Below are 54,062 nucleotides of genomic sequence, written 5' to 3' on the forward strand. Positions count from 1 at the left end.
GAAAGCAAATATTTCGACACTTCTCGGTGCGTGGGTTATCTTCATTGGTTTGTGGCCTGAGTTTTCCTTTAGATTCTACATGTATTGATATTTCACCTGGGACAATGCGTATGAGGTGTTATTAGAAGGGGGTTGTGATTATCCAATGATCAAATAGTTTTTCGTTGATATGATAAATACACTGGAAATTTAGGAATAAGCATTTCTGTTGTATCTGAGAATGAACCTCAAAGCCAAAAACAAGGAATACAATTAGTTAAGATGTGAGTAGTTAAAGTAATAGGAGGCTAGGAGTTGCAGATATGTTGCCACTACAAATTGAATCGTGTCCGGTGAAAAATTTCTAAATAGCATAATTTGCTCAGGTGTGTTTGCTAGAAATAGTGATACGGCCGAGTTGTTGCCTTTGTTGCCCTAATAGTGCATTTATTAGAAATAGTGATACGAATGAGTTGTTTTCGGAGAGATGCAGAGAATTCTCCGCATTGTTCAGTAGGCTAAATGACAAGTTTTGAATAGTAAGCTGCAACTAGGTAGCCAGCTTTTATTTGCAGGTTTATCTCGGTTCCAAAGCGTGTCTAGATGGATGAAGTAAAACTCAAATTTTGGTTTAATTCTAACGGTAATATAAAAGTAGAAATATTTATTAATTTTTCAATTCTTAAATACCATGACCCAAAAAATCTTATAATAGCCCAAAATTTCTCCACCCAAAGGTGCCTCCCCTCCTCCCCTACTGCGGCGGCGACTAATAATACCTTACTGGTTCCACAATTGTCTTCTAGACATAATAGCCAATTTTTAAAAAATTAGCATATAATTATTTTCAAACCTTTTTAAAATTTAGAATTTAATTGAGCTGTGTTATATGAAAAATCTTTAGCAGCCACATATATTTGAATTTGTATTATAACTAGCAAAGGAAAGGTTTACGTGCAGAGACATATATGAGGGAAAATATAATAAAAAAGCATAATTGATTATAATTCAGCTATTAAATTCATCAAAATTGTACTAAATTATTTCTTGACATGTTCGTACAAGAGTTATAATGAAAATAGAATGTATTTAAAATAATTACTGTGGCATAAGGCCACTAAACACTTGCTTGGTTGATATTAACTCTTTCCACTTGAGAAATAGAGCAGGGGTTCCATTTTAGTTGAAGTCAATCACCAAGAGATGGATGGATATAGGGTAGATGAGGATTAGCCCTTTCTGAGATCAAAAAAATAAATAAATAAAATAAAATACAGAAGATCAACCATTCAATTAAATTATCATACAATTATTGTATAATTACCCAGTCCAGTTGGAACAGAAGTCACCAACATTCATTGGTGGGGAGCGTCGACTGAGCTAAATTAGCCACTTTTCGATCTTGTACTAGTCAACCTCTGTCAGATCTTCGGCCCAGTTTATTAACGAAACTGACTCCACTTCCTCATTCAGGCTGATTAATTTGGATATAGTTCGAACACTCTAATTAACTGACAAAGCCTCTGTTCACATAATATGATAGAATTATATAAGTATATTGCAATTCATATTAGAATTATAGTTTAGAGATCTGTTAAATCAATTAGTAGAGGTCTATCAGATCTAAGTAGAGCCAACAATTTTTAAAAAAGAAAAAAATAGATAGGACTTACTTGAAAAATCTTTTCAAGATATATTATATGGATACTTTGTGACTCACAATGAAATTCAAATAATTTATTTATCAAAAAGATCAAAAATTATAAAGATTATGCTATGATTTTTTTTTATCAATCAAACGAACTTTCAAAGTCCATGATTCAAAGGCATTTTAAGATACAAAAAAGCAGCCCAAACTATTGCACGCACGCATGCGGTAAAAAAAAACCCTTTTTTTCTGTGAGAGTTATCCGTGCATCCACATCCCCTCGAAAGCTCGTCTGACCTATTAAACCACACCATCAACACTGTTTTAAGCGTTTATGCACCGGACGATTACTTGCGAAACAGTGCAGCATCCTCTATAAATATCCCCTCATCTCCAACGAGAACACTCGTGATTCAACTAACAGTAAAACAGGAGGCAAAAACCAAAAAAGGGGACTCTGAAGGTCTTATGGTAAAATTATGTTGGTGGAATCATAAAATTCTTCCCCAAAAATGGTTACAAACTTCGAGTATGCCAATTTCAAGACAAGCTAATGTATCAGCCAGGATGGAACACCTGCTAATGCTCTATGCAAAAAATAAAAATTCATGCACGTAATTCACATGGATCAACAAAGAGAACAAGCTTCTAAGATGGAATGATAAACAGCAGCGGGTAACGCTGTATGAGTAGCATTTGCAATTGTAATTTATACAGAAATAGAGCATATCGAAATCTTGATTTCAGCTTCATCTTTGGGGCATAAGATATTTCACTTTACTCCAAGCCAAAGACACGGATTCGGGAACAATGAAAACAGATCCCGGGATACAAGAATCAAAAGCGTGGAACAAGTGGTAGAATCCTATGTTGCCTTCCCATAATAACAGGGCTACTTAAAAGAGGAATTTTTCCATGTAATGAATAATTTTCAACCATTAAACTTGGTCAGAGTGGAGAACAACCATCTATGTGACGCTAGTTTGGGGTCGAGCAACAACCTTCTACGTAATTCTTTCAGATCGAGGACTGTGGTAGACCATACATTTCAAAGAAAGGAAATTGTCATAAGCATACCACTCATGAGATATGCCTCTTGGAAAAAAGTAGATTGGCCTCTAAATGTAAAACAAAATCATACAGGTGTTCCCATAGATCGGTATATTATGATTATCCATTGGAAACTAGCAAAAAAAATCTTACAAAGGGAATGAAATGAATAGCACAAGAAAAGAACAAAATGGGAAAAATTACATTATCTCAACAACAGGATATATTACAACATTGATATGTACATGTATACCTACAGTGAAGCAAGAATCTGTCTCATTTCTGTGACTGATGGGATGCTCTCATTTGGGTAAACTTTGGCAACCAGTTGAACGAAGCTTTCATACTTTTCCAAGAACTCTTTCTGCAATATTAAATGGCCAATGTCAGATGATTACCACTATTTTCTCGAGCATCTTTCCTTGGAAACATTTGAAGCAATATAGATCCTTTATATTTGCCTTGGATGTGACTAGGGAACAAGTAATGAAGTAAATACAGTTTCAATCCTACCACAGTTAAGTTCATTGCAAGATCATTTAAAGCAGAAAATACCATAATTTGTAGCATTTAGAATATGATAACAAGAAAAATATTCATAAAGAAATAACCAATTGGTGTCGCAATATGGCACACTGTCAATCTCATAGCTATGCCGGCATTCTAAAGGGTCCAATGATAAATGTGATGTGTACCAAGAGCCAACATTAGAGGGCCTTGTTTGGACACCAGATCATGTTATCCAGAAATACATCCCCAACTCCGAGTTCTGGACAGAAGTGGTCCAACCACAGAGCGGGACTGTGGCTTGCTGAAGATTCTTCTGGTCCAGATAAATCTCAAAAAATACATTCGCCCCCTTCCATCCCTTAAACATCTCTATTTACCAGCTTCCTTTCTCAGATTTCTCTCATTGCAGCATATATTATCAACAAATATTATGATCTAACATCCAAAACAGGACCTAGAATCTTACTAGTGATCCCATAACAATTACAACCTAAGCCAATCTAGAGATGTTGAATAAACCATAACCACAACCATGCAGCATGTTCACAACTTTGGGATCTAGAGATGCTGAATGGTGATCACAATTTTCTCAATATGCTCATTCACCAATAAGTCAAGTTGCCTGTGAAAGAAATTTAGATTACTATTTTTTTACCTTTCTCCCCTAAAAATTGTGCCATCAATTTAGAACTATGCAAAAGGTTTAGTATACAAGAGACAACATATATGTATGGACTAACAGTCTGCTTCAAGTTGTGCTAACATAGAATCAGGAGCCCTATTTGGTCAAACAGTTGCACTGCCAACTCCACAATCCAAAGTTCATACTTGTTAAATATACAAACATCATGCATTTCCATGTTAATCACTGAAAGATTAACCAACAATACTGTTAGCAGTGAATTGGCAAATGTTAGTGTAGCTTTATTGACCTTTATTTAACTCCATCTCACCCCATCAAGGGCAAAGCTTCCCGACACCTGACCAACTTTTCGGTTTCTAATGGGATATTACCAGTCATCCTTCCATGCCACACACTAGCGATTGGACAAGGCAACCTCAGAAAATATCCACTTATCGCCCAGTTTACAAAACAATGTATCCCATTTCTTTCCATGGTCATGGCGCATTAAGCTTACTATAGTGTAAATCTGTTCCATAAAATAGAGTACTCAAACTTTATCAGCAGTACACAAGCTCCAGCATTGTGATTGTCCATTTTAATTCAAATATACAACCATAAACTCTAAATCATGTCTCAACAATGTGGATTTGATTTTACATTATGTTGGACTCATTCTAAAAAGGATCAAAATGCCAAAAAGGCATTTAAGTCGCATCAACAATGCAAATAACAAGTTTCTCGTAACACTGAATGAATATATCAGTCACCATAAACAAGTACAACTGGAAAGAGGGGAAAGAAATAACAAAAAGAGAACCGGCACCGGTCACTGCCTAGTTCACCCAGGACATGGCAGTCAGACTGGGGTCAAATATGATGGGGTCAGTGGTGTTAGTCAGGCCACATCGAGAATCAGCCAATCACCAGCCCCACATCCCCCAGCGAACTGAGCAGTGATCAGCAGTGGGTAATCTGTATATTTTTCCCAAGAAAAAAGATGGTCACCAACTCACCATCTTAAATAACATGGTACCTCTTGTCTTCAATAAGAGGCTTTATTTTTCAAGCATAGGGTCTTCTGCACATTTTTAAAATGACACAGAATGACTGCAGCCTTAATTGCTTTTGTAGCAAAATGACCAAAAACTAAAGGATTTCTGGAGACTTCTAGATAAGCAAGTCACTAATTCATTTATGTTAGGATTTTTTTTTATAGCATCTCAGAGTTACAGATAGTCAACAAATAAGAGAAGGTGATAAAGCATACCTTGCATTTATCCCACAGAGAAGGCAACAACTCATCAGAGGTCAAATTCTTCTGTAGCTTCCTATACATTGCATTGATTGATTTGTCAATCTGCAATCAGAGAAATTGACTTCAGACTGGTTTCTGGAATTACAGTTGCCAAAACAGGATTTGTATTGTGGAATACATCAACCAGAAAGTGTGAAATGGCGGTTTGAAAATTTTTTTTTTAGAAGGAAACAGGAAACTATCCATCAAACAAGCAGGAAACACATCAAACACCACAGAAAACAAGAGAATAAATTATTTTCCCCTAGTTTCTCTTTCACTTCAATTATAAGCTAAGAACTATGAAGGATCCATGCACTTTAGCCACCTTTATTCTTTTGTGGAAATGAAATCAAATTCATTTTTTGAAACATTTTCTCTCATGAAACTCTTAACATGAGAGGGAGAGATGGTCCCTAGAAACTAGACAGAGATTAAGGAGTATGAATAATGTGCTCAGACGTACTCCAGATAAGCTGGATTTCAACACCTTCCTCAGATCCATTTTTGAAAGTCCAAGCTGGAAAGGGATCTGTGAATTTAAAAGCAACTGTCAGTCACAAAAATCAGAAGTGTTAATTACATGGCTTGTAAAAGCTATTTGTATTATCATGAAGGTGCCAGCACAAAAAATGGTACAGTGAGAACTACAACAGCATGGGCCTGTGAAAATAGAGGTCCTCAATGTTCATCATCACAAGCACACTAGTAAAAGAATCGTTTCAACCTGGACTTAAAAAATTGGATTCAACATGAAGAATGCCATAAGAAGATACCATCTGAATAGAAATTTTCAAGCTGAAGTAAAAGTTGATTATGTCATACTGAATCGTTTGAAATGGACACCACAAGGTTTACAACTAAATGAGTGTAACAATTAAGATTAGTTCTAGATCTACAATAGTACTGAACAAAATTGTATATCAAGAGATGGAAGAGTGTGAAAGAGAACATAAAAGAGACTTAGAAGGCAGGTAGCATTTTAAAGACATTGGTACTATTTTAAAGAGATCATAAAAGAGGCTTGGAATGTCAAACATACAGTCCAGCATCCAACATAAACATGGCCGAAAAAATGTTAACAAAGCAGATTTTTATATAGTAAAATTATTACTAAGAAACTAACTTGCTTCATCGAAAAGAAAGCTCTATCCATCAAATTATTAAAAATTCATCATCTCAGGTCCTACTAATTTACTCCTCAAGATGAACAAGATTAGGAAGCTAAAGGTTTAGGAACCATAGCATCCTTATCTTTCTTATCATTCTATGCATCATCTTCTTGCCATGGAGGGGATTAAAGCCTACTAGATGTGGGTAGTTATGGTTGCAAATAATAGTATCTTTGATTCGAGAACTTCTTCAAACCCTCCTCAGATGCCCAACTTTAATCCCTTCTTTGATGATGTGAGTAATGGATTCCGCATGAGATAGGGTGTGGAAAGAAATAGATACATGCACCAGCTGTTGCACATCTTTTGTTGCCATAACGATGACCTCTGTTTACAGAAACCCTAAATACCCTATTGACATATGCTCCTTGACATCAAACAGTAACATTTTAAATCTAAAAATGAAATTCCCTGCCATTGAGCTGGTTAATGAGTCCAGAAATCTTATTCCATTTGAGAAGCTTAGTAAACAACAAGGCCTTCGCCTCAACCTTTGGCATATTACGAAGTTTATGTACTTAGCTTTAGTCTTGTAATCCATTCTAATTATCCATAAAAAGGTCATACGCAGAGCTGCATGTTCAAGAGACTCTCCTTTGTTTATTTTGAAATAGCTTTTGCTATTTTCGACCAGATTTAAGGACAAAGAAGTCTTCCAACAATGGAAACCTAAACAATTGAATTTATTCCTGCAACTCTGAAACCAAAATGTTAAATTTCAATCAGACACCAGTATCAATTTCATTTTCAGCCTCTATATTATAGAAGATCCATGTGAACTTAGAGGAAGTGCTCATAAACAAAAGAACTTTAAAACTGATTAACATGCAAAGTAGAGAAGAAAAGCCCCAGTGGTAAATTCAATGCCAAAATACAAAGAATGCAAATTAATCAGACATTCAGAGATCTCAGCCTCTACATTACTGAACGTCCTTGTGAAGGTAGATGAAACTTTTATGAACAAAAGACCTTAGCAATGATTTAACATACAAACTAGAGAGTTAGACATAGTGATACATTCAAGGGTGAAATTTAAGGAAGCAAAATAAATTAGACACAAGTCAATTGCAGTAGTTGCTAAAGTCACCTAATGATTGAATAAGTTTTGGCTTCTCCTATAAATGGCCTTTTACTGACTTGCTACTCTATCATAACCAAGGTATACCATCTCAGTACCAGGCCAGTACCGGAGCCATCCTGTCATTATGACAATACACCCGATATAAGAGCTGCTTTCAGCATATCGAGTGTCGGTACACTCTCTGTACCTTGTACCAATACCGAAATGGTACGGTATGGTACACCCTGAATTGCTTGGTTCAGTACGGTATGATGTGCCTTGACCATAACCATAACAATAGTGATCCAGCTTTATCCCAATTATTTGGGAACGATTTTACAAATCCACATTCACTGAAAGTTTATACTTTATAGTGATAGCTCTCTCTCTCTCAACACTACAAGCTTTTCAAAATCTCACGACTTCCATCCACGCTACCTTAGGTCTTCCTCTCCTATTTGCTAAATCCATTCACAGAAAGTTTGGCAACTCTACTGTGTTTGCATCATGATTTTGGATGTTAAGAAAGAAATATAATCTTTTCAACCAAAAGTTCTATCCACCAGGAACCGTTTGAAGTTTGTGCAATTATAGACTAAAATTGCCTTTTGATAGAAACTCAGAAGTATACCAACATAAAGATAATGCAGGATTTCATAATTCCCTCACCTCTTCAGGAGTAATTGTGTACATCAAATCCTCAATTTTTCGGGCAAACTGAAATAATCTTTCAAATTGCTGCGAAACAAAACAAATTTTTATACATTTTTTAGATTAATATCTATCAAGTATATATTCCCATCTGGACTTCCATGAAAGAAGTTCATTGCTGTAAAAACCAAAAAAAAATCTACAGAATTTGCTATTGCAAAGAAGCAATTGAATTACCAAATCAAAAATAAGGCACTAACCATGTAAATGATTATATTTATATGGCGTGTGCAAGCCTGTTCATAAGCTTCACTAGCTTGATGATAGAACTTCACAAGCATGGGCACGACATTTGCTAAATCATAAAGACTGCATCCAAATATATGCTATTACAAGCTCATACCATATCTGATCTAAATGTTTGGCAGATTACACCAACTGAAATTAAGATCACAAACCATTAAGTGGCATACCATTGATTTGGAGGACAAGAAAGGACATGACAGACTGGTTTTGCAATTACCTGTTCTGGAATGCAGCATAGTTCTCCAGCAGTACAATATCAGCATACTTTGGATCACTTTGTGCAATTTTCTCCAAAGTCGCAAACATTGTGCTAACCTGTTCCAAACTTTCAAATTATTTTTCCTCAAGGTACAAACATTTTAGACATTTTTTTTGTGAGAGAGGGAAAGACAGAAAAATTTAGCCACTGCATGTTATCAAACACCTTCCGATAATACATAGGCTGATCATTCAGGACCATGTTAATCAATTCCAACAGACTGGCTAACTCAGCCAACTATTGCAATTCCTAAGATTAATGCAGCTGCTGCATAGCATCAAGTGACTGCTATACTTTCTTTTAATTTAAGAAAACGAAAAAGAACAGATACAAAGCATACAACCTGAAAAGGAGTTTATATACTCACTAGTTTTGTGTATGCCTGGTCAATCAACTCCCTAGATTGCCCCTGGATGTATTGCTCCATTCGTGTTGCAAGAGTAGCAAATCTATGTAACAGGGAAAATCCAAACTTGTAAAAGATAACTATAGAAGTTAAACATTTATATATTCAGTTATCCAAATAAAATAGATAAACGAACATATTACAAAAATTCATTTAGTCTAGACTTCTTTTGTTATTTACTATCCTACTGGAATAGGAAAACCTGCTGGCTAAACCAAAGAAGAAGAACTTGTGGCCAGCTGTTCTAGGGATGGAACTTTCTACTTGAATTATTAATGAGAAAGAGGGAAAAAAAGGTCTCAAGCCTCTTTACCCTTCTTATTCTACTTATTCTACCCCTCTTTATTCCTTTTTTTGCTCTAAGAGCTTTCTGTTTACACAGCAGAATTATGCTGATTACTGGATCAGAAATTAGATCCGGCCAGACGTGAGCCGCATGTTACATATGAACTCTGCATTCAGAATATAAACTGTTTTAATAATTGCCGAGAAAAAGACTGAAAATTAAAAGATAATTCAGACCAAAATTAAAACTGCTGCTGCTTCCCTTTAAGTAAACCCTAATTCCCAACCAGGGTTATATCAGAATCTATATAGGTAAACGCACATACAAAGCAATGTATTACAATATAATTGCTTATCCAAGATCTCTGACTTAACTAGAAATGGCTGACCTAACCTAACTACAGCACCCTACATGAGCATCAACAAAAGAAAAGGAAAAAAGCTAGAGGAGACCACCAACTAAAGCTTTTCACATTTATTCAAAGTCCTAAACATTCTTAACAAAAAGACAATGGAATTGTCATGATTTACATATTAATGGAACAAACATAAATTAGTATTATCATAATAAAATACATAGAAGGCTTCCCAGAATTATCAAAATAAACATATAGAAGCCTTGGTGAAGAGGTTAGGTAAGAGAAGAGTTGCATCAAGTTCAAGATAAAGCTGACACTAAAAGAAACATAACTCGGATGCACATCAGAGTGAGGCACAATGTCATAATATGACATTATTAACATGCATACGCAGGTGCACTATTATCCATAGTTCAGTAGTCTTGACTTAGAACTTTAGGTGATAAGGTCCAGCTAAGGGACACAACTCGTGTTGGGTCATCTTATCAGGTCAGAAAGGACTGAAATAAATTCATTATAATGCGCACACACAAATAATGTATAATGGCTTGTATGTGTGCATATATAGTGGTAACTATGAAATTACAACTTTGCCATACCATTGTAGAAGATTTTTCCATAAAGCTAGCCCTAATATCCAGATGGAAGCCCCACTATTAATATGATTTGACTTGGTCAGGCATGATATAAAAGAAGAAGAAACAAAACTATAATACCATATACCTTCTTTAATACAATCTCCTTAAGACCTCCATTTTTTCGTTCTAACAGCACCCAATCCCCCCAATCTGGCGACCACTAGGCAGCTTCTACCAGCAGCAACATAGCTATTTTGGGAGAAGAGTCCATCCAAACTCAGATGAACATTCTTGAAAAATCATAACCTAACACCAGTCTAACCTCTTCTGCTCTCTCCTTCCCTTAATTAGCCCGTCCACACTTTGGCTAGGGGTTCCAAACTCCAATGAACCAAGAAAGCTTTTGTACAGAAGGTTGGAAACGTCCCTTCCCCACTCTCAACTCTATAATGGTGGAGTTTATGTTTTTTTATATATATTTGAATTTTGTTTTGGAGTTGGAAGTCTGCAAGCTGAGATCATGTTTAGAATTTTGGACCTAGTAGATATAGGGTCGCATGGAGTTCAATCAGGTCAAAGATTAGCCCTTTGCAGCTCTAGGTAAGACAAGCAGGTTGGATCAGGTATTGACTTCAGATCAACCATATAGTCATTTTAATAATTGGGAGTACAGGGCTGCTTTGAATCTAAACCACACCAAATTATCTCATTCCCACCTCTAACCATAAGATTCATACATAAAATTATGAACCAGGGACCCTAACAAGGACAAATCACATATGCAACCAAAACATGAAACAAGTTCAAAAGTTCAATTGCAGACAGTTTATACCTTGGGATATAAGATAGAACTCCCATTTGCCGTATATTACGTTCATTCTTCTCAATCTGATGGCAAGCTTCGTCAACAAACTGCAAATGCAGACAAGCAGTTACATGAGAGAGAGAGAGAGAGAGAACTTGTCCTTCTAGAGAAAAGACTATTGCATAATCATTTGAAGAATTGTGGACAACACTAACCTTGCCAAACTGCATTGATATTTTTGACTCTAAGTCATCAAGCAATTTACGCACAAATCCTGCTGCATCAGCTTTCTGACCAGAAAGGTAGCGCTCTGTAATACCATGCATTGATATGCAGCGCAGAGGATCAATTTTGTATGCCCAATCTACCACTGCATAGAAGTCTTCCTAAAAAAATACAGAGTGTGTATTATAGTATGCAAGTCAAAGATTGTGTGCTTACATTTTCCAGAAAATATATTGCTTAAGGATCAGTTAAATCACAGTTAACATATATTAAGTATAGATAATTTTAAACTGGAAAGACAAAATAGCATTAAAGAAAGAGAAATACAGTGTGGATTATTAGTAAAAAATAAACCATAAGAACATAGTCAACTTTGAGTAAGCAAAATGGAGTTAGCACACTAATTTGGCTGAACAAATAAGCATTCACAAAACATAAATAAAACAGAATGTAGAACTATTAAATCAGACCAAGGAGAGTTACATACGATGATGATAGAAAATATGCTACTATTTCAGAATGGGCAACTACTCGAATAGTATATGGTGAAGAATATGTCAAACAAGTAAATTCTAGTACAGATATGTCAAACAAACCGATTCCAGTACAGTTACACATCTGAATTGCTTGGTTTAAAAGTATCCACTACCTGGTTCGCTCTTTAGGTATAAAACTAAACAATCAAGCAAATGCATCACATACAAGATTTAGTCATCATGTTCGATATGCGCTAACAGAATCTCTGAACAGAAAATAATAGCTTCAGAGAAAGAAAATGAGGAAAATGATGCTCAATTTTATACATCCAAACAATATAAAAATATTTTTTTATTAAAATTATTGATACAATAAAAATTACATTATAAGAGGTGTTGGATTTCTTGATTTTTTTTAAAAAAAGAAAATTCTTCCAAAATTGAAACATTAAGCCAGTGATGATTGTTTTTTCATCATCTGGATGAACATGCAGTTGACAAAGTTACTAACTCCTCTTTTTTTCTTCTCTTTCCTTTGTTGTGAGAACAAAGTTATTATTCTTTTGAATTTTGATTATTTTAGCTTTTTGGTATGTACAAGTAATATTTAGTCTCGAACTACTTCTGTTCACTTACAGAATGTTAAGCATCAAAAATTTCAAAAAAAATGGTCATCATTATACATATCACATATGAAAGTTATTGTTCTTATTTCTGCAGAGGCAGGAAATTTTATTTTGCACCAGCTTGTTATCATCCATCTAGAAACAATAAATAGTTTTGGCGAGCGTGCGACTGACATTATAAAATATTTGAAGGTAAAAGATTTAGCTTCTGACAGGGCAGATAACTGCTGCAAATATGCAAAATAACAGAGTTGATTGTTACCTGTCAGAATCCTGCATAAGAACAAACCATTCAAATGGTGCACTAAATGGCTTTTAATTGCATAGAGCTACAGTCAACTCCATTAAGTCCTCTGAGCAAGTTCAATCTCAAGCATGACTTGCCAGAATAAAGTCATGTTGTTTTTTCCTAACGCAATAGAAATCTAGTGTTTGCGGAGCATGAGAATTCTTGAATATGAAGTTCGGCCTTAACTACAATGCTTTTCCAGAAGGATATACCTGACTTCTATGAGGTATTAGTGGAAAGAGGCATTAACCAGAAATTATTATTTGTAAAGGAAATGAAACGTAGCATCTAAACTTTATTGGTTCTAAAGGGTCTACAGCCAGGAGAATCAACTGGCGGGACCAGGCATATCAAAGTCCAGCCTGCCACCGAGACAACCAGGCCAAGGCCAGAGATAGACCTGTAACTGACCTAAATAATCCATGCCCAAACACTGGCAGAAAAGATAGGCTCTTTTGGGCTGGGCAGGATCCACAATCGGGCTTAACTGTAATCATTTATAATTGTCAGACTAGAGCCAGTCCAAACTTATTGAGGCTTAAAAATTATAAATATTATCTAGCGCATGTCCAGACCAGAGGCTTGCTAAGCCTAAAGCCTATTCATACGCAGCACAGGACACTGGCGCAAATCCTGCAGCCCTGGAGTATTGACACCCTTGATCATAAGATGTTGCAATGATATTACGACCATGTTCCATCCAAAGAACATTGGCTTTAGGCAACCTATGCATTTTAATCTAAAGACATTCTAGCTTTGAAAGTTGAAACCATTTCAAAAAGATGGGTTTACTTGCACCTGCTTTGCTTACACATAGTTGTCTCACAACAAAAAGGCAAGTCTCTACATTATTTATGGACAAAACCATCAACTTGAAGTAGTTCAAAGCACAAGACTATTGAATGAATCATACAACCTACACAAACCTAGTGCGAGTTTTTGCTTAGTTCCACCATAAATCTCTTTTGGACCTGGAAAACTAAACTTACAAGAGTCTTCTCTCTCTCTCTATCTCCCTTCCCCTCCCTCCTTCCCTATCTCTGTGTGCGTTAAAAAAAAGCAGCAGCAGCATTTTAACTTTACTAAGCACTAGCATTGATCTTTGTGTTTCTTTTAATGCAACTGTGGGCTCACTTTGACCTGAAATAACGGGATTTTTCAACTAGTCCTGTACTGAATTTGAACATGTATACATACATGAATGCATGCAAGCAAGCATACATACATAAATATGTATATTGATGCATGCACATGTGCAGACACATCCAGATGTTGAAACAATGTAAGAGAGCTGCAATTTTTCAGGTTTTTTTAAAAATATATATATAGTGAAAACACAAAGTTATGGTGTTACATGCCTTAGGAAAAATTATTGCAGTTAAGTGCAAGGTAATGGATACACTAAAGTAATTCCAGAATCAAATAACAGATCTGAGCCATGCTATTGAAGGAATAGAAACAAGAAATATAATGAAAGAAGAAAACGTGTATTGCACAAGAAATGTTATTGTTACATGATGAAGATGATTACGCTAATGAAGGTTACAGGAGGAGGTTACAGTGATGAGTAAGAAAACCGTGATTAATGTGGAAAATCAACCAACGTTCTTCATCCATAGTCTCATCCCAGCAAATGCAACTATCTCAACCTTGTACTTACCACTTGCCCTTAAGAAAAAAGCTAGGGTCAGGTATTGGGCCCCATATGAGAGTGGTAGTATATTTGAAGCCTATCATGTTAATAATTAATATAGAAAAGAAGTAAAGGATGATGAAATAAAATCAACAGCAAATCTATAAGATCAGACAAGGGCAAGCTCCATGCACATGTATCCACTATCCTCTCAGCAACAAAGTATATAAGTTGAAGACAAGCTTCACACCAAGCAATATTTGTAATCTCTCAAACAATGCATACAAGCTTTCAAAGACATCCAACATTAGACCAAAACATGCATGCATCCATATATGTATTTGCATCATGCTTGATTATTAGATTCTTGTCAAGTGACCTGAGCATAAAATTGACCAAAGTTTTAAACCAAGTCTTGTATTTTATCTAAAGCTAGGCAATATATAGTATATATAATGTGCAGAAAACATATCCAGATTCAGTGTAATATGTCCTAATTCCAAAATGTATTTATGTACACATGCATGCATGCATTCTGCATGCAAATATATACCCACATTTAATACATTACTGTTCAGTTAATAAAGAAAAAGAAAAGAAAATGTACCTGGATTCCATCGAGCAAATCTTGAAGAGCTTCATTCAATGTTCCCAACTCACCAGAATTATTACCTGAAGAAAGAATTGAAAGAAATTTTACACCTGGAAAATTGTCCACTAGCAGAAATTCAAAATGCTGGCCATGATTATATCTGTTAATGGACAAAAGAAATGTAATTACTAGATTTAACATTGTTTCCATCAAAATCCATAAGGCTCAGATCGTCGTCGTTTGCATCATTGCCATCAGATTCACTTTTAGTACCATTAGTAGGAGCACCAGGTGGAACAAAAACAGGAACTTCAAAGCACATGAAATGTGCAAAAAAAGAACTCTGCAACATAGTGACAAACACAATATTTTATATGACAATAAGCCTGACAACAACTCAGTGCATGCTCAGGCAAAACAATTTACCTCATCTACAAGAAGCGGAATAAAGATGGTAAGCATCTTTGAGTATGCTTCAGAAACTGTAGAAGTATCTGTACTATTTGCAGTTTGACTGGAACCTGTAGAAGCTTCAAGCCAAAAAGTCGGATTTCTTGATGCTTTAGTACTTGCACGAAGTTCATTTGCAAATTCACGAGCCTGAATAGCATGAATCAGAAAGAAGATTAGACACCTTTATAAATATGTTCAAGATTTATCTTTACATCTTCATGTGTTTAAATGAAAGTAAAGTCCAAATTCTGCATACTGATTTCTGTCATATGATTGTAATTTTACAGCATAAAGAATATGTCACTAGAAGAATTGGACATAGAAATTCATCCATAAAATAGCTTTAACATATCATGGCACAAGGAATTTTAACTCCACTTTTTCACATGCAAAAGCATTGGGATAATTTTGATGCAATAAGTGTCTATTTCATGTCTATGTCATGTTGTTCCTTGGATTTTTATAACTTTCATTGCTTCAATTAAGAGCCAACAGAACCACTCAAAGACTGTATATAGAATAAAAGAAGAAAATAACCTATCAAAATAATCATATAATAAAGGTTTTTCCTCCAGACCTCTCGACGAAGTAGCAAGTTGAGGGAATGACAATATGCCTTTCTCAAAGGACCTAAGCAATTCTTGTCAAGACTCTGAATATGGCAATACAAGGTAAACAGAGAATTAGATAAGATGCAACAGAAGTAACAGCTTCTATTCAAAATCATAGAGCCCAGAAGAATAACAACCTTTAGGTGCTGCAGAAGTCGTGCATAAGTCCTGCACTTATACCTCAGATCTGCATGATCAGGCCTCTTTAGTTGTCCTCGCTGTATACCATTCAAGAGAACCTCAAGGTGAAGTCCAATTGACCAAACGCATCCCCCCCAAAAAAAGCATATGCATATACATAATTACATATACATATATTTACATATTATGTTTATAATATATTATATATATAATGTATTGTACATATTATATTACATACACAATGTTATATTATATTTTATGAAGAGAAGGCAAGAATATACCTGTGAAAAATAGCTTTTGTCACTTATCATAAAGTCTACCAAACTAGAAAAGTAGTTTCTCAAGAACTCCGATGCTCGCCGAACAAATGTTTTTTTTAATTTCTCCAACTCTGCTCGCTTTTCCTTAACCTGGACAAAATTTAAAAATTATACCCATGCATTAGATCAAATGGACTGCAATTTTCAGATAAAATAACCTTAAGACAGGAGCACTAGAGATCCAAATATTAGATTGTATGTGTTCTACATGAAAATGATGAATAATTGATTCAATATCAGTTCCATTAGAAACATAAACATGGGAAGTGAAGGCAAATGAGAAAACTCCTACATATAAAAATTACACCTTTTTTCTTACATCAAACTTCCAATAAAGAAAGTTTCCTAACTGCATCCTTAGCCACTCTATTTGCAACTTGGTTATCTATAGTTTCAAAGCAGAAGGCATATTGTCTTTTAAGTACATTGAATTCCTCAAGTGTTTGTAAATTCACATATCTACATATGAAGTCAATGGAATTCTTCAGTAATCAAATAGTATATAACAGAGACTTACAGCTCGCATGTGTGCATAGCATGGATCCAGATTAGGCACTTCAAGACTGCAAATGGCCCCTGCCAACCATTCGCATGCTTCAACATTTTTAAGCATGCGTGCCTCGTCAAAAGAACCTCCAGTTAATGATGCTGCAAACTGCAACATTGAAGAAGAGAAAAATAACTGAAAAAATAGAAATTCAAGTTTCACTAATCTAAGCTCACATATCAAGGTGCTTAGCGTGATTAAGAATAAGTAAATCAAGTATCAAGTAGTATGAGACAAACCTCTGAAGGAATACGTAAGCGTTCAAGTAACTTATCCAGCTCATCAATAAGTGCTTTGTTATTTACAGACTGCATCTCCAATTGGTTGTTACGGGATTCAATCTGCAAATTATGACTAACTAATTTATGAAAGTCATAATGCCAATAAAAAGAAGTAAAATAAATAAACAAATACAAAAACACAAAATCTTTGTGAATCGTGATCATAAACATGGGCAATATTAATACTCACTGGCCGCAAAATTATAATGAAAAAAACAATGATTTAAAATAAGCCTTGTTTTCTAAATTGTGCTCAGAGATAGATGCACTTACAAAACTTGATTTACAAAATAAAAAAATTCAACCAAAAAAAAAAAATCTTCATCCACATTTGATTGCTTGTAGGGGAATCCACAACTGCTGGCTCCTGACTGCATTATCTCAAACTACAAAACTGACAGGTGACAAGGTACATTTCCTTTTCATCCAACTGTTTTCCAGGTTCTGGCAGGCACCTCTTGCGCAGCATGGTCTTGGCTAGAATTTCAGTACCAAACACACAGTGCAGATACAATGTTTCCGCAGATGTAAACCTAGGTGACCCACTTCAACATTTTGTGTCATGTTTGACTAATGAGAATGAGATTGAGTTCTAATATAGCATCCAATATTGCCAATTTATGCTTCCCATTGACTTACCACATCTTATGTATCATGTTAGTTTGTATTTGTTAGATTATAATTGCTTCTTTTGGCCTTTTCTTACACTCATTTCTTTAATTAAATTTACAATCTTTGGGCCGCCTTGACCTCTAGGTGCATGCATAGAACCTAGGCACTAGCCAGCCGTTTGTCTGCATGTCTATCACCTGCAATGTTTTAATACACTGAGCAGATGACATCTTACAAACAAATTTCAAAGAAGTCTCCAACTCTGACAGATAATTCTTGATCCACAAATCTAATCTTATTTAAGTAAGGCAAGGTTTACCAATTAAAATCAAAATAAGCTAAGATCTCATCGTGGAGGCAAAGAAGTAGTTATAGCAAAGCAGCCACTACAAATTGGATAAAATACATTTTCCTTTAAACAAAAGATTAAAGAAAATGTAATTCAAAGTTTTCCTCTTTTAGGATACATGGAGGAAACCCTCAATGTTTGACTACCTGGACCAACTATAAAATCCATGGACCAGTGCCAAACATGGAGACCGTAGTTTTCCATAAAAAACAAAATGTCAATTACTTTTTGGCATGCAAATGATAAAATGGTAGAATATAGCATCATGCTTGTTTGGATGCATGAAAAACAAGATTTTCTTAGAAAGATAATGATATTCCTTTAATATCGTATTCCTCTTTAGTTTTTCAATTTCTCAGGTGATTTCTGGCCAAATGCAGCAACAGGATGACGCCTGATATAACTGCGCATTTAGCTTAAACCAGGTCACCATTTAAGTCGGGTTACATACACACAAAATAAATATAATCAAAAAAATGAGAGAATAGCTACTGTTTCAGGGATGTTTGGTGCCTAAAACTAAATCTGCTACAAGTCAGTTTGCTGCGGCTGACTTGCAGGTAGGCACTTGCAAGTATTTGGTTGCCAGCAAGTCACTTTCAGCTGCAGGAAACTAGCTTACAACCTTTGGCCCATTTTTCATAGTTGTGATCACCAGTTGTAACTAGTCTTCTGACTGGCTTGCACCTACTAGTTAATCCACCCTGCACTTCACACCCTATTCAAGAGGCCATCAATGTTAATACACATAAATGCATTACTATATCATACCATAATATATGTTGCAACTATAATGCTAATATACAATTTATGATATAGTATACTAACAAGATATAAAAACTAATACATTAGCAATATATAATATATATTTATTACATTGTCATATTTATTAAAATATGATTAAATTGTATAGATAAAAAAAATTATTTTGGATAATATGATCATATAGTCAACAACAGTATGATATCACTAGAACGATATTATTATAGGGGTATCATAATAATACTATGACCTCTATAATATAAGCATTAACAACACATAATATTTATAATATACATGGTACCTTGAACGATTTTACTATGTTATCATATATTCACAAATCACAATATTATATAATACAACAATCATATTGTTTTAATATTCTATTGTATCATTATATACAACACATAATAGTATAACATAGTTCATCAAAAGTAAATTAACATAATATAATAATAAGTATATTACTAGTATGATTATATATCTTGATAACATAGGAATATAATATAATGATAATTTTATACTGCAACATCTAAAATAAAAAATGTAATATATAATGGACACTAATAATAATATAATCAAACAAAATATTATTACAGCATAAAATTATATAAATATATTGTACATTATAATATAATGCTTATATTATAGTTATATAGTAACAATATACTAAGTAAACCATTGGTCAGCCGTATGAAATAGTTTACTGTGTTTAAAGGTGGTAACCGTGGTTATTTACAGGGTTATGACCCCTCTTTCGGCATTAGAAAACCAAGCACAATAATTGCACTTTGCACTTGCAGTTATCAGTCACAGACATTGAAACAGAAAACAATAATTCCTGCAACAGAAATTGTAAGCAAATCAAATAGAAAATTGAATTACAACATTTCTAACCGCAATTGTCAGATCTATATGCACGCAGGTGGAATAAAGACAACCAGACATCCCCCTCAAGAGAGTATGCCTTGATAATCTGAGTTAGTCTTGATAATCTTTAGTAACGTAACTAAAAAAGCCTATTGATTGGAATGACCAAATCCTTAGCCAAAAATTTTAAAATGTTTGGACCCAAATCTATCTACTGGATTAGCACTTCATCCAACGCATGACTAGAATACAGAAACTGTGGATTTTCGAGGCTTCACCTAGCCTGCGTAAAACTACCTGTTTACTACAAACATGATTATATGAGCCAAACTTGCTACTTGCTGAGACTACAAAACATCGCATAATTCTCATAATAATTTATCCATGGAAGTTAAATCTTATGTTCTAAATTAAAAATATTAACAAGACCATACCGATTCAATATCTTCTCTCATATGTCTGAGTTTCACATTAATTCTCATAATAATTTATCCATGGAAGTTAAATCTTATGTTCTAAATTAAAAATATTAACAAGACCATACCGATTCAATATCTTCTCTCATATGTCTGAGTTTCACATTAAAAATACGTAACCACTCATCCATATCATCCACACATACAGAAGCTGCTTCTAGTCCCCGTAATACCTGCATAATACATATGATGAAGTAGTTCCGTTTTAGAAGATTTCCCAGCATCTTGTGATACTAATTCATTTCAGCAACCTCAACAGCCAAACTCAAAATCACCAAAAACTACCTCAAAAAGTTCTGCATCTCTTGTGAACCGAAAAGCTTACTAACAACAAATAGCGGAATGAAAACCTTTACATGCTCATAATGATGGATACAGATTAACATATGCAGCAAATAAAAAAAGTATTACCTCCTTTATCACTGGTTCACTTTCCAATAATGCATGGACATTTGCTGCTTCCAGAGCAAGAAGTTCCCGCTTCAACCTTTCTGAAAATGCCTCTGCTTCCCCAACGCCCATAACATACCTGTACCAGTACAACAGGTTTGCAATTATCTGAAATACTAAAGAATAAAAATAGTAAAAGCCAAGGATGTAACAAGAGAATAGGAGTGTAAAACAGCACAGACATATTAAGATTGCTCACATTTTGCTGAAAACAGAAAAAAAAAATGTGCTTTCATAGATTGCTTTTAGTTACATATGTTTGAAAGTACCAAAGAGTATGTTTGAAAGTACCAAAGAGGAACATCAGAATATAATATACTTCCTACATACAAAACTACCATGTATTCCTTTTTGCTAGCTTTTTTTTTTTGGACAACTGGCTGTCAACCACATCAACTTTTCACTTTTTCATCCAAGCTTGGGTGGTGTTCAGAAACGAAAGATTTTGGAGTAAATGAAATTTACAGAACCACACTGGGAAGAAGAAATATTAGATGCAGGTTATGCCGTACCGGCCCGTACCGGTCGAGATGGGCCGGTACGAACCGGTCCGGGCAGGGGCCGGTACGAATCGGTCCGGGCAGGGACCGGTACGAACCGGTCCGGGCAGGGACCGGTACCGGATCAGCATGAAATCCGGTACCGAGAGCTTTTCATTGTAAAACCGGCCGGTACGACTACCGTACTGTTACGGAACACGTACCAGTCCAGGCCGCCACCGGTATGCTGACCGGTACTTAATTAGATATATTAAGATTAAGGGTGACAGTCTTTTCTTAAAGATGAGAAGATTAAAGAAAGCAAAATTATTTACAAAATTTGTTGAATGAACATTAGTGGAGATATTTGTATAAAAGGTCCATAATCAAGAAGCAGTCGGATCTTAGTTGTCAAAATCAGGAGCAGGTGAATGGAAGCGGAAACTTTAAAAGGACTTGAAGTAAAGAAGCATTTAGGAAGCAGATGATAGTTCAAGTTTCTGAGGAGCTTCTGTAGCAGGTGTGCTACCCTATGTAGAAACTTCCTGCTACTAAGGCTTGGATCATAGGGACCGAATCACCAATTAAGCAATCCAACCATTCAGTCAATCCAAATTACTTATAGATATGTTCAGAATAAGTATATTTTATTATGACAATGACATAAATTAGTAACATGTCCTAGTGGCTAAGAAAACTAAGCTTCTTACAACAGTTACATTGTTCAATTCACTTGTCATACTAGCTTTACAGAGGATTTTCTTTTCAAGAAAATGACTGATCCATGTCACTGGAACCCCTCTAGTCGACTGAATCATGCAAAACCTGACTGCATCTGGCAGGTTTCACCAGGTCAAATGCAAACATAGTCTTCTTTGAGACTAAACTAGACTTGTACCCATTTCAACAGGTTTCAGTCCAACTGGCAGTCCGGTTCGGATCTACTATAGGTCGGATGTTTCTTCTTTTTATATAAAAAGTTTGAACTAGAATAGCTTTGAAATGGCCAAGGAAGAGAAGCCCAAGCTACAAAAAAAAGGCCATTACCCAATTATAGTCCCAGCGATCTGCTCCTAAGCAGGGAAAACTAAGGACATACCTGACCTTTGGCATTTTTTTTGCATGGTGGCTGCTCCAGGACTCAAACTTATGCCATTACGCTTGTCAGCCCAAGCCTTTTACCATTGCACCAAGCAATGGACCCTTAAGAGAAGAAGAAACCAACAAGAAAAAAAGAAACAATTCTCAAGTGGTAAAATTGTAACGCCAAAACATTGATCACGACCTCACATTTTCTCCAGTGGCCGGGATTTCCGCATTTAAGAACATGATATAACCGATTGTAACCTAGAAAGAATGAGATGCGGAGCCCCTGGATTAACTTCTCTCCACTACTCAACCACACAAAACTCCCTCTCTTCTCCACATGCCATGTTACCATGATCCCACTACTATTGCCCCATTTCCCCTGCACAAGGCTGCAGAAAACCTAAGATGAGCCGAAAATTAAGCCGATAAGGCTTGAGTCAACATATGAAAGAGATATTCAAGCTCAAACTAAGCTTGATAACAAATTTTCAAGCTTCTTGCTCATGTTAATTGGACAAGTCTATCATCAAACTAAGCCCAAGCTTCTTTTTTTTGCAAGCCCAAAGTGTTCGATCTCGGCTTGTTTATGGTAAAAATAAGAATGATGACATGAATGCGGTATCATTAGAGTAAGGAACAAATATATAGCTATAGATATAGGAATTGAATAGATTGAGGACAAAGTGATAGAAAACTGAATTACATGATATGGTCATATGCAACTAGTATTCAACAAGGCTTCATTATCAAGAGGTGCTTGAATATGTATTTGGAAGATCTAGAATGCGATGGAAGAACCTAAGTTAACATTGTTGGTTTTCTGAGAAAGGATTTAAGAAGCTTACACTAACATGGGTAAATGCTACTCATGGAAAAATAACTTACCCATCTAGAGAAGCATGCGAACATGGGTAAGTTGGTCGGAAAAGTTGACCAACTTTTCCATGATATTTACCCACCAAAGAATGGACCCTAAGAAATAATTCTTGTAGTTTAGCAACAAATTGCTTAGGCTAAGTGGGACATAGAGTTCGTAACTGAATTGAAGAAAACGAGGATCCAACTTATAATTCTAACAATTGTATTTCATAAACTGTGTCAAAACAAACTGAAAGCATAAGGGGAAGAATTAAAAAATTCAAGTTTAATATTCAATCAGAAAATACCCTCCTTCAACACAACTATTAACTCTGCAAGAAGAATTAGAGCCAGCATAATAGACTAACAAAATTGCAAACAAGAAGATCATGAAGTCATTAACATTTCTAGCAAGAATCATACAGTCAATACATACGTTCCAAGAAGAGCCTCCATGTCTTCTTCTTCTGCTTGTGAAACAAGGTCTTTTTCAACAGTAACTTTCAAGTCCCTTTGTGTCATGACAGATGCAGCCGGTCCATCTTGGGTGTTTACTTGATTAATCACTGCAGGCGTGTTTTCCTGAACGAGATCCATCAAGATGTTATCTAATTAACAGTATGAACTGCCAGAGTATTGTACATATTAAGGTTTGTCCAATAACAAAAATTTTGATATACTGTAAGGGATGAAAGCTTCAAAAAGAGGTCTGGGGAAAATGCCAGTTTATTTTCAAAAACAAAGCTAGCAGAAGAAAACTCTTGCTTTATGATGCTCATAGAATGAATTTTCATGCATCATACTATATCATATAACCGATATTTTCAGATAAGAGGTATTTTTGGCTTCACAAAAACGATGATTTTCATGATCTTTAGTGATCAAATATTCAAATTTAATTGGGAGAAAAAACATGAAACTATTTGTTACATCTTTGGAAGTATTCCATTTTGATCTGCATTATAATCCATCCACTGATTGTTAGCATCCTTGATCATTTAAACAGATTTCACATAATTTGGTATTCTGTAAGTCAATCATTAGCGAGCATGAGTCATTAACACATTCATACCCTATCACAACCCATGCAAGAAAGGGTTAAAGACATGTCTAAATCAGAGAATGAAAAGGACACCATATCACTAGGTCATTACGATAAGATGGTTAGCCGCAGCACATTGTATTATTTTATCTTGGAAATTAAAAGTGAGGGAATTTTATAATAGACACAAAATACTACTATTTTAAGTGTAATGAGGAGTCACTGGTTTTTATTATATCTCAAGGGCATCTACTAGGATGAGAAATAGGTTTGATCTTAAAAGTCTTCCACTGTATTAATCAACAGCAAATACTTCGAGACTGCCTGAATATCCAATTTGCATTACGATTCGTTTTTATTGGGGTTGATAAAAAGACATCTTTTATTAATGTTGGATAACCGAGAGGGTAGGTTTTAGCATATATTATACAGACTAACATGGGATAAAGACATAGTAGGCATTTTTTATTATTTAGCTTGTCGCACTCTTAGAATTTGAGCTGATTTCTGGATTAGTTTAATTTTGTAACATTGAAGTATTCATGCAATGTTGAATGAAAGCTTCTTCCCCGATTCCTTGTTGAGAAGACTATCACTATGACTCAAATATCTTATTTATAATGCAACCCCATGTGGGCCTTGTTCAAAAACTTGGGCCCACACTTAGATTTTGTAAAAGAAAAGGAATAAAACACCACAGGTTAATCTCTTAGTCATCTTTTATGAGAAAGAGAGAGAGAGTATACACATGTTCACTATTCTTCCAGATCAACAACTTGAAAACGAGACTGCCCTAACCTAATTTTCCTGAATTACATTTGGCTATTGGTGCACTTTGAAAAATTGACTTTGGAAAGCTCATCCTTATTCCGCAATTTTCAGGCATCAACTCTGTATATTTCTAACTGCCCATTAAGTACTTGTTAATAAGCTAACCAAATAATTGATTTATTGAGCATCATTGTTTTCACTTCATTGTTTCTTGGACTTAGTGGCAAAGAAGATAAATGATGAAAATCGTGAGGTTTAAGGATTGGACTACTTGTAGGATATGCTATGTACAACCACTAATCTCCTGTCCCAAGTAACTGGCAACTTCAATCTCTCTTCATCCAGGAGGCATGACCAACTCTTTCTAATGGCAAAAGAATATGAATGGTTACTTTTAGTAGCCTGTCCAATGACACTGTGAGCTTGGTCATCCTCTCCATCCAGTCTATATGATCAACTCTTTCTCTGACTTGTCTCTTGTAAACTACAACACGAAGTGACTGTGATAGGAAAAACTTCATTTTGTGTCCTTCTCCACACCCTAGGATCATTAAAGACCTTGGCATTCATTTTGCTTTAATACTGAAGAAATCAACAACAACAAAAAAAAAATCTTTCTGCTTTACATTACCAGATGTCTGAGAGTATAAAGTACCCATTATTTGTTTGCTGACAAACTAGCACAACAATCTAAATATCTACACGATTAAAGCTCTAAGACAGCCAAGTATGTCAACAACATAATTGCTTTAAACTTTAAAAAACATGAAAAACTTCTTTTCTTCTCAAAAGTTGCAAAAATTCATATTTGATTTCAAGAAAGTGCTCCTAGAAATTAAAATATATGAGAAATAATAAAAGAGCAGTAACAACTGACCATATAACATATACATACATGCATACATACACATATTGGCCCTACAAGTTAGTTTAGTTGGAACTCCAAAAACAATTGCATTTCTGATTGATAACAGCAGAAACTGATACATCTCGATTTTGAAGTTTCAGTCAAAACTTACAACCATGTTCGTGGCAATCAAGATTTCATTTATCTCTTTCACTCATACAATAGATGTTGAATGAAATATGCCACTAACCATTACATCTAGCTGCAAGTAAATATCTATTGTTTAATGCTACTTTCAGCACAACTAACATGATATTTTAGTAGTTGACAACAATTATGCTAAAATAGTAGCATTAAACACATGTTTGTTATAATGGTCCAAAAGGGAGTTGAGGATGCTAGGCAGATCATACTTAGTCAGTTAACAAAGACTGCACAGAATAGAGTTTTTCAGTGATTGAGATGAATATATTCAACCACACCTTTGCCCAAAGAGCCATCTCAACAATATCTATTCCAATAAATTTAGGAAGGCGACCCAACATCTCCCTGCACATGTTTAAAATACAGAGAAGAAGCCGATTCCTACAAGAAAAATATCCAGTGAAACTATAGAATAAATCACTAATCAATTGTCTCACTTAAAATTCCTTATATTCCTCTTTTACATGCAAAAATAGAAGAATAATGTAAAACATTAAACAGAGCACCAGAAGAAGACTTCTTAAAAGTACAAACAACTACTTGCAATGTTTCCAAATGATTACCTATCATCTATATTACGCATTGTCCATTGTGGAGGGGCAACACTCTGGCTTCTGAGATTGTCAAATCCCTGCACAACATACAATTAAAACAAATGGACTACCAAGCAATATTACCAATATTTTGGATAGGACAATTCAACCGATGAACAAGGCCTTATTTTAGCTTATTAATTAATTTATGAACCAGCACAGGAACCTTTTACAGCTAAAAATGCAAGAAAGCAGGAAGTGCAGAAGAATAATACCAGAATAAAAGTACAGCCAGTAGGATCGTTTGAAATAACCTCCACCTTTGCGAGATGCTTTAGCTTGTAGAGTTTTGCAGGCTGCACATGCGGTGAAAGTAATGCAAAGCAAAGTCAGGATTTACCAAGTTTATATACAATCCTCCTACCACAAGGGAAAAAGTGGAGATTTGATATTCACAGTTTTGACCTCCAGAAAATTGAAACTTCTGGCTGTTAGGATGTTGGAGGCTTTTTTCATTAAGTGGGTTACCAGAATCCCAATTTATTCAACATCTACTTGTGATTTTTTTTCACCTAAGACTGATTTTAGATTTCTCATAACCTTGATAAGCTTTCCAATGCATAAAATGTTGAAGTTATCTAACATTGTTACTTCAACCTATAGTAAGTAACATCCAATATTTATGCGAGGAATGGTAATGACTAGCTATTAAAAAAGAGGAGAAAAAAATAGTTTTAGTGCAACCATGTGATACATTTGTGAAACTTCAGAGGAAAAGTCGTCATTAAACAATTCTCATACAATAAATTTCAATAGAGGTAGAAAATGATATCATAATTTACCCTCCTGCAACTCTTAGTTAAACAGAAAATCACCTCAACAACTCCCCCAGAGGAATATTTCAACACATGGAGAAAAGCTTTAGGCCTCTGACCTTTGGATGAATTTTGAGCTGCTGCATGAACAAGCTAGTGGTTAATGCATAAAACATAAAGAACATTCAGATAAAAAATTATCTTCCAAAGTGAGTGATCAACTCATCAAAAAGTTATTCCATCTTCCTAAAATGAATTACTTTGTTGACCCGTTACTTGGCCAGATCTCAACCACCTGGAACACTAGGGAATATTGATGAGCAAGAATTAGTCGCTATGTTACTTCAAAAACAAAAACAAAACAAAAAAAAATGGTTACTATGTCTTCCATTATGAAGATATACAGCATTCAATCTCATCATAATCCTCAATATGATAGGCCTCATGTTTGTAGTGATGTTATGATCTTAAACCACTTCTTTTAGATAGGTGACGTAGATTTGATAGGTAGCTTTTTCTCAAAGAATTTTTAGTAATCTAATATGCTTCCATGTTTTTTTCTTTTTTCAATCTAGTATCAATTGTAACTCCTTTGATTGGTTATAGCTCATATTTTACCCTTCATGCTTCGTATTGCTGCATAACATATATAACATGACTAATTGCATGTTGCCATATCAATAAAAAGTTTTGACATGTTTAACTTCATAGAAAGAAATAGAATTACCAAAAAAGTAACTGAATTTTTTTAAGTCATCCTTCTAAAGTTTTTTTCTTTTTAAGATTTCTCCTTATTCTTGGTTTCAGATTATAACTGGATCATCGTAAGGCGACAAGTTAAAACAGATTCTAGAAAAGGAGACTTCATTGCAGACACTTGAGTTTAAAATGTACATTCCCTTCCAAAACACCAAAAGATAAAGAAAATTGTGCAATGCTCTATAAAACATAAATCCCCTAGCCAACAACCATTGCTCATCCTTTCTGCCACAATCAAGGATTGCCGAACCGGTACCGGGTGCCATACCGATCAGCGACCGGTCCAGCTCGATACCGGTTCGGTACCGGGCCCATACCGAGAGAAACCAACCGGAGCCGGAGAAAGATCGGTACCGAGCCCATACCGAGAGAAACCAACCGGAGCCGGAGAAGGAGAGCAGAAAGAGAGAGTGAGCGAGGGAGGGAGAGAGAAGGAGAGGCCGCAGACTACTGTGGAGGGCCCCAGGGACGCGGCGGAGGCCGCGGGGGCACTTTCAAAACAAGAGATGCGGCCGCGGCCTCGGCCTCCGCTGCGCCCCCGCGGCCCTCCGCAAGCGTCTGCAGCTACATATTCTCCCTCCCTCCCCTGCTCGCTCTCTCTTTCTCTTCATCTTCTCCGGCTCTAGTAGCGAACCAGTTTCAAAGCCGAAACCTTACCGGTAGGCCACCGATACGGTTCGAAACGGTTCCGCATTCTTTGGCCGTGATATATTCATTTATGCATGATTTCCCATTTTTTACTTTTCTCGGTTCAGCGATACACCTAGGACAACAGACTTTTGTATGCCAACAATATCTTCCAACAATCTTCACAATTATTCATTCTCTGATTCTAGTGAAGTATGACATGTTAAAGCCTTAAGAGAAACCTTCAACCCGACACAATACATCCCTGAAGGCATCATAGCTAGCTGGCCTATAATTCTGATTTTTCAGTAACTCTCTTTCAATTTACATCGATCATCAGAAACAAAATAAACCAACTATGAGTCCCTGAACTTCATATGCTATCATCTAGCATCTAATCAATCAGGACTCTTCTATTTTGTCAGATAACCCTTGCCTTGAGTAGCTTAGCTCCTTATTATTAATATGACAACTGATTCCAAGCTCTGGTACATATAACTAACTTCAATGTCTTAGCCAAAGGAAGCAACGTATTGACACCGTCTTCTCAGACCACGGTATCAATCTTTTAGTACTACACTAAACTTAGATGCTACCACATAGTGAGCAATCGCTCTATTGTACTTTATCTCCACTATTATACTCAATAATGGACTCCCAACTTCGTCCTAATACTTCAGATATAGCTATAAAGTAAACGGTCAAGATAAAAAAAAAAGATCCAGAATTGCAAACCTAGCTACATACTTCGACCAATTCAACAAAAGAAAATCTCCACTGAACAATTGCAGACCCCAGGGAGGAAAAAACAAGAAAGCAAAGGAAGCTATCATCCAATAGTTCCAGCTACAAAGAACTAAAAAAGACGGCACCAAAAGACAAAGAAGCTATGAAACTCGGGAGAAAAGAGAGATCGCGTACCGGTGAGCGCAAGAACCCTAGGTTTGGCCACGCGGCCGCCAAGCTTCTCCAAGATCCCGCGGCCCTTGGCGACTCGGATCGCCAGCACGATATCCTGTCTACTCCCTGCGCCGCCGATGGCGGCGGCGCAGGCCCGCCGGAGCTCCGCGTCGTCCGCACTCGAAGCCGCCATTGACCCCCACCTCGCTCCTCGCCGGCCGGAGAGCTCCACCGAAGATCTCTAACTTCCTTTCTCTCGGGGATCGAAAAGGGGAGCAAGAGAGCAACAGATCAAGAAAAATAGACGGGAAGAGGCAATTTATAGGAGGAGGGAGGAGGAGGTTCCCGTGGGCTCTCTCTGCCTCGCACTTACACTCATTTCCTTCGACGGAGCGGCAAAGAAAAGAGAGAGGAGTCCAAGCCCGCTGCGGTTAGGCAAGGGGTCCCGTTTAAGACTTGCGCGTTAAGATACCCGAAGCCGGATGCACCGGGTCTGAGGACAGGCTGTCCTGCTGTCGTTGCACGCGCGACACACGTGTGGTCGCCTTTTGGCCTGATAGCCGTGATACGCGTTGGGTTGGGTTCATGATGGAATCGTGGCGGGTGGCGTGCGGCGTTCTGGATCATCATTTCGTCCCGAGAATTGGCCTAGGGGTGGAATTGACTCCCTGGCACGATCGACTTTGTTCTGATCGATTCTAAAATGGTTATTATCAAATAAAAGTTAACATTATCACCAGAAGGTTTTTTGTAAAAAAAAAGTCGTAGGTCTGATGTATATCTGGTGTCTTAATCTAGCAATCGTCATCATGTTATAGTATGAAAGGGATCATATACATAAAAGATAAGATGTTTACCCTTAGCATATAAAGCCCTTGATTGATCATTAAGATATAAAATAATCTGGTTTTACGCCCCTTTTGGATATCATGAGGGATACATGAAGCAATGGACATGCAATATTTTTATTTGAAAATCTCGATACTACTATGAGTGCTTTTCGGCGGACCATTATATAACCATGCTATCAGGCAAGCTTTTCATGATGGCTATAATTAACGAGCTCCTTATTTTTTTCTAAATTTGAATGGAAAGTCAGCAACATGAGAGAAAAAATACTAAACTAGGCTAACACGTGTTGGATCCTATTTAATTAAACCCTGATCCCGTTTAATTAGAACCCACATCTTGACAAGTGTCCCTTAAATTTCGTAAATCTTGATAATCACAAGGGCATTAAGGTATTTTCACAGCAGTGAAGGGTTACCTTGATGGGGGGTGACTCTTCACGGGTGTAACCACCTGCAGCGTTTGGTCCCTGGAGAAGGCTATAAATAGCCTGTTAGACCCTTTCTCTAAAACATGCATTAAGAGCTCTCTCTCCATAAGATCACTCGCTAATCTCTCTTAGATCAGAGAGAATCTAGGTTGACCGCGGCTACGCACGCATATCAAAGCCCAATTAAAGATGGATTTAGCGAATCAAGGTATGATTTATAATTCATTAAGTTAATCATTCCATCAATGGTATCAGAGCAGGTGAATAGGATTACAAAATAAATCATACCAATTTGATTTAATTGTTCAACCTGCTTGAGACCCCGATGTTATTTAAACAAATGAAAGATTTTTCTCTGGCCGATGTGGGACTAAACTCTAATCTCGGAACCAGAAGTTTTTCCCATATTCCTCAAAGCAATGAATTGTCTTCATTTGGGCGATGTGGGACTAAACGCTTCCCATCTTTCCCCTTCTTCCATCTTTACTCAAGAAAATAAGGAAGGGAGAGCCGCTGCCATGACCGCCGCTGCGGCGGGTCTCGGTCGCGGCCCTCCCCGTCCAACTGCTGGCTTCCGGCGGGTTCCGTCCAACGGCCTACGACTCTCCGGCAGCCACTGCGGCCCGCCGTCTCGGCGAGCCCGCAGCGGCTGCGGCTCCCCGTGGCCGCCATGGCCACCGCGGGCGAAGGAAAGAGAGGATTCGGCCCCGCCATGGCCTGCGGCCCGCCGCTAAGCGGCCCCGGCCGCTGCCAGCGGCGCCAGCCGCTGCCACGGCGCCCGGCCGACGCCCCTGCGGCCCGTGACCGCGGGCTGCGGCCGCACCCTGCGGACGAACCCCGCGGCCTCCGCGGCCGACCCCGGCCTCCGGCCCCGCCTTGTGGCCGCCCCGCGGCCTGCCGCCGCGCCTACGGCCGGCGGCGGCGGTTGCGCCGCCGTCGTTTAGGAGCGAAGGGGCCACTGGTTTTGGCCCCCTTCTCTTTTCGTTTGGGGTAGAAGAAGATGAATTAGAATTGGGTTTCGGGTTTCGGGTTTCGGGTTTTTATACCCGCAACCCGAATCCATTTAAATAATAATAAAAAAAAGGGAGGGTGAAGGGATTAACAGGTTTCGGGTTATTGGGTATCGGCCAGCAACCCGAAACCCGAATCCTTTTGACTAAACTGTGCATTTTGCAGTTAAACCCCTGACAATAAGTTATTCTGAAAAAGGGGCTTTTGAAATTCATATATGGTCCCCAGCCGAAAGTTGAATTATCAAAAGGGTCCTAAAATATTTTTATGTGGTCCCTTTGCTAAAGTTTCATTACAGAACAGTACTTTGACAATTATGTATTACTCCATGTAATAAATTTATTGCATAAATCAACAATTTATATGCTTTCTTATGATGATACATGATTGTTTAAATTATTCATATTTTTCATGATAAAAGGATGATATATGCATGAGACGAGCCAAAGCATCTTATGTAGGAAAAGACATATAAATGATTAAATTTTTGCATATTTGTGGTGACAAGCCAAAGCATCCCATAAATTTTAGAATGCTTTAGTTTAATTTAATCAATAAAGAGTCTTTTTATCGTCATCTCATGAAATTGAATAGTTGCATCATATATAATGAACCGGCCCCAAAGGGAAGTCATTATACAAAGTTAATGATGGGATGAAATAATGCTATTAGTATGATATTTATGATGAAATCTTGTTGCCCAAAGGCCTTGAATTCTTCATTTTTATTGAATAATATCTAGTAAAATTTTATCCATTGAATAACGGTGTCTAAGAAAAGCTTGTCAAAAAGGCATACGTGCCTAAGAAAGGCTGGTACTTAAGTGAGCCTAGTGCTCCACCACCGATCTGGAGCTGATCTGGCTGTTATTCTTTGGATTTTTTCAACTAGATATATAAAGTTCATTAAATATCATACTTAATACATTAGTTTTATCGTAAAGGGGTAAATCATGTAAAGTTAATTTTAATTTACTCACTAAATTGCTAATATGGGTTAGTGATTTAGATAAGGTTTTAGCGTAATTATAGCATGCATATTGATAGTAAGCATATGTTTTGCAGCTTTGTTTCCGACAGTTTTTTCACAATCTACATTATGCATCCCAATACTTAATGGTTCAAATTTCTCGGAATGGAAAGAAAGGCTGACATTTACTTTAGGGTGCATGGATATTGATCTGGCACTTCGTGAGGACATGCCACCTGTCCCCACGGAGGAAACTACGCCAGAGGAGAAAAAGTTGTATGAGAGGTGGGAGCGGTCAAACCGCTTAAGTCTTTTACTCATACAAAATCATATCTCCAGAAAGATAAGGGGCTCAATTCCAGATTGCAAAACTGCAAAAGAATTCTTAACAGCAGTAGAAGAGCAATTTGTGAGTTCAAAGAAAGCCCTAGCCAGCACCTTAATATCAAGGTTTGCTTCCTTAAAGTATAATGATAATGGTGGCATACGCGAGCACATTATGGAATTACGTGACATCGCTGCCCAATTAAAATCATTGGAAGTAGACATGTCAGAAACTTTTCTTGTACACTTTGTTCTTAATTCTCTGCCTATGGAGTATGCACCATTTAAGATCTCATACAACACACATACAGAAAAATGGACTATGAATCAACTTCTAGCCATGTGTGTTGATGAGGAGCAGAGAATAAAACAAGAGAGGCAAGAGAGTGTTTATCTCACCTCTCATAAGGGAAAAGGACATAAAGAGGTCGGCGGTACCAGTCATCATATTCCTGTTAAGAAGAAGAAAATGAAAGTGTCAGCCAAAGTGACTGACAAAAGGCAAATAAAGTGCTTCTTCTGTAAGAAACAGGGACATTTGAAAAAGGACTGCATCAAGTACAAGAAATGGCTCGAAAAGAAAGGTACTTTTCTTTCCTTAGTGTGTTATGAATCAAATTTTATTGATGTACCTTATAACACATGGTGGATTGACTCTGGTGCTACTATCCATATATGTAAAACTTTGCAGGGATTGTTGAACAAAAGAATTCCAACGGAAAGTGAGCGAAGCATCATAATGGGAAATAAGATGCGTTCACATGTGGAAGCTGTTGGAACGTTCAAATTAACCTTAAAGACTGGCCATATTTTGTACCTAGAAAATACCTTTTATGTACCTGGATTTTCTAGAAACCTAATATCTATTTCAAAACTTGTTTCTTTTGGATATACCGTTTCATTTGGACGGTCATTTGTAAACCTTTCCTTGAATAATATTATTGTTGGTAATTGCTTGTTAGAGGATGGTTTATTTAAATTAGACCTTGATACATCCTTTGAACTATCCCTTTTATCCCTGCAAAATAAAGGACATTATGGATTAAAACGTAGCATGATAAATGAAAATACCTTAATGCCCTTGTGATTATCAAGATTTACGAAATTCAAGGGACACTTGTCAAGATGTGGGTTCTAATTAAACGGGATCAGGGTTTAATTAAATAGGATCCAACATTCTCCCACTTGGACCATATTGACGCCATTTGTCAATGTGGGCCACAACTTGACGGGATCCCAACAACACAGAGCACGTTGAGAAAATCAATAGCATGAGCCAATCATTATTTAGTCCCACAAGATAAAATTTGAATTCATAACCAAGATTTGTATTTGATATTATAAGGTAAGTTGGTTTTAAATTGGTTAGCCTAGAACATGCCTTGAGTTGAAAATTTTAATATCGGTGGCAATTATTAAATAGCCTGCCCCTTCTCAAGAAATATGGTTTCAGCTCAAGATTATCTAAAAGATCTCTACAATATAGATTCGCTCGTAGATATATCTAATTATATTGAACCCATATATAATTTTTGTTTTTATCAATCTCTCTTAACATCCATTACCCTCTCATGCATCCAATATTTGTGATAGAAAATCTAGATTCAATGCCAACTTTTGCCTACTTCATGAAATTTTATTACATTCCAATTAAGTATGAATCAAACTCTAGCCAAGATTACGCTTAACAAATTGATTATTTCTATATTTTTGCATTCTAATAAAAAAGTTGTTCCATCCATATCATTGTACAAAAAAATAAAGGTAACACTCCACTATATTTATCCAACCATCCACTGTTCCACAGTTGCAACATCTTCCATATTATTATTATATTCTCAATTTACCGGAAGAAAGGCCTTGTATGTTTCTATTGCATGGATGTTTGTGCAATTCTAATTTCTAACCCCATCTTTTTTCCATTGGTGATGGACTCGATGCTAATAAAAAGTTAAGAAGGGTTGGAATGGTATGCTGTACCGGTCGGTATCAGACGTACCGTACTCGTATCGATGAGTATCGGTTTCGGTACACCAATGTCGGTATGCCTAGCGTACCACATACCGTACCGTACCGACACTCGGTACGCCTATACTAATGCGGCACCGGTATAGGGTTCGGTACCAGTACGGCGAACTTTGGTTAGAACATTTCTCCATGCATGGCCCAAATGTTAATGTCATTAAAAAATAATGCAAGTTTCATTGAGATAGGGATCTAATAAATAAGCACTAATACCTTCCAACTGGACTTGCCATGCAGATAATAAACTAAACATATACTTAGTTGAAGTGCTGCTCCTCAAGAAAAGATTTTGATAGAGAAAAACCTTCTCTAGAGAAGCATGGGGGCCCTCCTCATCTAAGACAAAAGGAAAAAAAAAAGGTCAAGAAAAATTTTGCCTCTATAACAACAAATAAAATTAAGGGGTAATTAATGGCCGATCCAGTGTTGGACCAGACTATAAGTTTTAGACCATGTTGACTCTTTTTGTAATAGCCGGTCCATTCCATTTCTGGCTTTCCATTTGAGACGAAAATAGCCTTGAAGTTCTAACCGATTCGGCTTCATCTCTTCCCATTTTTTACTCTTCTCTTCACACGGAAATAGCTCTCATCGTTAAGGTTTCATATTTTTCCCTTTTTGTAATCCTATGTCCCCACAAAATTTTTCATCTTCCTCACCAATTCCAGTTAATTTTTAGTCCCCTGTTTCAAACCCTAAGACCGTAAACAAGTTCCCACGGGCAAATCGGTCCTGCTCCCTTGTCCTATTAATCCATTCCTCTCTCGACTTTATTTTCCGGCAAGTCTCCGACTGAGAGTTCTGATTCGACAGCATTTTGTCGGTCCCACTCCAGAAGCTTTCCTTGACGCTCGCGACTTCGCCCGGATAGTTGGTCGACGGCGCTTCGTTCCACATTGCTTCCCAAACCCTCTCCGAGGTGTATTGCCAGTCCTTCGACGGTTTGTAAACCCTGCATCATTCTTTATCGAATTGTTTTTCCTAACAAGAAACTGTTATATAGTATTGTAGGGTATTTATTTTAAAAATGTGCGAATGCTTAGGATTTGATAAATTATCAGACAGAGATGCTGTGATATCAAAATGGAGATTTTTGTCTGCAAAAAGCCTGATTATTTGGTTTCATTTCTGTTCGTTGTTATAGTTTTTTAAAATCATTCATTATCCCGTCTATGTTTTACTCAATTATATGTTTCTATATTTAAGTTGATTTTATTCACAATTAGTGTTTGAATATATTTGTGTTGCAGACATTTTTGATGGCTCCAATTCAAACTAAATGCAAAGCACCTGCTGTTGGCCCAAAAAATATGGTCAACGGTAGGTGTTACTTCAGCCATTTTGTCAATTTTATCGTCACCCTAGTCCCGTTAATGTCTCATGAGCAGAAGGTTAGGATCACCGGCACACCTTTTGGGCATTTGCTAGGTCTTCCATATATTAAACAGAGTAGGCCTGTCTTGGACACTTTACTCTCCTTCTGGGATGACGAGGAGGAGGGTTTTTGGTTTGGTAAGGTTTTAGTTCCTTTTGTAGGGAGCGATTTTGCACTAATTCTTGGTTTAAGTGCGACGGACGATGAGGTAGAACTGCATAGGAAGGGGAGAATTACGTCTGACCTCATCATCCGTTTTTTTGAGGGGGACCATAAAAAAGCCAATAGAAATACAGTTAAAAATAGATTACAATTTCTTGTTGGAAAGAGCGGACAACAAGATGTAGAGGATTTCACAAAGTTATGGGTTCTATATCTCTTTGTGACTATCCTCTTTCCAACTATACACTATTATGTTCCTAAGGCATTATGTGCATTTCTTGATGATTTAGACCGCTTAGGTTCATATAGTTGGGGTCTTGCTGTTTTTGCTTTTCTTCGCCAACAAATACCTAGTCTAACCGATAGTGTGAGGTCAAGGAATATCACTGGCAAGGGATCGGCTAAATATATGGATGGCTGCACGGTCGCTTTGGTGGTAAGCATCTTAATGTTTGTTTTAAATTTCATTGTTAAGATTTGTATTTCTTTGTAAATTTGATCGAGATTTGTGTCCTCGGAGATGGAAATAATAAGAGCTTCGGCACCATAAAAACAAATAGCCATGAAAACAGGGCTACTAGTTTTTTTTGAAGCCATGACAATAGAAAAAAGAAAAAAGATGAACTGATGGAAGTTCCAAATGCTATTACAACAATGAAGCGAAGGAAATACTGCCACATCAACTATTTTTCGAATATGATATCAGCAATGGAAGTCACACCGACTCACACGTTTATGTCTCCAAGCAGTATATGAGCAATGACAGACACATAAGAAGATAATCCAGCTAAAACAGGGTTTTCTTTCAATCGCATTCGGAAAATAGAGGAGAACAGAAGGATGCCTCAGTGGATTATGAGAAATTATCGGAATAGTATTTCAACCTCTATTACTCTTGTGCAATGAAACCATTGCCGGTAAATATCGAAAGGGACTCTAAGCAAACAAATAAGGAGGAACCTGAATTTTCGCCTGAATTTTCGGCAACTCATAGAATAGTATTTCAACCTCTATTACTCTCCCCTTTCCGCTTGATTCTCTCTGGTACAAGAAGCAGAAATGAAGAATCTAAACTATATCCCCTGTTTGCGAACGATCTCTCCGACTCGTTGCTAATGGAGAAACCATGTTCGTCCACGATTCCAATGGATAAACTCTCCCCTTTCCGCTTGAAACTCTCCCCTTTCCACTTGATTCTTTCTGCTACAAAAAGCAAAAAAGGAGAATCCAAGCCATATCCCCTGTTTGCGAACGATCTCCCCAAGTCGCTGCCAATGGAGAAATCTTGTTTGTCCACGATTCCAATAGAGAAACTCTCCCCTTTCCGCTTGAAACTCACCCCTTTACGTTCGATATTATCTACTACAAGAAGAAGGAAAGAAGAATCCGAACCAATATTTCCCTGTTTGCGGTCAATTTTCTAACCGATTCCACGTTTTCAACCATAATGACAACGAAAGGGCAACTTCGGAAAAAAAAAAAAAACTTATGTTATGGACTGGTAATTAAGATTATCTCCAATCTTGGACCGGAAAGCTTGATTTGGGTCAATAGGGACTTAGCGTTATACTGTAGCCAAGGAGAGGATCGGAAATTAATTTACGCTAAAATTAATGCTCCAAGAATCAAAACAGAATCCTTCATACTCCTAAGGCACTTAATCTGTTGCAAAACCAAAAGACAACGGTTATATGAGATCAAATTGTAAATAGGTTTTTCTGAACAATATCATGTAGCATTTTCGCACATGTCCATACCTGGTTTCAATATATACTAAGTCTAATTCTCTTATTTGAGATAAAGATTAAATTTAACCACACAAGCATGACTATGAACCATACAGAAAAGCCAATTCCCATAGTAGATTTGTTCTATTATTGTTTTCCCCAATTCTGTGATATAGTCCTTTTAAAAATATCAATACAGGGCGGCGTGCAATATGGAGTTCTTTTTACTGGCTTGGGATCTGAGAACACCCGCGTAAGCAAACGGCACGTACTTCGGTGGTAAAATCGATAGCGGATCATGGATCCGCATAAATGTTTCTATGGCACGACGTCCGCCCGGTAAACAAGGTCGGTCCACCGAAAACCGTTACCGGCGCCAGCACCGGCACGGCGGCACCGAAACACGATGCCGCGATCTCAACCCGTATCGTTCCTCCGGAGCCGCGACGCCAACGTCTCCATCGCGCGCTCCCATCTCTTCCGTCCCGCTACTCCTTCATAACCGACGAACGCTCGTCCTCCACGAAGACCGAAGACGAGAGAATAGAGAACAATAACACGTCTTTTTCTCTACTTTCCCCAAAGAAACCGGCAACTCATTAATATCTCGCATGCAACGCACAATTGAGAGCGCTCCGGCTGATGACCCCATCCGTCGGGCCCCTCTCCTGCCACCGCCGACTCCAGGTCAGCGCACGCCGCTGCGACCGGCTACCGTCGGTTCAGCTTCTCCGGCCACAGAAGCTCCGTCGGCGCTGACGGGCTCGTCATCAAGTGGCTCAGCCGGAACGACGGCCCCCGCGACGCCCCTCAGCCGGATGTTCGGGTCCGACGAGAGCTGGAAGAACCCCCGCCGCTGGAAGGATGGCGATTTCCCGGCGACGCTCCGGTAGGATCGGTACGAAAAACCCATCGCCGCCCAGGAGGCGGAGGAGGAGCCGCCCCCGGCAAAGCCTCCGAACGGCGACGGCCACTGCTTGCTCCAGAAACTCCGGTACGGGTACCGCCACGGCGAGGCGGTGGAGGCGTCGTGGACCATCCGATCGGCCGCCAGGCTCCGCTCGAATCCGAGAGAATAAGACCGTTTCAGAAGGAAATCCAAATCCCGGAAGCCGAATCGGTCGACCCCGCGGATCGAGGGCGGGGAGGCGGCGGCGGCGGGGACGATCTCGGTTTCAGGATCGGGCATCGGCGGCGGGAACTCGGGCGGTGGATCGAGGAGGAGATCATCGAGGCTGGGGCGGATTCGGGCGGCCCCCATCGGGACGAAAGGGGATTCGTAGTGGAATACGGCAGCGCGGCAGAGGGGGCAGGAGGCATGCGATCGGAGCCAGACGTCGATGCAATCGACGTGGAAGGCGTGGGAGCAGAGGGGGAGCATGCGGAGGGAGTCGTCGTCCTCGAACTCGAGGAGGCACACAGCGCACTCCCGATTGGTGGCGGCGAGGTGTTTGGCCCTGGACTTGGAGTACAGGGAGAGGGGGAGGGTCTTGATCGCGGAATCATCGAGGCCGTAGGGGGAAAGGAAGTAGCCGGAGGAGGAGCCGAAAGACGCACCGCCGGCGGGTGGAGGGGGGGATTCGAGGTCGGAGACTGCGGCAGTGGATTGGAGGAGGAGTCGGCGGCGCCTCCACCGGCGCCAGCGGTGGAGGTAGCGGGAGAGGATGCGGGCGCAGAGGACGATGACGAGGGCGGTGCCGACGACGGCGATCATGGCGATCAGAGGGGGGCTGATGTCGTGGGTGATCCTCGCTAGCGGGGAAATGTCGGGGGTCGCCGGAGACGGGCCCCACTCGAACTCGTACTCCGCCGTCTTCGCCGGCGCCGCCATGGCCGTTGGAAGAAGCTGGAGAGGACCAAAGAGGATGATTCTCGGACCTCGATATCTCGATGTTATATTTGTACTCTTTTGTTTTACTTTGTCTCGAAGTACTACCGTGGGGACTGAGTTAGGGTGATCCTGGCGAGCAATATACATTATCCAGATCCACGAACAAGGCCTGATGATCGCGGTTTGCTCCTCGCTCGGGATATCTTAGGAGTGTCAAGCCGATCGGGTTGGACGGACCGGGTTGAACATCAGTCGGACCAAAAAAATCGTCAACACAAATCTGACATCTTATTAAAAAAAAAAAGTTGGAGCCCTCCTCAATTTTTTTTAAAAAATTAAAAAATATAGAAAAAGTTAAAAAAATAAAAAATATCTAAAAAGTAAAAATTTTATTTAGACTCTTTGAACTTAAAAAAAAATATATTCAAAAATAAAAATTTTATTTGAACTCTTTAAACTTAAAAAATTATTAAAAAAATATATTTCAGAAAAAATGTTCAAGGAGTAAGAATTTTCTTTGGTTGTTGCTGCTATTTTTATATATAATTTTTCGATTAAATATTTAACCTCTGATGGGGATGGGGAGGGGTGATGGGAAGAGCCAATTAAATGACTCGGACCAGGTCTAGTCCCTGGCCTCGATTAAACCCAAACCAGTCCAATTCTTGGTCTCTTGCAGGCCCAAACAAAATGGCTATCCCCGTTCATGTCCCCTCTCCTTCTCGGTTCCTCCTCCAGCCGGGAGGAGACCGGAAAGAAAATAAAAAGACCGAAAACACGACTGGAAAATAGACCCTCCTTTCCTCCCTCCTTGACCGACGAAGACCCCAACGATGCTGTCCTCAGCGACGCCGACGGTGACGATGACGCCCTCCTAATCGTCCTCCCTGCCGCCCCCGCCCTTACCCCTGATCTTGATGACCCCTCCTCCGCAACCGCCACCGCCGGGCAACTCGTCCGCAACCTCCTCGTTGAGCTTAAGGAGGAGCACCGCGCTCGGAAGGCTACTGAGGATTCCTGCGCCGACCTCCGAACCTCTTTCAACTGCCTCGAGGCCCTCGCCCATGAGGCCTTCAAGAAGCGCGACAAGGCCCACTGCGAGAAGGGCGAGGCCGGGCACTCCGCCAATCAGGCCGCTCTAGACCTTGCCGAGGCCCTCTGTCTCAAGGATGAGGACCTCAAGCACCGAGACTCGCTGAAGTCCGAGATAAACACCGTCGAGGAAATGCTATTCTCCGGCATCCGCAAGATCTTCGACAAGGTCAGTGGCTTCAAGAACTTCAACACCGGCGGCCTCCCCAAGTCCCAAAAGTACGCCGGCCTACCGGCCGTGGGGTATGGGGCCATCAAGCGAACCAACAAGAGAGCTCACAAAGTAGGTCGAGGGGGGCATCCAAGTCCCGGGACCAAGCTAGAGAGCAGAGGGAATAGGGGAACCATAAGATCGCCATCGAGGTGCCGCAGCTCAAAGCGACGATAAGTGGTCTTGGGGAGATCTGGAGGCGGGTGGGACCCTATTCATAGTACGTACGAATACATCCAAAAATATTAAAGTATAACAACTTTCAAATGCACCGGTCCTTTCTCCCTCAGAATCTTTTTAGAATGATTAGTCACGTAAGATACTACCTAATATTTCTAAAGAGCGGGCGGCTCACGATGTCTTCCCCTTTTTCATTAGTTTTCTTGCTGTTTCTTTTCAACCAGTGGCTTGTACTTCTCCTTTATTCAATAATATTTAACTTTCTTTCTTCAATATTAATTTCATGAAGAATTCTTTCACCCGGGTTCTTTCTCAGTTGCCGCAAGTACTTCGCTAATTTTATTCAATATAATATTAAGAATCCCATATCTTGTGCCATTGGGATAAGTGGTACATAAAAAGCAGCATAATATATCGAGTGATATAGCTCCTGGTGTCGTTCGGATAAGCCTCTATATAATTATTTAATTTTAAATATTATATTTATTTTGTAATGCACTTACATTTTTTATATATTTAAGTTGTTTATTTTTATATATTTTTTGTTCATTATATTAACAATTTTTGGAAAACCTTCAAAATGAAAATATGTTATGCTACTTTGGATGGAGCTATATGAAATTTTTCGACAATTAAAAATATTGAAGAAAAAAACCATACATATGTAATTTGTTGATCATGTTTATTCACAAAAGTAAAATTTAATTATTTTCTTTTCTTAATATATACATTGAATGATGTTATTTTATTCATGGTGGATCAAGATAAATAATGGGCTAAGCTATGGAAGAATAAGTCCATCTAGTTGAGAACAAAGAAATTACCAAAATGACAAATGTGTTATGTTGCCTTGACTAGAGTTATATGAAATTTCTCAATAGCTGAAGATATTAAAGAAAAAAACCATACATATATAATGTGCTAATCATGCTTGTTCCACAAAAGTGAAACTTAATCATTTTCTTTTTTAATACATCGCATGATATTATTTTACCCATTATGGTATAAGTCGAGAAATGATGGCTAGATCATTGAAGAATAAGTCCATCTAGTTTGGAATATGGAAATTACCCTCTCTATGTAGATTCAACTTGTTTATTTCAACATAATGCTAACTTTTGTTGTTGGTATTTTATTTTTCTATCAAGTTGAATGGGTGAACTTACATGATGAATTTATCTAAAAATTATTTCTTTAGTATCTATTATATCAAGCATTGTGTTTTGTTGACAAAAACAATGATGTTCTTCTTACTTTTTATGTTCTTCACATATGATTTTTCTTATTTTGCTACATAACTTAAAGCATGCAAAATATTCTTTAAAATGATTGAAAAGAATTGCACATTGTGTTATTTTCAATTGATAATTGTATGCCTAAACTATATAAAATTTCAAAGCAATTCACAGTGTTGGACTTCTCGAATAGCATATTGGACTCGAAAGGTTGGAGATATTAGAGGAGAGGCAGAGTTAACAACCTTTTGTAGAGTTTTTTCTCCGGAAGAATGTACTTTATGGACTAGTTCTTAAGCCTCCAAGCTTTCCTCTTTGTCCTTGGAAAGTTTCTCATCCTAAAGGTAGTTAATGAGGAGATCGGTCTAGCTCGGTTCGAAGTTGGCTTGCAGAACTGGGCTTGGCTCCTCCTCGATGTTTAGTTTGTCGAGCATTTTAAGATAGAGCATCTTCTGCAAATCGGTGCATTCCAAGGTGGCGAGCTTCTAAAGTAGATCGGTTCTAGCATTTTTCATTCTAGAAAAGTATAAGACCTCAAAATCCTCAAAGGCCGAGGTGATATCCTTGACCTTTTGAAGGTATTTTGCTATCATGGAGATCTTTGTATCGAAGTCTCCTCAAACCTGTCTGACAACCAACTGAAAGTTGCTGAGAGCTTTTAGGTGTCGAGTTGTAAGTTCTTGGGCGAGCTTGATGCCAGTAAGGAGGGCCTCATACTTAGCTTTGTTGCTGGACGTCTTGAAGCCAAAACGCAAGTCATACTCTACCATGACTCCATTCGAACTAGAAAGGATTATCCCGACTTCACTTCTATTTGGGTTAGAGGATCCATCAACATGGAGGGTCCAGGACTCTTATAGCTTATGCTTCTTTGGCTCCATGCTGACCTCCACATCTTCAAAACTAGTGCATTCCATGAGAAAGTCGGCCAGTTTTTGAGCTTTGATGGCTGGTTGGGGAAAGTAGTGGATGTCGAAATCTCTGAGTTCAACTACCCATTTGGTCAACCTTCTTGATCCATCCAACTTTTGCAGAATTTGCTTTAGTGGTTGATCGGTTAACACGATGATGGAATGGGCCTGAAAGTAGAGCCAAAGTCTCCTAGCCAAGGTGATAAGAGCGCAGACTATCTGTTTAAGTTTAAGGTATCTTGTCTTGGCATCTTAAAGGACTTGGCTCGTATAGTAGATCAATCTTTGTACTCCATCTTCTTCTCAGATGAGAACCGATCTTAGCGTTGAGGAGGACACGACTAGATAAAGATAAAGCATTTCCCTTGGGTTTGGTTTTGTGCATAATGGTGACAAGATGAAGTATTCTCTTAGCTGGTTGAAGGCTTGACACTCTTGATCTGCCTCAGCATTTTGCACCATGAATCTACCGAGCACCACGATGCGGCCTGTCAGATGCTCTACCTCCTTCTTCATCCTCAGGGAGTGTCATTTCCAGCATAGTATAGATCTTCTTCGAGTTGGCCTTGATCCCGTGCTGTGTCACCATAAATCTGAATTTTTTTTTTTGAGGTAACCCCGAGGGTGCACCTGCTCAGTTGAGCTTCATATAGTATCTTTTTAGGGCTCTAAAGATCTTCTTGAAGTCAATCACATGATGCTCAACCTATCCGCTTATGACTAACATGTCATCAACGTACACCTCCATATTGTAGTCGATTTGGTCCTAAAGATCTTGTTGGCATGGTGCTAGTAAATGGCTCCTGCATTCTTCAAACCTAAGGGGGTGACCTATAGCAGTAAAGTTCTTTATCGGTGAGGAAGGAAGTCTTTTTTTCATTCTCAGACACCATCCAAATTTGGCTGTAACCCGAGAATGCGTCTATGAAGCTCAGCATCTGATGCTCTGATGTGGCATCTATGAGCTAGTCGATCCATGGAAGCAAGAAGATGTTCGTAGGACAGGTCTCATTTAGATCGATAAAGTCGATGGACACTTGCCATTTTCTGTTAGCCTTTTTCATCCGATGATGTTGGCTATCCAGTCGGGGTAACCAGCTTCACGGATAAAGCTTACCTTGAGAAGCTTATCTACCTCCTCATTAATGGTGTGCTGCCTCTTTGTGGCAAAGCTCCTCTTCTTTTATCGAACAGGTCGATGCGTTGGATCCACACTCAACCTATGAACAATAACGTCAAAGCTTATACTTGGCATATCAGAGGCTAACTGGGTGAAGATATCAGCATTAGCTCGAAGAAAGTCTATGAGCCGAGCTTGGCTGCTTCATCGAGGTAGGCCCTAATATACACCATCTTGCTTGGGTTTGCTTTATTGAGGGGGACTGGAAGGACTTCCTCAGTGATTCTCGAAGCTGCTGTATTTGCTCATATCGGGTATCAAAGCCTTTGATTGGCAACATCTTCATAGGCTTCTTTTCTTGGAGCCTAGCGACATAGCACTGTCAAGCTAGCGCTTGATCGTCTCGAACTTCTTCTACGCCGCTCCTGATCGAGAACCTCTTAGTAGGTTGTAGGTAGAGACTATAGTGCACAGAGTGTTCAGCCCGAGCTGTCCCAAGATAGTATTGTAAGCTAAAGAAATTTTGATGACTAGAAAGTTGAACATCACAGTGGTTTGCCTCAGCACTTGCCCTGCAGTAACTGAAAGGGAGATGATGCCTTCCATAAGGACTAGGTATCCCCAGAATCCGATCAAAAGAGAGTTGATTTTTCTCAACTGATAAATCGGTAAATTCATTTTAAAAAAGCCTCATAACATAAGACATCTGTCGAGCTTCCATTATTTACTAAAATTTGTTTTACATCGAAGTTAGCGATAGTTAGAGAAACTACAACATTATCATCGTGAGGAGTCTGCACGCTTTTTGCATCATTGTCTAAGAAGGAGATAACCTCATCCATCTTCTACTTCTTCAGGGTAGGGCTTTCTATCTAGGCTACTCGAGCATAGGTTAGGGATGAGCTTTTTTTGCTAGCTATCGATCCATTTGAAAAAGTGTTGATAATTCCTACAAATGGTCGATTTTCAATCTACAACTCAAGAGCAGGTTGCTCCCAACCAGTGTTAGCTCAATCCGTGGGTCGTTAATGTATGCACCGAGGAAACCCCGCTAGATGAGGGCCTCAATCTCATTATTGAGCTGTATGCAGTTCTCAATGTCGTGTCCATAATCTTTGTAGAACTTGCAAAATTTGTTTATATTTTTATAGACAACTAGCTTCATCTTCTGATGCCATTTCACGTAGCCCTAGTTTTGATTCTGCATGAGGATTTGTCCATAAGAGGCATTGAGAGGTGTGTACCTCTCGAACCTCCAAGGTGGACTCCTTGACCGGCAAGAACTCTTCTCATTCTTCTTAGCTTTTTGTTCGGCTCTTGTAGGTCCTTCTAAGCTTGCTTCTTTTTTTTCTTCTTGCTGGGTTTGTCTTCGGCTGAACCTCATCGAACTGTCATAGGCTCCTCAACTTTGATGTATTTGTCAGCTCGGGCGAGGAGCTCAGTGTAATCTCTCGAAAACCTCTTCTCTAGAGAGAAGAGAAACTAAGACATTTTCAGTCTACTCCTTATGGCAAATATGGCGACCGAATGGTTCAGATCGTGAATCTCTAAAGTAGCCGCGTCGAAGCGGCTGATGTAGTCCCAAAAGGACTCATCCTCTCACTGGTTGATGGTGAAGAGAGTGCTGACCCTTTCTTTTGCTTTAGGCTACTCATGAAGCGGACCACAAACATTCAACCGAATTGCTCGAAAGAATGAATGAAGTTTGGCTGGAGCTTGATGTACTATAGCCAGACCACTTTCCGAATAGTGGCGAGAAAGCTCTGCATAGGACTGAGTCACTGGCCTCTTAGAGCATCATGAGAGCTTTGAAGCTCTTTAAGTGGTCCAAGGGGTCGGTATTTTCATCGTACCTTTCAAGCTGCGACATCTTAAACTGGAAAGGGAGGGGCTCCTCCATGATCCTTGCCGAGAGTAGGGGCTCAGTAGTGAACTCAACATGTTCCTGAGCTCGGTGTGGTGCAACCTCAAGGGTTTAAGGTAGCAGTCCATCTTCTCAAGCTTGCGATCAAGGTCAGCCTCCCTCCTGGAGGCCCTCTCCAATTGACGGGGGGAAGAGTGGCTACGCGTTCATCTCTCTCACGATTGTAAGCTCGGTGACCGATGCCTCCTATCTTGTCCAAGTTTCCGTAAACAAGAATGGTGGATGCGGCAAGCCCGACCTGAGCTTTGAGGGTAGAAGCGATGGCTCTGTTGAGCCCGCCCTGGTCTCCGAGGAGGGGAGTGGTGGCTCGACTGCGTTGAGACTCTATGGTCGCTTAGCTCGCAGGCCTGATACTGTTATTGCTGCTAGTTGTTGGCGGTCATCTACAACAAGTTTGGACGATTATAGTCATAGCCTGAACTTGCTGCACGAGCAGTTGAAACTGATCAGCAGTAACTACTGATGCTGTCTATGGCTCCGGTGGAGGCGAAGCCCTTGAAGGGCTCTATAGAACGCTATCGGACTCTACAGGTGCGTCTTGTTAGGATGTCAAGGGTGCTGTATGTATTCTTCGCGACTTCATAGCTGTAAGTTGTCTACCATCTATTGCAACCTCTGGTAGTGAGATCACGAGCTCTTCCTCTAGTGTCAATCTATTGTCGCTGAGAATTGGCCCGACCAAGATGTCGAGCTGGCTGAACAGCTAGAAAGCTCCAACGATCAACTGCTCAGACCGTAAAGATCAGTTGAAGATTGTGATGTATCTCTGAGGTGGCGATACGGCGGTTGCTATGCTTGGGTGGCGATAGCTCCGCCGCTGGTTGCTTCCAAGATGGTGTTGGGTAGAGGCGATTGTGCTTAGACATTCTTTCCAACATTGGATCCGATATGAAACAACAAAGTTAGAGAAGTTCTTTTATCGGAGAGTGTCTGGTGGAGGACCTTCGATGCCTAAGTCAAACAGATCCTCAGAAAACAACGGAGGTATTGTGAGAGTAGCAGAATGGCAATACAAGGGCATAAAAAGTTTCAAGAACACTTACTAAGAGGATCCCTTAGAAATGGTTTTTATAGGCGAGGGTTGGTGCCCATTGCAAAAGAGTTAGGATGTGCAGATCAATCATTTTTGGTAACTGATTGCATGTCCCAAGATCACGCATAAGCATTTTGCTCGCGCATCACGCTTTGTATATCTCGCTTGTTCGTCACACGGTTATGGAAACAGTTTGCAATCGTGGTCGAAGTGTCGCCAGATGGAATGAGAGTTTGAAATTTAAATAACTCTCCGCACACCTCTAGGGTCAACCCCATGGCGGGCTTTGATTAGTTGATTGAAAAATTCATGGTACGCTCTGATTAGTCGGTCTACTATATCAGCTATAATTGGTTCCGAGGCGTATCACATATATCAGATTCACCTCTATTTCCCAGGATCTCATCAGTATTTATTTAACTATCTGAACTTATGAGCCAAATTTCACTCACATGTTGGCATTCCTAACTCATTATGTTTTTATGTTTAGATATTATTCATGTGGTATGGAGAGCCTATGCAATTCTCTTTGGAGCCATTTTAAGACGAAGCAAAAGATGCATGCTGTAGGGTCGGGTTTGAGGTATGTGAACAAAGCTAAAAATCCACGGGAAATTATCAATCGTGAGGACACAAACTGCCACCCCTAAAATGAGTCGGTTCACCGAACCAAAACACAAACCCATTTGGTGAAAGCTCTCAGGTGCCTATAAATATGCCCCCAAAGTCCCCAGTCTTCCCCACTGCTAGGGTTTTGCCGAGGGAAAGAAAGAAACCAGCGAGAGAGCAAGCGGAGTGCGATCGAGATGTTCCTGGGAGCAATACCTCGGAGGCCGGACAAGGCCACGGCCTACAAGCAGCTGAAGACCCACCTGAGCATCATGGGCGCGTGGGTCGCCGTCATCCGCGTCACCCCCTACATCCTCCACTACCTCTGCCAAGAAAAGGAGGAGCTCAAACTCGAACTCTAAGTAGGTTCCCTCTCTCTCCCAATCCTTCCTGTGCGAAATCTTTTGGGCTTCATCTCGTGTCTTTTGTTCGATCTTGCCTTTATTCTGGTGTTCCTCCTGCTTTGATTTCTGAACAGAACGTCAACTTTTAATGGAGTCAAGAAAAGAAATCTTATTGTCGGCAATGATTTTATATTCTGTAACTCGCTGTTGCTGTATGCTGTTGATCTAGCTATTAGGTATTTCATGGCAGTAGTATCAATTTTTGGTGCTTTCTGTTTCTCTTATTACTATGTCTTGTGTTTAGAGTAATCTGTTGTGTTTGGATGATTCTGATATGCAGGCAAAAGGATAAGAAATTAACTAAGGTTATATTCTTTGAGAAGTGAACAATCTGCGAGTCATGTGAGGAGAGAATTGGTTATGTATTATGGATTTTTTGTTTTTTTAATATGATTTGTTTTGCAGTGCATCTGAATTCCAGCCAGCTGCCTAGCGGCATGACAGCCCTATGCGTCATGCCTTCTACATGTGGTAGAAGATTTGAAAGGTTTACGACTCTAGAGATGTATGATAAACGGATTGATTGATACATGAATTATACACAAACTCTAGCTTTGGTCGAGATCTAGGCATGTTTATTGGTATAAATTCAGGACCTAAAAGCTTATTTTATGATCGACCCAACTCTGTTGGTTTACTTGTTCCATATTGTTGGCTAAATAGGGGTAAATCTTGTTCTAACTAGTTCAGCCATTAAAAGATCTACCAGGCTCTAGTTATGTATAACATTACTGTGAAGGAGTAGCTGTTGAGGGATTTTTCCCTTCCATATATGTAACCCACCTTCACCCAATTTACCTTCACCCAACTGCATTTTGCATGATGGCAAGTGGTGGTCTATGTTTTATCATTGGCATTTGGTACATAGCATATTGCTTTGTTGTGAGCATGATAGAGAGATACTCACCGAACTGGGATTTATTAGTACTATTGGATTGTAATTATACTGCATTGCAATGTCTGGGAAATGGGTAATAGCAAAATTTTGACATTAGATGGGCTTTGCCAAAAAACTAGCTGATATATTGAGATGTGCAGGCTGTCAAAAAATAAAAGTGAAATGGTTTCAAAAGACACTTTGATGCATACGATACAAGAAAATGTCCTATAAGTATTGACTTAGAAAAGAACTTTGGCTGGAAGTACAGAAGAAGAAGAAAAAAGCACTTCAGATATGCTAGGATTGTTGTCTTTTTACACTGGCTAAGTATGGAGATGATGGAATATATTATGTTAATTTGGATATTTACATATACCTTAAGGAAAGTTGAAGGTGGGAAGAAATTAATGAATAGACACATGAAGCAAATCATAGGAGCAAAAGAGGTATTCATTATTTCAACCATGACTGTAGAACTACAATTGATGACTCTTCATTGAAACTAGTTTAGAGTTCAATTAAAGTTTACAATTTGAGCAGATTTTCAGAACTAAATCTGTTTTTCTGCTTGAAGTGTTAATTGTCAAGGTTATTTCTTGCTCTGTCAAATGGTTGAAAAGAGCCCTGGAGCTTAAACTAGCAACATTTTGAGTGACTTTTTCAATCCAGAAATCTCTGTTTTGCAGAGAAGAGGACATAAAAGGAAAAGAAACATCTAACCGTGTACAAAATGACCTGAATTTTAAAAGCCTAAGACATGTTATAATCATTTCTATAAATTCTTGGCCAATTTTTTGGGTGATCACTTGAACATATATGTTGTCGTTAGTTCTGGAGATGGCATTCTGCTTTTACATCATATATAGAAAGACTTTTGTTGTTTTAGCATTAACAGTCCTCTAGGACAATGGGTAAACTTTAAGGTTCTTAGACATCACTTTGTCGGAACTTACTTTAGGCCCGGGGGCTTCCTTGATGTTGTCTTATTCTTGTTGCAATTTGACACCGTTGAGTAGAAACTTACTCTTTAGAAGTATACTTCATTTTGTGATATGCTTATGTTGATGGATTTAACCACTTCTAACTAGTGCATTTTATGTTTGTCTTTCTACAACATAAATGTTGATCAATAATATTAGAAATTACAGTTTGATTTCCTTGGGAATAGGAATCCTATGACTCTGCTACTTTTTCTCTGCTCAACATAAATTTGTAAATCCAAGAATTTAGAAACTTAAGGCTTGTAAGTTTAAAGAGAAAATATTTTGGTGTAACTCGCATATAGCAAGGATATAAAGATTGACATTGTTGGACTCCAAGTTAAAAACCATCCATTCATTCATATGCTTCAAGTGTTACCAGTTAGATTTTGTTGGAGGGCCACTAAATTGAAGTGATATGATATGTGCTGGTGTATCAACTTCTCAATCTTTAAATCTAGGATTCAGTTTAAAGTTGAATGTAGGAATAAAGTGCGCTTTTCAAAGGGAAATCAGAGAAAAAATTTTGATGCATCATCTTGTTGTCTAGGACTAATCAATATTTTGGTTAAGGATTATGCATACCAATGCAAGGTTTCTCCTCTTTGATATCTTGCTCATCTCATTAGGTCCATGATACAAAGAGAAACCGATATTTCCTATTTGATATCTTGCATGCTCGTATTGCTGGGCGATGTAGGGTGTTGCACAGTGTTGGCACTAACGCCTATGTCATTGATCTTCCATCTGATTTTGGTATTAGTACAACTTTTAATGTCGAAGATTTGGTTACTTACACGAGCCCACCAGCAATCTCCGATGACCCTTTTGTCGAGCCCTCTCCTAAGCCCGATGATCTCCCTATTCCTGATCCCATACCAGCCTTGATTCTTTTGCCCCTCTAACTAGCACAAAAAGAGTAAATTGATGCTATTTTAGATGATCAGACAGTTTTTACCGGTGATGGAGGCATCCAACGCTTCTTGGTTCGTTCGCGAGGACGACCAAAGTCCGACTCCACTTGGATCACGTGAGATGAGCTTCAGCAGATTGACCCGGACCTGTTGGAGTACTACCAGAGCTACACCGAGCCGCGCTCGTCGAGGTCGACTTCTTGGTTCGTTCGCCAGTACCAGACCACCTATCACTCGGGTCTATGGTCACCGCAGGTGGTCCAGCTAGTTTCATTGTGGTTAGAGTGATTTGCTTTATTTTGATAGCCTTTGGGATTATTTAGGTATTTTGTCATCTTTGAGGGTCTTTGTGAGATTAGTTTCTTTGTAGGAGTCTTTTTGTTTTTTTTTGGATCTTATAAATATGTTGGACCGTACATTGTATGGGGTATGCTATGAATAAAAATTTGGTTCCTTTTATTCTAGCCTGGGTGTGAAACCCTGAGTAAGGGCTAGGCGTGAAGCCTAATTCTCTTCTTCTCTTCTTCCTCCCGTCTCTTTCTCTATTTCTCCTTCCTCTTCCTTGCTGTCTGGCATCATGAATGTAGGAATAAATTGCCCTTTTCAAATGGAAATCAGAGAAAAAAAATTGATGCATCATCTTGTTGTCCAGGACTAATCAATATTTTGGTTAAGGATTATGCGTACCAATGCAAGGTTTATACTATTTGATATCTTGCTCATTTCATTGGGTCCCTGAACCCAAGACAAACCGATATTTCCATTTATCTCAGAAGCCCTCTGCTTCTGCAGATCGCCCCTGCCCTACAAGTCCATTCTCGTGCCACCACATGCAGCTCCATCGCTTTCTGGAACTTAATGACCACTATTTGCATCAAAATGTTAACTGGCATCTCCTTTCCCAGATATAATCTGTCTTGATTGATGGGTGATATCAGACAAAGAACCTTGCAGAGCCAATCAATGATCTCAAGTGAACCATCTTCAACCTCGAATCCTTTTTTCTTGTCTCCTGTACTAGCTGACCCTGCTAAGTCTGTCTTTAATTGTTTATAAGAAAGATGTTCTCAACAACATGTAATAAGAACATTGTTCTTTGATTGAAAAGGTGGCCTTCAAGATGCATCCAGTTGATGGCTGCTTGCTTGTTAAGGTAAGCAGAGGGGGAATAGAGGTTGCAATGATTTCCTTTTTTTCCCCCATGAAGGCATGCTAGGGTTGTAATTAGGTTTTCAGGGCTAGATACTGGGTATGAAGAATTTGAAGGTCAGGTTAAAATTGAGAACTGTTACTGAGGTTTACAGTTATACTTCTCTTTTACCCTCTTGTACCCTTATCAAGTCTGTACCTTATTGTTTACTCTGCACTCGTTCAAGGAGGTGCCTCAAACCTGCTACATGAATGTAGTTGAGCTTTCACTAAAGGGTAAGCAGAGGGGTAATAGAGGCTGTGATGGTTTAATTATGCTCCTCTTCACCCTTTTCACCCTCATCAAGTCTGTACCTTAGTGTTTACTCTAAACTAATACAAGGAGGTGCAGCAAACATTGCATAGGATGTAGCTGAATTGCTGAAAAGTTGTTGATGTTTATAATATCATGCATGTTTATCTCTTCCTTTTCTGAGTTACTTAATATATTCTGATGTTCATTAGATAATCTATAATTGATGTTATAACCATTCTTATAAATTTTCTTCTGCAGATGGATTTTCTGCAACTAGTTTGAGGATTCCGGAGGAAGATATCAGCGCTATAGCCTGATGATAGGTCTCCATGTATCAGCAGGGACAGACAACTACTTTTTTCTTTACTTTTTAACAAGTGCTTTATGGTTGTTTCACCCAAATACTGCTTTTATAAGACCAGTTAAATTTGAATTCTCTATGCTGATCTAGGTAGTTTGCAATGGTACTTTTAAGATGATGGCATATTGTTATATTCTTGTTACTTGATTGTTCTATTTTTAGCAGTCTCTGGAGGTGCATGCTAGCGCATGCAAAGGAAAAATAAAGCTGTGACTAGCACTTGTGGGAATAATTTTTCAATTTCATGAAGCGGAAAACAGAATGGGAAGCGAGCAATGCTATGATGGTAGCTCAGAAAAATCACTCAAGCAAGTTATGTAACCATCTTCTCCCAATCAGGTTGCTTCATATTGTGGCACTGCTCACGCTGCTGAATCAAGGGGGAAAATGAGAATATAACATGCAAGCAGAGTTTTCCGAGTTACACATTTGGAATCGCT

General features: G+C 38.6%; 4 protein-coding genes across 10 annotated transcripts; 2 read left to right on the forward strand and 2 right to left on the reverse strand.

Moving 5' to 3' along the window:
* Nucleotides 1-2,752: 2,752 nt before the first annotated feature.
* Nucleotides 2,753-30,086, reverse strand: LOC103721174 (exocyst complex component SEC3A-like). 7 transcript variants are annotated; one of them, XR_015976927.1, is made up of 25 exons: nt 29,643-30,058; nt 27,396-27,472; nt 26,796-26,876; nt 26,551-26,618; nt 26,266-26,368; nt 23,560-23,705; nt 20,659-20,776; nt 20,316-20,420; nt 17,140-17,241; nt 16,871-17,008; nt 16,315-16,443; nt 16,030-16,110; nt 15,859-15,933; nt 15,255-15,428; nt 15,018-15,171; nt 14,844-14,908; nt 11,203-11,373; nt 11,015-11,094; nt 8,922-9,003; nt 8,513-8,610; nt 8,250-8,427; nt 8,008-8,076; nt 5,573-5,638; nt 5,080-5,169; nt 2,753-3,041 (listed from the first exon to the last, which is right to left on the reverse strand). XR_015976927.1 is itself a non-coding variant. In XM_039114338.2 (25 exons), exons 1-25 carry the CDS (start codon nt 29,812-29,814, stop codon nt 2,931-2,933), a joined length of 2,667 nt encoding a protein of 888 aa, XP_038970266.2. In that variant the 5' UTR covers nt 29,815-30,086; the 3' UTR covers nt 2,753-2,930. The 7 variants fall into 7 exon arrangements, 4 of the variants coding, with proteins under 4 accessions (XP_038970266.2, XP_017701685.3, XP_088575537.1 ...); XR_015976920.1 differs by having other exon boundaries at nt 27,396-27,475; XM_039114338.2 differs by having other exon boundaries at nt 8,250-8,358; nt 27,396-27,475; nt 29,643-30,086.
* A 2,993-nt stretch (nt 30,087-33,079) lies between these two features.
* LOC148715012 (uncharacterized) lies at nt 33,080-33,930 on the forward strand. Its single transcript, XM_088712649.1, has 2 exons — nt 33,080-33,788; nt 33,896-33,930. The coding sequence occupies exons 1-2, from the start codon at nt 33,080-33,082 to the stop codon at nt 33,928-33,930; spliced, it is 744 nt and encodes a 247-aa protein (XP_088568775.1).
* A 4,597-nt stretch (nt 33,931-38,527) lies between these two features.
* LOC103721172 (RING-H2 finger protein ATL65-like) lies at nt 38,528-40,626 on the reverse strand. The gene has a single exon (XM_008811252.5). The coding sequence runs from the start codon at nt 40,469-40,471 to the stop codon at nt 39,182-39,184; it is 1,290 nt and encodes a 429-aa protein (XP_008809474.4). The 5' UTR covers nt 40,472-40,626; the 3' UTR covers nt 38,528-39,181.
* Nucleotides 40,627-48,756: 8,130 nt separating this feature from the next.
* On the forward strand, nt 48,757-53,764 carry TOM6 (translocase of the outer mitochondrial membrane 6). Its single transcript, XM_008811251.6, has 2 exons — nt 48,757-49,001; nt 53,520-53,764. The coding sequence occupies exon 1, from the start codon at nt 48,837-48,839 to the stop codon at nt 48,999-49,001; it is 165 nt and encodes a 54-aa protein (XP_008809473.1). The 5' UTR covers nt 48,757-48,836; the 3' UTR covers nt 53,520-53,764.
* Nucleotides 53,765-54,062: the final 298 nt, after the last annotated feature.

Source organism: Phoenix dactylifera, chromosome 1, assembly GCF_051530095.1.
Source record: "Phoenix dactylifera cultivar Ajwa chromosome 1, Ajwa_hap1_PhDact_Kaust_v1.1, whole genome shotgun sequence".
In the NCBI taxonomy this organism is placed as follows: domain Eukaryota; kingdom Viridiplantae; phylum Streptophyta; class Magnoliopsida; order Arecales; family Arecaceae; genus Phoenix; species Phoenix dactylifera.

Bases quoted from the DNA above. Each gene is read 5' to 3' on its own strand.
- LOC103721174 (XM_039114338.2), bottom strand. From the start codon at position 29,814: ATGGCGGCTTCGAGTGCGGACGACGCGGAGCTCCGGCGGGCCTGCGCC. The intron at 16,444-16,870 runs GTAAGTCTCTGT...AATTTTGTCCAG, and splicing joins GCTATGCACACATGCGAGCT to GTTAAGGAAAAGCGAGCAGA. The intron at 14,909-15,017 runs GTAATTACATTT...TTCTTTCTTCAG, and splicing joins TGGAAACAATGTTAAATCTA to GTAATAATTCTGGTGAGTTG.
- LOC148715012 (XM_088712649.1), top strand. From the start codon at position 33,080: ATGGATATTGATCTGGCACTTCGTGAGGACATGCCACCTGTCCCCACG. The intron at 33,789-33,895 runs GTACTTTTCTTT...AAAACTTTGCAG, and splicing joins GAAATGGCTCGAAAAGAAAG to GGATTGTTGAACAAAAGAAT.
- LOC103721172 (XM_008811252.5), bottom strand. From the start codon at position 40,471: ATGTATATTGCTCGCCAGGATCACCCTAACTCAGTCCCCACGGTAGTA.
- TOM6 (XM_008811251.6), top strand. From the start codon at position 48,837: ATGTTCCTGGGAGCAATACCTCGGAGGCCGGACAAGGCCACGGCCTAC.